The 67,500-nt window shown below is 40.6% G+C and overlaps 5 protein-coding genes across 6 annotated transcripts; 4 read left to right on the top strand and 1 right to left on the bottom strand.

Moving 5' to 3' along the window:
* Positions 1-3,816: 3,816 nt before the first annotated feature.
* LOC136711966 (tubulin alpha chain) lies at positions 3,817-9,601 on the top strand. Its single transcript, XM_066688581.1, has 4 exons — positions 3,817-3,971; positions 6,778-7,000; positions 7,248-7,396; positions 8,385-9,601. Exons 1-4 carry the CDS (start codon positions 3,969-3,971, stop codon positions 9,360-9,362), a joined length of 1,353 nt encoding a protein of 450 aa, XP_066544678.1. The 5' UTR covers positions 3,817-3,968; the 3' UTR covers positions 9,363-9,601.
* Positions 9,602-16,249: 6,648 nt separating this feature from the next.
* LOC136711996 (tubulin alpha chain) lies at positions 16,250-19,771 on the top strand. The gene is made up of 4 exons (XM_066688638.1): positions 16,250-16,392; positions 17,777-17,999; positions 18,223-18,371; positions 18,526-19,771. The coding sequence occupies exons 1-4, from the start codon at positions 16,390-16,392 to the stop codon at positions 19,501-19,503; spliced, it is 1,353 nt and encodes a 450-aa protein (XP_066544735.1). The 5' UTR covers positions 16,250-16,389; the 3' UTR covers positions 19,504-19,771.
* Positions 19,772-23,406: 3,635 nt separating this feature from the next.
* On the top strand, positions 23,407-47,633 carry dnajb2 (DnaJ heat shock protein family (Hsp40) member B2). Its single transcript, XM_066687858.1, has 11 exons — positions 23,407-23,744; positions 25,557-25,664; positions 26,142-26,251; positions 31,458-31,511; positions 31,761-31,874; positions 36,608-36,697; positions 37,143-37,284; positions 39,986-40,056; positions 42,028-42,267; positions 46,948-47,000; positions 47,404-47,633. The coding sequence occupies exons 2-10, from the start codon at positions 25,600-25,602 to the stop codon at positions 46,974-46,976; spliced, it is 915 nt and encodes a 304-aa protein (XP_066543955.1). The 5' UTR covers positions 23,407-23,744; positions 25,557-25,599; the 3' UTR covers positions 46,977-47,000; positions 47,404-47,633.
* A 4,748-nt stretch (positions 47,634-52,381) lies between these two features.
* LOC136711456 (zona pellucida sperm-binding protein 4-like) lies at positions 52,382-60,083 on the bottom strand. Of its 2 annotated transcripts, none has more exons than XM_066687738.1 (16): positions 59,436-60,083; positions 58,471-58,542; positions 57,583-57,750; positions 57,276-57,394; positions 56,966-57,167; positions 56,632-56,753; positions 56,226-56,325; positions 55,995-56,111; positions 54,819-54,982; positions 54,401-54,498; positions 54,096-54,223; positions 53,788-53,968; positions 53,411-53,552; positions 52,900-52,975; positions 52,635-52,736; positions 52,382-52,525 (listed from the first exon to the last, which is right to left on the bottom strand). In XM_066687738.1, the coding sequence occupies exons 1-15, from the start codon at positions 60,064-60,066 to the stop codon at positions 52,639-52,641; spliced, it is 2,418 nt and encodes an 805-aa protein (XP_066543835.1). In that variant the 5' UTR covers positions 60,067-60,083; the 3' UTR covers positions 52,382-52,525; positions 52,635-52,638. The 2 variants fall into 2 exon arrangements, with proteins under 2 accessions (XP_066543835.1, XP_066543836.1); XM_066687739.1 differs by having other exon boundaries at positions 52,382-52,520.
* A 2,584-nt stretch (positions 60,084-62,667) lies between these two features.
* Positions 62,668-67,340, top strand: LOC136711316 (uncharacterized). Its single transcript, XM_066687485.1, has 9 exons — positions 62,668-63,316; positions 64,211-64,282; positions 65,003-65,170; positions 65,359-65,477; positions 65,586-65,787; positions 66,000-66,121; positions 66,428-66,527; positions 66,641-66,757; positions 67,336-67,340. The coding sequence occupies exons 1-9, from the start codon at positions 62,668-62,670 to the stop codon at positions 67,338-67,340; spliced, it is 1,554 nt and encodes a 517-aa protein (XP_066543582.1).
* The last annotated feature ends 160 nt before the right edge of the window (positions 67,341-67,500 follow it).

The raw sequence follows: 67,500 nt of genomic DNA, 5'->3' as shown, positions 1-67,500 counted from the left end.
GGGTGCACACAAGGGCAAATTACAGTTTGACTGTAGTCTAGTTGGCCTCTCTTACAGAACTGAAATAAAATTACAAATAGTAATTTTCAGCATATTTTGTGAAGAAAAGCCATGATCTCTTGTATTGCTTGAGACCATTTCTGGACATTGAAAAGCAACAAATGACAGACACCTTTAGATAAAGAATAGAATAAACGTGCAGTGTTCTGCTGCAACTGCTCTGTAGTTGTGCTTTGACAGCCCAATTGATTTTTTTGCATTTACAAATGTTTACATTTGCATGTATTTCCAAAATTTGAAGATGTAGGTAAAGATATTTTTTTGGAAATGTGAGTTAAATAGTAACATGTATGCTTTTATTCCAGACATGAACATATAATCCCCCCCACTTCCAGTCCACCCATCTAAATCCTTTGTGTAGATAAATTTTTTGTGCTTGAGGGCTGTTAAGTCAAAGAGCTACACCCTTTGCTTGTGTGTCATCACCAAAGTGAAGTTGCATAATTTGCATAATACATTAAAAGCAGAGCTCAACAGTTGAACATACTTCATAATGGAAGGTCTGCTCCAGTGCACCCCTTCATTACATTAAATGAAATGCTTCACATATGGCTGGCATGGTGCGAGAAATAAACAAGCTACCACTCCTGCAAATCCACCGGTAGATCTAATAGGATCTAGTTAATTTGTGTATATAATTTTAACTTTAGGCCTGCCTTGTCCTTGGACAAACTGAATAATGTTTATAAGGGGCTGATTAATGGAATGGCACGCCCTTATTATTATCTTATTAAATCAATATTCACTGCTAATATTATTATTATTATTATTATTATTATTATTATTTATTTCTTAGCAGATGCCCTTGTTCAGGGCAACTTACAAAACAGAAGAGCAATACAAAGTGCAAGGCATAATACATTTTACAAATTCCAAATTACACAAGTGTATATGAGATATACAGTAAATATATGCAGTAAACATAAGCTAAAAGTATGTTATAGACTTTGAACATAAACCATTTGGCATTTTCAAAAGGATTAACTGATTTCAATAGAGTATTCTGTAGTTGGTAGAATGGCGTAAGGTGAATTATGAATCTTTAAATTCCAGTGCTAATTTAGGGAAAATGCTGAATATATGAATGACATTACATTACATTATTTGTCATTTAGCAGACGGTCTCCAGGGCAACTTACATTTGTACCCATTTATACAGCTGGGCATTTTACTGGAGCAATCTAAGTGAAGTAAATCTCAAGGGTATAACAGCATTGCTTCACCCAGTATTTGAACCCACCACCTTCCTAGCCACTACTCCACAGTGCTGCCAAAGGAGATTTACTGTATTTTGTCAGATGAACTGCAGGTGTTAAATTCTACGCTATAGAATCCTGTTCCGTAAATAAATACTACACCTTCAGGTAATAAAAGGTTAATAAGAACAGGCTAACCAGAGTTGGTATCCAAACACATTTCTGGGTGCTAGGGCATGTCCTGTAGGGACAGCATGAGATTGCACCTGGATTGAGGACCATTAGGCCAGTGATCCTTTGTTTAATTATTTGCATTAAGAAACATATATATGATCTGCTCCTAATGCTGCTGCATTCAACTATTTGTTTTGTTTGTTTGTGTTTTTATTGCAGGGAACATAAGCCTTTTTTGAAAAGTTTGAAAACTACAGTGTTTTATAGGAAAATATAATTAGATTGTGTTGGTAGTGATATACTATATCACTGGCTAAACAACAGTAATGTATTTGGGTGTTTTGGATGTGTGAGTGCATTGGAACAGTTTTAATTGTCATATGGTTTTGTAAAATAAATTAACATTTTAAGCTGTAGCAAACTCTATTCATTAGAAGATTTCGTTAACAAGAGTTCTATTGGTCAAAATTGCAAAATACCCCCCCAACCCCCACCCCAAAAGGTTAAATGTATTTCTAAGGCCTGTGTCCATGAGAAATTCAGCTGAGGTTTTCAGGTATCTACATCCTTACAGAATGAAGAAACAAAGCTTAATTTGTAGTCTTAGGCCTGGCCCAAATCAATCCTCCGACCCAGCCCCCAAAATCAATACTTCAACAAGCCTGTCGAGTACACTTGAAAAACATGGTATTTTGCATCCTCTATATAAAAAAATAAATATTAAAAAATGAAGTATCGTAGGTGAACTTCTGTAATTTGAGAACCACTGATTGGAGAAACACAGAGAACCATTCCCTATGCAGATCTTGAAACAAAACAATAGGATTATCTGCCTGTTGTCTCCATTTGTACTTCCTTCCCCACCCTCCCCCACTCTCCTTCAGCCCCCTCTAGTCCCTGTGTCCCCTCCCCTTGCCCATCTGTAGATGGAGTGAGCATGAATTGTGATCTCCCCTCCTGCTGGGGTCTATTGAAAAACAAGGGAGTGGATGGTTGCTTAGTGATTCAGTGACCAGCCCTTTTGTCTCCCCTCAGGCAGCACTGTGCTTAGGCCCCAACCAGCCTGTACACTTTCAGCCATTAACCATCCATTTGAAAGGTTCAGCTAGGCCTCAGTTGTCACATACCTACTGAAATTTTTGGAGCCATATGTTTGCAGAATAATTGCTTCAGGCTAAATCTCTGAGTTCTCATGCATTTCCAAAGTATTCAATCATTTTTATTCTTGCATTGCCATGTTCTCTAGTATCATCTTGGTTTAATGACTTAATACAAAGCTTAAATATTTTTTTCTTCAGTTTTCTGACATCTTTATAACAATCAAAACTGTGGACTTCGGTCAACACATTTTGTTGGTGTTCTATTTGAGAAGCCATTAGCTTTAGTCTAAAATCACAAGCTCTGGTGGGCTGTGCTGTGCAGTGACTACACATACACCAACCTGATTATTTGAATTAAGGTTTGGGGTTTGAAGCAAGTCAGTAATGAATAGGGCTAAGGTTTTGTCACTGAAATAATTGTGTTTACCTACCTGCCTTTTAAAATGTTTTCCCCCGACTTTGTTTCTTAATTAGACTGTGTGAAAGCTAATGATTGTGATGCAATTGTATTTATTGATGTGGCTGCACCAAGCATCAAGTATCAAAGTAAATCCACAACACCGCAAATGTTTTTTCCTAATTATTATTGTATTCAATTAATCAATCAGTCATTGTGCAACACATAGCACAAAATGCTTCAACATCTTTTGCTCATATTAGCTACGGGGCAAATTGAAGTTTACTAAAATAGCTTTCACATAGGTAAACCAAAATATATCTGTGACAAATTTGTAGCCCTAGTTATGAATTTCTACACTTCTAGATTGCAACAGTTGGGATTATATATGTAATTGAAGATATTAGTTAATTTGTTGCTTTGCTGCTCATTCATTTCCCAGTGTATTAATGGCCAAAGGCTAATCTATCTTTTTCACTTCCTGTATCCAAACTTAATTACTTGCCATGACAACACCTACAAACTCTCTCTCACAGACACACAAGGGCTGCTCACAGTAGAGAGGATAAACAGGCTGCATGTGGATTTTGAATTCTGCAAATTGGTATTTTCATACATATAATTTATGATCTATTATTCTGCTGTGCGTGGTTATGGTTATCATCTTATCTGCTGCTCTTCTTGCAGGTTAAATAATAAATACAACATTGTTGCTTTTGAGATTTTAGCATTAGAAATTCCATCAAAGCAAGTTCCCAAGCTTTGAAAGTCATTCCCTTTGTGTGTGCGTGTGTGTGCAGTGAAGGGGAGGACACATGTTGTTCAGGCCAACCGTCTATCTCTCTGTGGAGGAGTGTGCTTGTGCTGGAGGGACGGCCCCCTCCGACACTGTCACTCCTGCCAGCAGAGAAACCAACTTCCTGCCCTTCCTTCCCAACCCCCACTCCCGCCCTGCTATAAAACAGCAGCCCCAGCCCAGCCCGTCATCTCAGCCTTCTCATTCCGATCACCTAGACGTCGGCCTGAAGGAAATCAGACAAAATGGTGAGTATCTGACTTCTTTACTTTTCCCTTTGTCTCTTAGATAAACCGTTACAGAGTCGGCAGGCATGATGTCATATTTGTGATGAGGATGCATTTTTTTTTTTTTTTTTTTGTTCTACTTTTTAGTTCTGCTGAAGATCTAAAAAAAAAAGAAAAAAAAAAAAAAGGCCTAGATTCAATATTAAATCTAAAGAAGTAGGGATGCCCTTTGTGTGGATTTGAGGCTGTATAAATGCAGAAGGTGCACAGCATTGATTGTCTTGCTGAAGCAGGGCTGTGAGTGTGGTGTGCCAGGGAGTGTGCAGTGGGGGTAGGGAACTAGCAGACTGCAGTGGGACCCAATGGTGGATTGAGAGGCGGCAAGCCTTCAACAGTGTCGCAGTTCCTACAGTCATGGACTGGGACCCAGATCATACCCAGATGAGTCACCTACAGCCCAGAATCCATCTGTAAGCAGATCTGTCCCCTCACTTACCTAACTGGGTCAGTTTCCCCATAATCAGATTGGGTTTGTTCTTTAAACTGCTTTTAAATGCAGTTATGTATATAATTATGAAACCTTTAGATTGAGAAATCTTCAATACTGAGTGAATTCTCTTAAATGGAAAAGCCTAATCAGATAGACTGAGGTTATGGTTTCCAAATGGATCCTTCCTTCATCAATCACACCATTTCCTTTTAGATGTGAAGGTGAATCAATAATCAGCCATTGTGCAGCGTTCAGTCTTCTCTAATGCCGGCATTAGGGTTGCTGACTGGCCTCCATCATCTCGAGACACTTAGAGACTGAACAGGGTTTAAAAATTGCCCTGAATGTAAAATAATAAAAATTGAGGTTTAAACCTTTGTTGAAATTGATATTTCTGCTTAAATACCATTGGTGGCTTGATCACACAACAATCTAATACAAATATGAGAATATAAATGGCATCATGAATGTTTGAATTACTTCTATTTTAATTGAGCATTTTCAATTATGTAGATTTTTATTTATGTATAACTCAAATTTGCACTGACTGCCAACATGATTTTCTAAGACGAATAATGAATAATAGCTGATAACTTATTTAATCAGTCAGCGCAAATTAAGACCGAATTATTAAGATAAGCTAAACAGGCCCTGCACTGCAAATAAGCAGCAATATAAATGTAGCACAGGTTTAATGTTCAATTTACATGTTCATTAATTTTGGTTTCAGGGAAACCTTAAAATCCTGTTCTGTCTCAAATTATCCTGGGGCCAGGTGGCAACTCTAGACGGCATTATTTCATACAGCATGTTAAAGAACCTAGCAACAATTTCACCCCAATGAAAATAAGCTCTTTCACGTCAGCCACTCTAAAGGCTTTTCTGTCGCAACTAGTCTGCAGACTGATGCAGAATTGTTGGTTTTCAAGGCAGTGTTGAATTTCTAATAGACTGCGTATCATTCCAGTGTTATGTTTCAAATAGTAGATGATTAGTTTGACTGTGTGTGGTGCTGCCAGATATAAGCCCCCTTTCATTTCAATAAATCTACATTTTGCCACATTCTTTTCTTCTCATAAGAAAAGCAGTAGACGTCTGCAGAGTGGTTAGGGTGGGGGTTGGGTCAGATAAACCTGTGTTTTTCCAGGCTGCAGCGGCACAGAAGAGCCTGTTTTGTAGCTCCAGTTCAGGCACTGAGGGAAATCCACGCACTGTTTTTTTAGCATCCCCTTCCCTGGAGTGGCCATTAGGAGTGGCAAAACCTTCACTGTGACTCAGCATAATTCTTCCCCCCATATCTCTCCCAGTCACACCTTTTTTCACTGGGGACAAAACATTTGCGATAACAACATAACGGCTGTGCATCATTCAAATAGTTTTCTCCTGAAATTATAGAAGGAAGATATCAATGTAGTAAAGACTTTTCATTTTAAAGTCAAACATTTCAGGTTTGATCAGAAATGAAGATGTATAACACCAATATGCAATAAAAAGGATTTCTCAATAGAATCTAGAATTAATATGTATTTTATTTTGTTTAATTCTCCTGTATATGAGCTTATAAAAAGATTACATGGCATCACATGAAGTGTATTCTTCATACTTTGTAGTAACAGTAGTTTTGCTTGGCCTTTTAACTGCAGTGCTGCTGCAAAAATGCATATAGAGCAGTTCTACAACTACAAAGGCTTTGTGCTCCATTATAATACAAACAACGAACTCATTCAGCCAAAAAAAGGAAAACTCATGTAGTCCAGATTTCCACCTGTTTCTTATGTTCTAAAATTAAAACTACGACTGAATTGCAGTTGTTTTTCTTAGTTTAGATTGTAGTACACTCCCCTTCTCACTCATCATATTTTGCATTACACTGTTTAATTTTGTGCGCACTTCAATTTGGAAAGAATCTTGAAGCCAGTCAGATGCCTACATTATATGACTCGTAGGGGTCACTGCTGTGTGGTTTTGTCATTCAAATGCACTCCACCCTGTCTCTGGGGAACTCAGCCAATTTTATGCTGCCCAAGCAGGAACTGCCTGGGGGTAAGCCTGCGGTGTCTATGTGGCTGTGGGCGGAGGCTTTTACTGATTTAGCAGATCTAAAATCTGCTTTGAAATCCTCAGTTGATTCAGCATTTATGGTCACCATTCGGTTTCTGTCCATACTGTAAACTTAATGTATTTTCAGTTTCAACTACTTTTACTTACAACCAGCTAAGGATAAAATGATTAGCTTGTCTTTTTTACTCTGTGAATTTAATAATTGCACACATGCCTGCAATGAATGTCGATTATCTGTACAGAAAATATAATTTGTGACTTATTTTTCCTTTACAGCGTGAATGTATCTCTATGCATGTCGGCCAAGCCGGAGTCCAGATGGGCAATGCCTGCTGGGAGTTGTACTGTCTGGAGCATGGGATCCAGCCTGATGGCCAGATGCCCAGTGACAAGACCATCGGAGGAGGGGACGACTCCTTCAACACCTTCTTCAGTGAGACGGGGGCAGGCAAGCACGTCCCCCGTGCTGTCTTTGTGGACCTGGAGCCCACCGTCATCGGTAAGCAGGGGCTGCCCATATGACTTCATTTTGTTCACTGACCAACAGGCACTGTGCTCACAGATACCTAGACACTATCGGCATCCTGTTTTTAAAGCTAATTCCTTGATCACCATTACCTATTAATAATCTAAAGATTTTGATAACTTTATGAACAATTAACCCACTTACATATCAATGTTGTGGGTTGAGCTGCTGTTTGGGTCAGCACCGGTTAACCCCTTCCTGTCCTCTCCTCTATTCCCAGATGAGGTGCGCACAGGGACCTACCGCCAGCTGTTCCACCCTGAGCAACTCATCACTGGCAAAGAGGACGCTGCCAACAACTATGCCCGCGGGCACTACACCATCGGCAAAGAGATCATCGACCTGGTGCTGGACAGGACACGCAAGCTGGTGAGTCAACTTAGTCTAGACATTCCAGGTTGTTTCAACTGTGTAAAACCGTGTCCCTAAGATCGTGTCCCTAATGGTTGACGATTCAATTCAAGAGCAATTTAGTTTTATCTGGAACAGTTTGATTCAGAGAACCACGATTCAATTCATTCACTTTAACCATATTTCAAATATCTACAAAATTTACAGTGAACAGTGTCATCATATGTATTCAGCTTATCATAGCATGAAAATATACAATATTCAAGGGATTTTCAATGTCAAATCGGATTGTTCTATCAAGCATGCCTTGCCTACAGCTGACTTCCGTGCTTTTTAAAAATGTTTCCACAATTCCACAATTCCACAAACCCGTCTGATTGTAAAAACATACAAGTTATAAAACCTGTGGGATTATAAAAATAACATACGTTGCATCTGCAGATTAACGACCTCAAAACTACACCACCGACAACAAGACATATTTGCTCCAGAGTCCCTCCTCATTGTTTTATCTCTTGCCTTACTTTTATAAATGAAGAAGGGGATTGGCTGAATAATAAAGTGACTGTAGTTCCTTCTGCAGGTGATTGGCTGCATAAAAAAAATATTGACAAGCATTGCCTGCAAAGTGATTGGAGTAAATCAGTCATTGACCAATGCCAGCACTTCAAATCCTCTGTGGCCTAGCTTGCCTTGAAGAGTGGGTTTTGAAATTACACAAGCGGGAGTGGTGTGATGTAGGTACACTTCGCCAGCCTTCTCCACTAATGCACAATGATGGTCGAGTGTCTGTCATATGGAACCATTACAGGAAAATAATGAACTCTATTCATTTGATTAACTCAAAACTCAAATTTATGGCCTATGCAACAACGATTCTGTGCAAAATTGCAATTTGACGATTGATTCAAGAATTCTGATCAATGCATCAAGAAAATTAATGAATCGTTACACCTCCTAGTCACTACCCAATCTCACATGTATGTCCCCCCTCTTCTCTCTCCAGGCTGACCAGTGCACTGGGCTCCAAGGCTTCCTCATCTTCCACAGCTTCGGTGGTGGTACTGGCTCTGGTTTCACCTCTCTGCTGATGGAGCGTCTCTCTGTTGACTATGGCAAGAAGTCCAAGTTGGAGTTTGCGGTCTACCCAGCTCCCCAGGTGTCCACAGCTGTGGTTGAGCCCTACAACTCCATCCTGACCACCCACACCACCCTGGAGCACTCCGACTGCGCCTTCATGGTCGACAATGAGGCCATCTATGACATCTGCCGCAGAAACCTGGACATTGAGCGTCCCACCTACACCAACCTGAACCGGCTCATTGGCCAGATTGTCTCCTCCATCACCGCCTCCCTGCGCTTCGACGGTGCCCTGAATGTGGACCTGACGGAGTTCCAGACCAACTTGGTGCCCTACCCCCGTATCCACTTCCCCCTGGCCACCTATGCCCCAGTGATCTCTGCCGAGAAGGCGTATCATGAGCAGCTGTCTGTGGCCGACATCACCAATGCCTGCTTTGAGCCGGCCAACCAGATGGTGAAGTGTGACCCCCGTCATGGCAAGTACATGGCCTGCTGTCTGCTGTACCGTGGAGACGTGGTGCCCAAGGATGTCAACTCTGCCATTGCCACCATCAAGACCAAGCGCACCATCCAGTTTGTGGACTGGTGTCCCACTGGCTTCAAGGTGGGCATCAACTACCAGCCCCCCACCGTGGTGCCCGGGGGCGACCTGGCCAAGGTGCAGAGGGCCGTGTGCATGCTGAGCAACACCACTGCCATCGCCGAGGCCTGGGCCCGCCTGGACCACAAGTTCGACCTGATGTACGCCAAGCGCGCCTTCGTCCACTGGTACGTGGGAGAGGGCATGGAGGAGGGCGAGTTCTCTGAGGCCAGAGAGGACATGGCGGCCCTGGAGAAGGATTATGAAGAGGTGGGCACTGACAGCGTGGGAGAGGAAGATGAAGAGGGGGAGGAGTATTAGGAAGAAGATAATGATCCTGGCTTCTACTCAACTGCATTCCAATATAAAAACCACAAGAATCAATATACTCTTCATGGACTCTGTGTAGTTGTGAATGTACTAACAATATTCCATGGAAGTGATTCCACTGTATCTTAGCACACATTCCTTTCAAACACCACCAATAATTTGCTTCTGCCATTAAATGCAGTAAAAGTCAGGTCAATATTTTGTAAGAAATAAACAAGTGATGGGAAAAAGTTTGTGGAGCATATCATTTTTGTTAATAATGGTTTTATTACCATACACACAGCATAGATTTAGGAAAAAAAGTTATCTCATAGAAGGATGTAATTCAGACAATAGATGGGAGTGAAAATGACTGGTTGGATATTGTGAATTGTTGTGTTAAAAACTTCTGGTTTCACAAAGAATTACCCCCTAGACAAGTCTCTTTAGCATCCTAGCATACCAATGTAACATTTCCCATATAAGAACATCTGACATACAGACACAGCACATCCCATACTCTACTGACGCTGAATCAAAACACAGTCATAAAACATACTGAAGGTTGTGAGCATGATTCCAGAATAGCGATGTTTCATATGAGGAGGAATGAAAAGTTACTGACCTTTCACCAAAAAGTCAGCAAGAATGTGAAGGATTTAAAGCTTGCACTAGTACTGAGTGTTTCTGAAAATGACAACAGTCCACAGCTGATGTAGCAGCAGTTATTGATCTCTCTGCTGTGTTCAAGCTCTGTCTGCTTGGCTCCTATTTTCCATCACAGAGGAAAATGGCATCCAGTTTGAACAAAACTTTCATGTTTATGTGAACATTTCTAAAGTAGGTGCAAGCTCTCAAGAAAGGGAAATATGTCCTCTCTCCATGTATACAAAAAATGCTTTGCTTTTCATTTCCAACAAATGTAAGAATAACAGAAACCACAGCCCTTCTATACAGTATACATACACACACAGACACACACACACACACATATACACTCACCTAAAGGATTATTAGGAACACCATACTAATACTGTGTTTGACCCCCTTTCGCCTTCAGAACTGCCTTAATTCTACGTGGCATTGATTCAACAAGGTGCTGAAAGCATTCTTTAGAAATGTTGGCCCATATTGATAGGATAGCATCTTGCAGTTGATGGAGATTTGTGGGATGCACATCCAGGGCACGAAGCTGCCGTTCCACCACATCCCAAAGATGCTCTATTGGGTTGAGATCTGGTGACTGTGGGGGCCAGTTTAGTACAGTGAACTCATTGTCATGTTCAAGAAACCAATTTGAAATGATTCGACCTTTGTGACATGGTGCATTATCCTGCTGGAAGTAGCCATCAGAGGATGGGTACATGGTGGTCATAAAGGGATGGACATGGTCAGAAACAATGCTCAGGTAGACCGTGGCATTTAAACGATGCCCAATTGGCACTAAGGGGCCTAAAGTGTGCCAAGAAAACATCCCCCACACCATTACACCACCACCACCAGCCTGCACAGTGGTAATAAGGCATGATGGATCCATGTTCTCATTCTGTTTACGCCAAATTCTGACTCTACCATCTGAATGTCTCAACAGAAATCGAGACTCATCAGACCAGGCAACATTTTTCCAGTCTTCAACTGTCCAATTTTGGTGAGCTTGTGCAAATTGTAGCCTCTTTTTCCTATTTGTAGTGGAGATGAGTGGTACCCGGTGGGGTCTTCTGCTGTTGTAGCCCATCCGCCTCAAGGTTGTACGTGTTGTGGCTTCACAAATGCTTTGCTGCATACCTCGGTTGTAACGAGTGGTTATTTCAGTCAAAGTTGCTCTTCTATCAGCTTGAATCAGTCGGCCCATTCTCCTCTGACCTCTAGCATCAACAAGGCATTTTCGCCCACAGGACTGCCGCATACTGGATGTTTTTCCCTTTTCACACCATTCTTTGTAAACCCTAGAAATGGTTGTGCGTGAAAATCCCAGTAACTGAGCAGATTGTGAAATACTCAGACCGGCCCGTCTGGCACCAACAACCATGCCACGCTCAAAATTGCTTAAATCACCTTTCTTTCCCATTCAGACATTGAGTTTGGAGTTCAGGAGATTGTCTTGACCAGGACCACACCCCTAAATGCATTGAAGCAACTGCCATGTGATTGGTTGGTTAGATAATTGCATTAATGAGAAATTGAACAGGTGTTCCTAATAATCCTTTAGGTGAGTGTATATATATATATATATATATATATATATATATATATATATATATATATATGAGAGAGACAGAGAGAGAGAGCATATAATATTAGTAGTAGCCATGCTTCCTATTTAGTGAAATTAAAATTAGAATATATATGTTATGTAGTGAATATAAATTTAATTGGTTTGTGTATATATATATATATATATATATATATATATATATACACACACACATACATACAGTGATAACTGAACTGCTGAAAAAAGATAATTGATCTTTTCTACTGTTCTACCGTGCTTCTTTGACCTTCAACACTGAATAAAAAGAAATAAGGTTCTTGATGTGGTATATAATCTCAAGACCAAAACAAGTAGGAGATTTTCTGTATCTGTTTCAATCAAAGAGTGCAATACATTGCTGAAGGTCTTGCTAGTTCTCCAATTTCTCTCTTTTATCTGATCAGCTAGAAGTGGGGGTGGGGGTTTACTGGGACAACATGTGCTTCAAATGAATACTCACATTTGAGGTCTCACAGGCAAAACCTGAATGCTGATTTCTGCATCACTGAGAATGTTATCTCATAGCTTATCAGATCATTGTCATGTCATTGTCATTAGCCATATCTTAATGTGATCCATAAATTCAGACAGTCAGCATACATTATAAAATACAGAAAACTACAATTACTGGATAAGAAGAGAAAAATGTGTGATATGTATTAATGACATTACAGAGAGATCTAGGCATTTCCACCCTGTGGTTGATTAAAATATACATTGATATAGATGGATCCATATTTCACATTGGCATTTTATTTCTGACTGTAACTGTAAATTGTTCTTACTGTAAAATTAGCTAGTTTAGGAATTTAAAATATAACTATTTTATTCTCCAAAATGAATGTTAATTGCAAATGGCCAGCAATGTGGAATAATATTTAGGACTGTGTAGTGGAGGGTTGTGGGTTCAATCCCAGGTGGGGGGGCACTGCTGTTGTACCCTCAAGCAAGGTACATTGCCCCAGTATAATGTGTAATTGTATGTACAAATAATGTGATATGCCTGGGATATGGGTGTCTGCTAAGAAATATATTATAATGGTAAGTATGAAAACAAGATATAGCCTTTTTTTAAATGTCACCGAATACAGGTGTGGTTACCCCATGCTTATTCTTCATTATTGAGTTTTACACAGTATATTGTGTGGTCAGTAGAAGCCTCTACCAAGATTCAGGTTATTGGCCAAAGGGGAAACACATAGTTACACTTCAGAATTAATCAAACATTGGAAAAATACAGGTATGTTACTGGAAACCCTCTAGGAATATGTGAAGTATAAAAATATATTTTTGGAAACCCTGTTCCTTAACTTCAGCCAAATGTGATTTTGATTTCAACAGAATGTTAAAACAAAAAAGAAAAGTACTGTCAGCAGCACTGCCTTTGGACACTTCTGCAATTTCAAGAAGCTAAAAGGAAGACACAATGTACACACAATTTTATTGAAGGAAAGGTTAAGTGACCAAATAAGGGCTCAAATATAGTTTAGTTTAACTTTTTATCTGCAGGCTCTGAACACACACTGAAACACCATAAGGTAAGTCCTTGATACCTTGGCTGAGTTCCTAAAACTTTTAGACATGTATTTCTCCAGACTGCATGTGTTTCTTTCAAAATGTACTGCTTTGTTACTTGAAAAATTACAAAGCAAAATGTGATTGATAGATGTGTTTCATCATTTAACATTACTAAGCCTGTATTGTTCTGTTAATTAGGAATATTCACCTAATTTATTGTTATTATTGTAATTTTGCATTTTAAGGAAACTGTTCAGAGGAATCAACAAGTGTTTTGTGAATGATGCAGCAAAAAACAGGAAGGTCTTGCCCTCAGACTCAGTCACAAATGTGTCTTTGTATACCAAGCCTTTGTATGAAAGCTATGAGCTTTCATTGATCTGTTCATTGTTGATTGTGAGGCCTCTGCATGTTTGGGGGTCTAAACTTTCTCAACACCAACACCTTCAGCTAATTAGCTAATGAATCAGCTAATTGAGAGCGAATGGGAGACTGGATTCATCCTGCTACTGTGGCACTTTTGGACCCATCCAAAGTGAGGAATTGTGATCTGCTCTTTGTCTGGCATAAGTCCAGTGTGGGCTTCAACTTCCCACATTAACAGGCTTCCATTTGCACAGCATTACCAACCAGGACAGCTGGACTGACCCCTGTGCTAATCAATCAAATATAAGTTAAGGCAAAAGTAAAGTGGCATTTCCTTCTGCTTGTAATATATTGTCCCGGATGTCATGTCTATGTACTGCTTTTTATTGGGGAGGGGCATGATGACTGCCAGCATTATAGGAATTTCATGTTGACACTCCTTACATCTAACAAGATCATAATGCAATAACAGTTGGTTGTGAAACACAGTGGTTCAAGGAGGAAAATGTATCGGTGTCTGATCTCAGTACCATGGAACAAATCTGAGATGAAGTGAATCAGGAGGGGTTTCCAGAGGTAAATGTCCCTAACCACGTCCTGCACAGCATTCCTCTGCCTGTCTATCAAACACATGATATCACTCAGTAAGGTGTGCGCCCTTTTCAGTAATTTGAAAACAGCTGTCTTTTGGTATGTCTGCTGTTCCAATACTTTTGAAAATGTAGTGTATAGTGTGACATATATTCACAATGACCATCCTTGAAATTAAAGCTGCACAGCCAGCTGTCTGCACAGGCTAGTCATACTCTGTTCAGCATCATTACAAACAGCAACTCCCTAGCTTCTTTGGTCTGCTGAAACATGCCAAAGCTGGAGCAGTACATAGTGCTAAATCTTTTCATCAGAGATTTGTAGAGAAAAACTTCCAGAGCTGTAAATCTCTGTATTACAGAAAATTATCTAGAATAACTGGAGTTCAAAGGAGCACAGGAACTATTTTTGTTTTTGTTTAGAGGAACACAGCTCTACTACTCAGTTCTTAAGATCTTGTTTCATTTAATGTTTCATTTTTAACCATTCTGAGCCATTAGAAAGTTGGACTTGTAACAAGACAAGACTTAGTGCTTTCTGTCAGAACTGACACAAATTAGGTGCAGTGTTTCAGTGACCCAGTATGTAGAATTTAAGCAGCTGGGTCCATGCCTAAGAAAGAATGTGTATTGTGGGAAAGTCTGGTACAATGGGATTCCTTCACAAAACCATGTAACTAGCTAATAAGACAGCAATAGTGATGCAACAATTAATTAAACAATCTTAGGATCAACAGAACAATTCTGTCTTTTAAATTTCGTACAAACGAGTCACCTAAAGCAGGACTTTAGTGAACCAAAGAATGCCTGTTAAAACAGTTTATTAAAGCAGAGATTTCCAAATAGTTCAAATAAGGTTTCAGGAATATTTAACTAAAACCCAAAGCAGAAGACATAAAGCACTGCAAGCACAGGTCTGTAAATGATTAAAAATGTCCTATGCCATTTTAGAAGCATATGGATGCAATCCTTTATGGCAAGTCATTTTGCCAGCAGAAACAAGAGACAAAGGAGACAAAGCAAACTTCTTAACCATCTGTATATTTCGCTCTGCTACATTCCACAACCTTAATCTGACTTCTCTTTTACAAACATGTCACTTTTGACTTCAGATATTCCCAAACAAGGGAGGAGATCTGAGCTGGAAGACAATGTTGTTGTTTTAGTTAGGGAAGTTTTCATGTTTAAAAACCGAGTTACAATTATGCACCAGAACTATAAACATACAATAGGGAGTCTTCTCCCAGGACATATATCTAGTAAAACAAATTAAGCAGAAAAAAGATCCCATGCCATCCTCAACAAGAGAATTACAAAGATGTAAGTATCATAGAATTAAAAGCACCAAACATCTAATCCTAGTGCTATTTTGAGGAAATGGGAACCATTTTAATGTATCCAAATAGCAGCATCCACAAACAATTAACTCAGGGTTATAATTACTGAGTTTGTGTTAACTGAGTAATAATATATACAATGATGGGAAAGTAACAATACTTAATACACTTATGTACATTTTTTTTTTTTTGGGGGGGGTGCATTTTACTTTTTAGGATACCTCTACTCTTGCCTGCCTATTTGAAGAGGATTTGTGTGTACATGTACGGAGGGAGATGTTTACGGCTGCTACATTTTACTACTGCTACTTTTTTCATTTTTACCAGACATGATCGACTTTATTTTTCACCTTTTCCCCAGAAACAATACTTTCCTTGATTTTGTTTGGTTCGAAGTGCCAGTGCTAATACTTAAGTCACTGTTGAATAACCCATCACTGATTACAATTCAGCCTCCATATATGCAGATAAAATCAGATACAACTGCTGATAGGGCGCAATGGAAATGAACAAGTTGTGTGTGTGTCTGTGTAAGTTTTTGTTTGATTATTTGTTTGACTTTTTTGTAGAAATATTTGCCTGAAATATGAAGAATTATTACAGTGTTTAAATAAATTATCCCTATACAAAAATGTCTATCTATAGGAATTTAAAATAAATACGTGATTTGTGATTGTGATAAGAGCAGATTTGTCGCTTCCTGGTGTTTTCCTAGGCCTTGTCCGGTTTTTTTGAATTTTTAAAGAAAGGAAGTGACGCATTCCCTTTGTATGAGAGCAGCGTGACTCGCGCGGCCCATCGGTGTGCATTCACAGGAGCGCCGTCCGTTTCCGCGCTAACTGTCACTCCCGCCAGCCAGCTCCGCTTCCACCCCCGCCCCCACCCGCCGGTATATACTGCAGCCGCAGCCCAGCCCCGCATTACAGACTTCTCTTTCCGCAACATAGACGTCGGCCTGAAGAAGCAGAATCAAAATGGTGAGTACCGGCACAACTCAAGAAGAGCTTTAGAAGAGAAATGGAAACAAGTTACCGTTGGGCTTAAACTTAAAACACGCAGATAATAATATCGATTAAAGGCTGCGCATTCAAATAAGTAATAATGCGGCCTAGATGGAGGCCTTGTGAGTCTAACTACGTATCGGCAGTGGCATGCACATGGTCTTCCTTCAATTCGGGGAGGAATTGAACCTATACAATATCATCCATTGTTAGCAGACTTGAATAGCACAATCTTAAATATGTATTGTATTTCTCTTTAGGAATACTTAAATCTAAATTTATACGCTTTTTAGAATACTTTTGTATTAACTATTTTGAACGGGTGTAAGTTTTTAACACAATTAACACTCGATGGATTTTTTTTTTTTTTTTTTTGGACTTGATAAATAATTTTGCGGGGGGTTCCCCTCAATTTTAAAATGTGTGTGTGTGTGTGTGTGTGTATATATATACAGTTAAAGCTGTCTCGCTTCTGCTTTATTCTATAAAATCTCACTACACTGAAATGAAATGTAGGCGAATGTATCATATTGAAGAAACATTTCACATTTTGTGGTGGTAATAATGGTGCATTTTTGAGGAAACGCAGAATTTCGCGTCACCAGTTCGTCGGTACCATTCGGCCATTTTACATGAGCCGCTGAGGAAGTGGAACCGCTTTAAAATTTTGAATCGTCCCCCTATTGGAGGATTTCAAAATGAGGTCTGAATGAAACCACAACTGGAGATGATTAACAGAGCAGGGCGGGAAATGGATTTGAAAGTTCTTTAGTCTAAGCTCGATTTTTTAGGCACTGCAATTAATTGAAATGCGTAATAGACAAATAGATAATGTTTTCTGCATAATAAAACGGCCAAATATATGGCCCCTAAATGCGGGGTTTGTCTCTAGTTAATTCTCAGTGGTAAGCGCAGCTGTCGTAATGTTTCCAGTACTACCATTTCCCTTCAGGCTTTACGCACGAAGTGGTTTCTTAATCAGACCTTTCATTAGCCAAATAGTTACTCGTACAGTACATGTGAAACCAGAACAATTGAGATTAATTTGCAGCAGTTCTTAATATGACCTACTATTACCATTCAATCTGGGTAAATCTAGGTTTTTAAACTCATTTCTCTCGCAACATTTTTCGGTAAATATGATGCAGATGTATAGAGTCCATCATGTGCATACCTTTCACACGACTTCAGTTCTTGCTTGTATGCAGTTCATAAAAACTTATTTTTTCATTCAGTCAATATTAGGGCCTTCATTGTACCTACAGTAGTTATTCTGAGTTAAGTACATAGATAGTCTTTCCTAAAGTATATTTTAAACCTGAAGTTTAACCCCTCTTTCCTGCCCTGTTTTTCCCCACAGCGTGAGTGCATCTCCATCCACGTTGGCCAAGCCGGTGCCCAGATGGGCAATGCCTGCTGGGAGTTGTACTGTCTGGAGCATGGGATCCAGCCTGATGGCCAGATGCCTAGTGACAAGACCATTGGAGGAGGGGACGACTCCTTCAACACCTTCTTCAGTGAGACGGGGGCAGGCAAGCACGTCCCCCGTGCTGTCTTTGTGGACCTGGAGCCCACTGTCATCGGTAAGCAGGGGCTGCCCATATGACTTCATTTTGTTCACTGACCAACAGGCACTGTGCTCACAGATACCTAGACACTATCAGCATCCTGCTTTCAAAAGTCACTTTCACCAGCATTAAGGATCTGGATAACTTTATGAACAATGAACCCACTACCATATCAATGTTGTGGGATGAGCTGCTGTTTGGGTCAGCACCGGTTAACCCCTTCCTGCTCTCTTCCCAGATGAGGTGCGCACAGGGACTTACCGCCAGCTGTTCCACCCTGAGCAGCTCATCACTGGCAAAGAGGACGCTGCCAACAACTACGCCCGCGGGCACTACACCATCGGCAAAGAGATCATCGACCTGGTGCTGGACAGGACACGCAAGCTGGTGAGTCGACTTACAAAGTTGAAACAAGACTAAAACCATGTCTCGGATCATTCTAGTGGGAAAGAATTAAGTATGATATTGTAGGATTTCAGATTTAATGTACTTCAGAAATGCATCTACACAATCTCACAGCCTGTATTTCCTCTTTATCTAGGCTGACCAGTGCACTGGGCTCCAAGGCTTCCTCATCTTCCACAGCTTCGGTGGTGGTACCGGCTCTGGTTTCACCTCCCTGCTGATGGAGCGTCTCTCTGTTGACTATGGCAAGAAGTCCAAGTTGGAGTTTGCGGTCTACCCAGCTCCCCAGGTGTCCACAGCTGTGGTTGAGCCCTACAACTCCATCCTGACCACCCACACCACCCTGGAGCACTCCGACTGCGCCTTCATGGTCGACAATGAGGCCATCTATGACATCTGCCGCAGAAACCTGGACATTGAGCGTCCCACCTACACCAACCTGAACCGGCTCATTGGCCAGATTGTCTCCTCCATCACCGCCTCCCTGCGCTTCGACGGTGCCCTGAATGTGGACCTGACGGAGTTCCAGACCAACTTGGTGCCCTACCCCCGTATCCACTTCCCCCTGGCCACCTATGCCCCAGTGATCTCTGCCGAGAAGGCGTATCATGAGCAGCTGTCTGTGGCCGACATCACCAATGCCTGCTTTGAGCCGGCCAACCAGATGGTGAAGTGTGACCCCCGTCATGGCAAGTACATGGCCTGCTGTCTGCTGTACCGTGGAGACGTGGTGCCCAAGGATGTCAACTCTGCCATTGCCACCATCAAGACCAAGCGCACCATCCAGTTTGTGGACTGGTGTCCCACTGGCTTCAAGGTGGGCATCAACTACCAGCCCCCCACCGTGGTGCCCGGGGGCGACCTGGCCAAGGTGCAGAGGGCCGTGTGCATGCTGAGCAACACCACTGCCATCGCCGAGGCCTGGGCCCGCCTGGACCACAAGTTCGACCTGATGTACGCCAAGCGCGCCTTCGTCCACTGGTACGTGGGAGAGGGCATGGAGGAGGGCGAGTTCTCTGAGGCCAGAGAGGACATGGCGGCCCTGGAGAAGGATTATGAAGAGGTGGGCACTGACAGCGTGGGAGAGGAAGATGAAGAGGGGGAGGAGTATTAGGAAGCGTAAGACAAATCCAGGCTTCTGTTTGCTGCATCTAGGCTGCCTTCTTCATTCAACATAGTTGATCCTAAATACTTCTAACATGGTTGCACCTTAATGACACCAATGCTTTTGTAAACCATTTGAGGACCAATAAGATTTGTCTTTCCACTTTATTCTGTAATGTTCTGCAAGACAATGATGCAGTGCTCTGTTCAATGTTTTAATCTTCTAGTTTGCCTTATTTAAGTCTGGGTTTTGAAAAATAAAAAATGAAAAATGAAAACTAGTCTGGTTCGTTCTTGTATGACTGTCCAGATTCATTGTGGTAGTGTTCTAGATCCTTCTTACTGCAGGACTTCATATGAAGCTGCTGATGGAGTTCAGGTAATGTCAAAATACTCTTGCTTCATAAGGGTTTTAAAAATAGTATTTTATTGAGACTTTCATTGGTTTATGATTCTGGTCTTTTGTTAGAATGAAAATCGTAATGAGAACCTTGTTGCACTTTCTAGGAACAAGTTTCCCCCCCCCATTTAAAAAAAAAAAAAAAAAAAGTTGGAAAGGACCTAGAATACTCCCTTCTCTGCACACATGCTAGATTAATTTGAACAGGTGTAATGTGCCTTGCATCATTTACTGCTCAACAGGGCAAGAGTAGATGCAGCCAAGCCTCATCAGGATACACAGGCATCTAGCTCCCATGGTAATGTAATTTTAAAGGACTAGGTGTTGGCTGGGGATGTATAATTGCAGAAAAGCTAAAGAAGCTTAAGGAAAGCTTACACACATGATAGTGGTTTCAGCATGATTTATAACCATTTCTTTGTTTATGAAGTCTTCATCTATGTTGAGCATTATTTTCTACACAGCATGTTTCTAAGTTTCTAATTTGAAATTTGTGAATACACACAGAACATACTGCATTACTTAAACCTATGGCTGAAAATCTAATCCATATATACTTGTGCATGTAACAGTCTAAACTGCAGACAATATTTTAATTGAGATGCTACATGTGGGCTGTGTCTAAAACTCACTAGGGTTCCCTCCAGACAGTAGGCTACTTGAGCAAATGCAATTTTCAGCCTGGAACAAACCTTTCCATTAAGGAAAGGCCAGCATGTGACACACCAGTACCAATATGAGTAGATACTCCATCCAACCATCACAATTATACAGGCATTGAACAGACTTGTTTTGCCTACACACTGCAAGTTGGCTCTTCACAAACAACTGTGATCAGCAATTTAGACATGGCACAGACTGCAGATCTGGTGGAAAATGGCAGATTTCATTACAAATGGACCCTTAGAGTTTGTGTGTGTTTGAAACCCGTTCTCTTGTTTCATTAAACATTGTTTTGTTTATCCAGCAGCCCTGGTAGATTAAAAAAAAAAAAAAAAAATGTTACATTTCAGCTTTGTAAGGAATGTCTGCCACCTACTGGAGACTACAGGAACAACTACCTGTGAATTTATTATTTAAAATGTGTAGAATAAATTAGAACAATAACAAGCTGAAAAAATGTGTTTAATGAATTATATTTTAAAATATTTATTTTATTTGTAAGTAGTGAAAAAAGCCAATAAAGATTACAACTAAAGGATAGTTTAAAGATCAAAACTGGAATAGTATTCAAGGAAAAAATGTTCTCGTACACCTAAATCTGTTTATGGTCCCTGCTGTTAATGACACAATGCATTTCTGGAAACCATGTCAAGAAGCAGATTGCCATACAGCACATCTTATTTCCCCATAAGAACAATGTTATAAGTGTGGATTGCGTTCCTGATCAAGGATTCGGCATCAAATGTATCACAGATCTGACCAACAATATGTCATAAAGGCCCAAATACAAATAACTATGAACTTCAATACTAATTTTAAACAGTCCTATGAAATGGGCTTAAATGTATCTTTTTTGTTTGTTTGTTTGTGTTTGGAGGGTCGACATTTTTGATATCCGTAACAACAGAGCAGATGAGCTAAACATGTTTCTTATTATGCACACTGAGCACACTATATTGAAACGCTAAAACAATACACACATTTTAAGACCAAACTATTGCTGAATCTTTAGTTATGCTTCATTCTTTAAAATTACAAGACACCCTAATCTTAAATCTGAAACACACAACAATAAAGCAAACAACATCATTCCACGGAGCAAACCGAGCACATTCAAGGATACTATAACATTGTAATTGTACGTATACACTTAATTAAACTAGTTCAACTAGTGTACAAGCAAGATGATCATGATCTCAGTCCCAATTCTTGGTGGGAGTGTTAAAGCCTGAAAAGTCACTGGTGCCATCACTGGTTTACATTAATTACAGATCGGGCGGAGCATGAATTTAATGCAACCAACTTTCTTAGGCTGCACTTTATTCCTCCTAGTGCAAGGTGGTCATGTAGTCTGCTTAATTAATTGATTGAGCTTGATTATGTCCACTTATTTATTATTAATCTCCTGACTCCTTTTAATCATCTCAATTAGTCACTTACACTGGCATGTTGATTAAGCGGCCCACACACTGAATGTACAAAACACCTTCCTAATATTGAGGGGTACCCCCTTTTGCCCTCAGAACAGCATCAATCCTCAGGCCAGGGACTCCACAAGGTATAGAAAGAATTCCACAGGGATGCCGGCCCATGTTGACTCCAATGCCTCAAGTGTCAAGTTGGCTGGTAGTGGATCTCTACTCTGAATAGCTCATCCAATCTCATCCCTCAGATGCTAAATTGGATTGAGATCTGGTGATTAGACAGGCCACTGCAGTGAGCTGAATTCATGTTCGTGGAATCATTCCTGGACAATCCTAGCCTTGTGGCCTGGGCCATTATCCTGCTGAAAACATCCATTAGCAGATGGATACACTGCTGTCATGAAGGGATGAACCTGATTGGCAGTTCAGATATCCTTTGGTATTCAAATGTTGCTCCACTTTTATCAAGGGGTCCAATGTGTTCCATGAAAACACACCCCACACCATCACACAACCACCAACCTGCAATGGTGACACATGGCAGGATGAATGCATGAACTAATGATACACAAGGGAAATTGTTATACATGAAAAACCCAGCAGCGTTGCAGTTCTTGACACTTAAACCGGTGCACCTGGAACTTACTACCAAACCCCATTCTTTTGTCTTGCCCATTTACCCTCTGAATGGCACACATACACAATCCATGTCTCAATTGTGTCAAGGCTTAAAAATCCTTCCTTAGTCTGTCTCCTCCCTTTCATCTACACTGATTGAAGTGGTTATAATAGGTTACATCAATAAAGGATCATAGCGTTCACCTAGATTTACCTTGGCTGTGCATTTCATGGAAAGAGCTGGTGTTCCTAGTGTTTTGTACACTCAGTGTATATAGGGAAAACACATTTGATCATAAAGTTGTGAAATGCAGAAAACCAAAAAAGTGCATGTTTAGCAAAGGTAAATTCATTTGCTTTAAGTGGTAATATTATCAGATGCTGATGAACAGAGTTTACACAGAGCCATGAGGTTTCAGTTGTCAGGTGTCTTTTTTGTCCCCCCCCCCCCCCCCCCCTCAATATTGAATTGCATAAATAATCTGGTGCATTGACAGTGGTGGCCAGGAGTAACTGTTTTTTTCTTCTGCTGGATACTTATTTACTTTTGGACTTGGTCATATAGGGAGCACATCGTCATTTGTTTTATATATAATAAACACAGTATTTCTCTTATTGGAAAATCTCCGTTGATCCTGTTCACTTGTGCCACTATCCGCGTTTTCAGCAGGTTTGAGGATGTCGGGTGTCGTCCTATAGCGTGACGAATACAGCTTCGCCCACCAATCCGCGGTAACAATATTTGAATATTCAGTAGTGGGAGGGGTTATGTGGGCGAAATCAAAACACGCATGGTATGTTCTGGACTCTCCGTGTTCTTCTGGACGTTTCTGCTCAGCTGATCGTGACGCGGGGAGGCGCACAGTGTAGAGACCCAGAGGCACATTGTGCTCAATAAAGACATTATTTTCGGTGGTGTGGAAGGAAACGATAGGATATAAGTTGCTAACGATATCAACAAAGCAGAAAGTGAGCTGAATGGTCGCTTGGGAAACGGGGCTGTATTTCCTCTGGACGACCGACTGCAACGTCCGTTATTAAGAAGCGCATTTATATATAAACAAACGACACTTTAACCCCGTTAGAACAGATAGCGGCGCAGCGGCGCAGCATCTCAGCACTGAAACAGAAAGAGCTGTAAAAAGGGTAAGACGTCTCCCTTTTTTAATTCCTCATGTAATACCCTGGTAAACCACGCACTGCAGTATTTTAATGATTGAATTATGATTGATTATAATCATAATTCAATGCCTTAATATACGTTGATATATTTGCAAGTTTCAAATCGGAATAATGTGTTTAAAATTAAACTGTTGAAATGTTGCAGCTGTCATGAAGCGTATGCATTCATATAGGGTTTTATTTTGGATGATTTTCTATGGTCAGTTTCCAGAGAGGTCTTATACAGGCCGGGAGCCAGGGGTCTTGACTGGGGGCTTTTTTATTGCCAGGGTGGATATGGGGTGATTGCCCAGACCAGGCAGGCCAAACATAATGACAGACTGGACACAGCAATTGTGAAACATTGAATAGACCAGAGACAAACTAAACTGTAGACCAGGGCTCATATGAAGCTTCTCTATTCTGTTTTCTGCTGTCATTTCCAGCTCAGTGCAATCCCTAAATGTGATGAACTTATAGTGAAAGTGAAAGTTTGGGTTCACAGACTTCACTTGTCATTACAATGCTTGGGGGTGGTTGTTTGTATAATAAGTTTGCCATCTTCTCAGTGTTGAATCTCAGTAAGCAGAATCTGTGTTGAAAAACATGAGATTGCTCTATCCATTTCTGTTTATCACTACAGTTTTTATGCCATAGGATATGCAGTCACTCACATATGTACATATACATATATCAGACCATAGAAATTGCATTTTCCTCTTCTTCAATTCCATCCATCTGTCAACTTCATACTTCTATTCTTGTCCACAGGCTTGTACTATGGCTTGCGATATTTTATATAGGCAGAAAGACACTTTTATCTTTGTTCTTTATGCAGACGTAAACTGTATTTCCTGCTGCTTAGTACATTTTGTAAAAACCCACATTAACTTTGGCAGTTTCTCCTCCTTTCCTGATATTCATGGATATGCCATCATCTCCAGGTGCCTTCCCTATCTTCATATTTGCTTGATAGCATTTCTTTATCATTTGTGTTAATGATTTCAATGTGGCTATTTTGAGTCAAAAAGAAGTGTTAATATTGAAAGACCTTTCTTGTTGCTGGATAAAGATTTGAATCTCCAATTTAAGATATTCCCCTGGACAGCAAGTTGCTCGGGCATGTTTGTTAATTGATTTCAGCACACATGTAGCATACACACAGCATACACTGAACTAGTCTGGCAGCTACATCAAGGAAAAAAGAACCAAATGCAGACTAAAATATATCCTTTGACTTCTGCCTGGTTTCAGATGATTATCAATTGCACACTAAACCTCAACATGCAACCCCAGAACCATCCTCTTGCTTCATGAACAATTACATTCAGACCTAATTTTTAATTTTATGTAGAAATAGAGACACCGTACTGACTTTGACCCATAGGCTGAAGTATTGAGATTCCACAGTTGAATATTCTCTGGCTGTTGCTTTATCAGGTTCTTTAGAATAACAAGGTAGGTGTGACCTTGCATCAGAGATCCCTAAATAACTTATTTCAAAACAGTTAATGTTTCCTATGGGAAACAAATGTGTAGGATAGTGAATTAGACCAATACACTTACTGTGGTGGACAGCTAATCATATGGACAACACACTGAAGACACATACGTGCGATTTGCATCTGTAGTGTGTTCTTATCTTTTAATGTAAATGTTCCAAATCATAAAATACCTGAAGTTTAGACAAAGGAAATTGGACAGGAAATTGTCATGTAGGTTGAACAAATTGAGTTGTGTATGCAGTTAGCTCATGTGATCTATTCTTCACGCTGAAATACTTTCTCTTTTTATTAGACAGGAGAGGGGACTTCGTGATTCCAAATCTGTGGGGGAAGACATGGTGGATTATTATGACATTCTAGGAGTGTCAAGAAACGCTTCTCAGGATGATATCAAAAAGGCGTAAGTAGCACTGACTGGCTGAAATTAAATTGATTTCACATAAAACTCGGAATGAATAACACCTGTGGAGTCATTGCAAGCATCACCACAGTGTAGGTTATGTATAGTAAAACTGTCAGACTCTGTCCCATAGAATCACAGCATTGTAATAAGCTACATTAAAAAAGTAAAAATAATTTAAAGAATCTTTGAAACATGATCCATTACAAGATTCCACTGAGGTGCATATGAGTTTTAATCAATGTTTTGTTGAGTAATTTACTCCTGAGAATTGTTAGAAGAAGCAAAACAAAATAGTACTGTTTGAGTCTCATGTTCTCAATCAGTGGCTTCAGTGCTTGGCCAGTTGACTGCTAGTCAACTACTGCTGCAGCTATCTTGCATTCAAGGAATAGTTTGCTATGTTTAAACCAGTACAGTGTGCTTATGTTACACTTAACATTGGCTATTGCACTGTTTGTTTTGTTTTATTTTTAGTTACAGAAAGTTGGCACTGCGGTGGCACCCTGACAAGAACCCAGACAACAAGGATCAGGCAGAGCAGAAATTCAAGGAGATAGCCGAGGCCTATGAAGTGCTGTCTGACAGTAAGTACCTCTGAGACACAGAAAATTCAATAAATATATACAGTAATGTGCAAAAGTTTTAGGCAGGTGTGAAAAAATGCTGTAAAGTAAGAATGCTTTCAAAAATAGACATGTTAATAGATTATAGTTATCAATTAACTAAATGCAAAGTGAGTGAACATAAGAGAAATCTACATCAAATCCATATTTGGTGTGACCACCCTTTGCCTTCAAAACAGCATCAATTCTAGGTACACTTGCACAAAGTCAGGGATTTTGTAGGCATACAGTCAGGCGTATGATTAAACAATTATACCAAACAGGTGCTAATGATCATCAATTAATTATGTAGCTTGAAACACAATCATTAACTGAAACAGAAACAGCTGTGTAGGAGGAATAAAACTGGGTGAGGAACACCCAAACTCAGCTAATAAGGTGAGGTTGCTGTCAAAAGTCATACACCATAGCAAGACACAAGGTAGTTATACTGCATCAGCAAGAGCTATCCCAAGGCAGACGGGTGTTTCCACATCTGCTTTCCAAGCTCTTTTGAAGAAGCACAAAGAAACGGGCAACATTGAGGACCGTAGACTCGGTGGTCAGCCAAGGAAACTTACTGCAGCAGATGAAAGACCCATCATGCTTACTTCCCTTCACAATCGGAAGATGTCCAGCAGTGCCATCAGCTCAGAATTGGCAGAAAACAGTGGGACCCTGGTACACCCATCTACTGTCCAGAGAAGTCTGGTCAGAAGTGGCTTTCATGGAAGACTTGCAGCCAAAAATCCATACCTCTGACTTGGCAACAAGGCCAAGTGACTCAACTATGCATGAAAACACGAAAAATGTCAGCAGGTGCTCTGAACTGATGAGTCAAAATTTGAAATATTTGGCTGTAGCAGAAGGCAGTTTGTTCACTGAAGGGCTGGAGAGCAGTACACAAATGAGTGTCTCCAGGCAACAGTGAAGCATGGTTGGAGGTTCCTTGCAAGTTTGGGGCTGTATTTCTGCAAATGGTGTTGGGGATTTGGTCAGAATTAATGGTCTCCTCAATGCTGAGAAGTACAGGCAGATACTTATCCATCATGCAATACCATCAGGGAGGCATCTGATTGGCACCAAATTTATTTTGCCGCATGACAACGACCTCAAACATACAGCGGAAGTCATTAAGAACTATCTTCAGCGTAAAGAAGAACAAGGAGTCCTGAAAGTGATGGTATGGCCCCCACAGACCCCCTACCTGCCGAGTTCCTTCAAAACCTGTGTGCAAGTGTACCTAGAAGAATTGATGCTGTTTTGAAGGCAAAGGGTGGTCACACCAAATATTGATTTGATGTAGATTTTTCTTCTGTTCACTCACTTTGCATTTAGTCAATTGATAAATATAATCTATTAACATGTATATTTTAATAAGAATTCTTACTTTTTTCACAGCTGCCTAAAACTTTTGCACAATACTGTATGTGTGCCAAAGTCATGGAGAGCCCTGTGTTTTAGTCCACACTTGCACACTTGTGTGTTGGATTGATGTCCATGCTGCTTCTGAAGAAAGTTGGCTTCATCAGATGGCTTTTTTGATATTAGTCTGTTCTACCTGTATACCTCCTGGCAGATTTTTTTTTTTTTTGTACTTAAATATTGATCTTTTAGAAATTTTATGAATCAAGACTAACCTGTCATAGCAGGGGCCCTGTGCCTTGCAAAACTTTTCTTTAAACTGTATTTCAGTCCTCCAGCCCCCCAAGATTGCTCCTCATTAAACCACCTTCTGAGCAATCATTGACTCTTCCTTCATTGCACTACTTTAATCAACACAGTTATTCTTGTTATAGCTAAGTACACCCTTCTTTGCTCTTTAGGCTTGCATTCCATTTCATACTTGGTTAGGATCAAACATGAAAACTTGAAACTTTATTGAATGTCAATGAATGTTCATCATAGTTATGTTTCCTATTGGTAATTAGTCAGAGCTTAATGTGTTATTTTTGTATAAATGTTTTAGGTTAACTGGTGTGACTACATAGGCACCTCTAGGATAATTAGAAAAGAGTTGAGCTAAAAGCCAGGCACTAGTTGTAGCACATAAGACAAGTTATATCCTTAACATTTAGCACTTGTTTAATAAATATTTCATTTCCATTTTTTTTCTTGATTGCTCTACAAAATACCATCACTGATCTACAGACCATAAACATTACTAATTGTCTTGTCTGAAGTGCTCACAAAAAAGTAGATAATAGATTTTCCAGTTCCCAATTAAGTTATATAATAACTTTCTTTTCACAGTGGCTCTTTGTTACTTAATTACTTAATTACTTAAACTAATTAACTTAACATTGACTGCATCTCCACAGACTGAAAATGATTTATAGGTAGTGGCACCTGGAATCAGAAGAGTATTTTAAGCCATCAACTACGCTATAAAAGACAATTAAACTATAATGTTAAATATGTCTAATTGATCAAATATCTAGATTGCATTAATTAATTGACAGATCCAGATGAAATGGAACCTATAAGAAACTGTGGCCCTAAAATAACAACGTTTGAGCCCCTTCAGCAGGCCCTATATATAAATACTTAATCAGTCAATAAAATCTAATAAAATCCCAGAACATGAATATATATAAAAAAATACTGTTACCGAAATATTTTGTAAATGCATTAATTTGTAGTGCCAGGTATAAACCTCTCATGTAAACCTAATAAAAAATATAAAAAGTAGGGGGTACAAAAAACTCGATCCTTAGTAAGTGCACTACAGTGAGAATTACTGTACTCTTTGAACTACAGGAAGCCAAATAGGTTCCTGCTGACTTCAGTGCTGCAACAGAATATAATATAATATAACAGAAAAGAATTGTGAAATACAAACCTAGCCTTCAGTGTAAAGCACTGAATGTAATGTCTTGACAGCATCCTTTTAGAACTCTTAGTGCTTCTTTATCCCTTGCTGGGAAAATATCTGTGGATTTTGTACACAAATCTGCTTCGTTGTAGATATAAGGCATAGACCTAAGTGATGAAGCATCATACACTGACCAGCTTTAACACGCATGTTTGGGGTAGTGCAGCATGTGTCACATACTCTGTATTTAGAGCCAGGGGTCTGTGCCTTAAGGGGGTTTAGGCCCAGTCATGATTCAGTTAGGTCAAATTCAGGTTGGTTCAGTTCCTTTCAAAGTCTTTTGTGTAAAGAGTTAATTTTTGAAAATGTGTGTGAGTGCATTTCTTTGAATATGAAAAAAACAGCATTTTAGCTTCTTTACATTACTCCAAAAAGTATAACAGTGGAAACTTTACAGCTCTTTAACAGTGGTTTGCTGGAAGTAAATCCTGTAACCTCTCACACCAACACTCCTGCCCTCCACATTCCTCTAGTCATGGCTGTGTCTCCATAATTGTGCTCCACAAGCAGTATAGAGCTGTAGAAATGCGTATGAAGCCATGTCAAACCCAGGGCAAAGAACAGTCTTTGTAGATTTTTGGGGTTTTACCAAAGAATGGGTGTGTCATGTTTTGGAAAGACAATATTTAGTAGGTATACGATTATGTAATCTTTGGAAATAACAGAAAAATATAAATCGTATAGAAAGGTTTAATCCATTTTCATAAGGGGACAATCGGAACAACAAATAGACTCATAGTAATAGGTAGTAAATAGGAATTTTACAGACTCTTGATTGCTCTCTGCAACAGCACAGTATTCAAATGTCACTACAGATGACTGATCCACAAATGGTGGATCTGTCACTAGTTACAGCCTTTTGTAGATGATGTCTCTTGTCTAAACATGCTAGGTTGAGGAAAAAATCCTCTCTGACACTTCTCACATTGCTCTTATTTCCTGATATTCTTTTGTATGCTTTGTTTTAAAAGAAAAAATACTTACAATTCCCCTTCCAAAGGCTGTCTGATCAGTCTGACTGACTGACTGACTGACAAACTGAGCAGCCTAGGAATGTCTCCTTATTAACCCATCCAATGCTCTCATTGGACTGGCATTAGTTGCTATTTTGGGGAGTTCAAACTGAGTACAGCCTTCAAGAAGTGTATACAGAAATAACCATGTGCATGTGTGGTCTGGGCCCTGGCACATTAAGTGTGTAAAAGTGCTTTAAAAGATGGCATAAGTGAAAAGGTGAAGGCTGCCTATATGATACTAGTACTGTAAATCAGGCTTGAGTTACCTGATAGTACACAAACTTGTTTGCAGGCAAAACATCATTTACACACCCATATCTGGAAATGTGTTAAATATAGGTTTTGATCTTTTCAGTGTTTAGTTTTCTCATCACTACCAACTAGGTCTCTTACCAACTCATCCAAATATTTGAACAATCTTCTTTACAACACTGTTCAAGCTCTGTGAAGTTTCTTGGGGAGCACTGATGGACAGCAATCTTCAAGTCCTGTAACATATTTCCCATTGAATTTAGGTTGGGGTTCTGACTGGGCCACTCAAGGACATTTACCTTTTGGTACATTAGCCACTCCAGTTTATCTTGAGTAATGGCTTCCTTCTTGCCGCCCTACCGTTTAGGTCAGGGTTGTAGAGTGCTTGGGATATTGTTGTCATATGCACATCTTGACCAGTCTTGGCCATAAAAGCCTGATCCTCTTTTATAGTTGCCTCTGGCCTCTTGGTAGTCTCTTTGATCAGTCTTTCGTGCTCGGTCATCCAGTTTGGAGGAACAGCCTGATTTTATTTAGGGTCTTGCTTGTACAATACAGCTTCCACTTCTTAATAATCATCTTGACTGTCCTCCAAGGGATATTCAAGGCCTTTGGTAATTGTTATACCCATCCCCTGATCTGTGCCTTTCAACAGTTTTTAACCTGGAGTTCTTTTGAAAGCTCCTTGGTGCTCACAATTGAGTCTTTGCTTTGAATTGCACTACCCAGCAGAGGGAACCTACAGGAACTGCTCATTTTATTCTGAAAGCATGTGAATTACTACAATTTAATACGGGTGGAGGCCACTTAACTTGGTGTGTGATTTTGAAGCTGATTGCTTACACACCTGAGCTAATGAAAGATTTCTGTGGCCGTTTATATTTTTAATAATGTTAATTTTCACTTGATAATTGAATTGACGATTTTGTATTCATATGTGTATATTTCTGTATACAGTACATAAACTAAATGTTCAATGTTCCTTCAGAAATATTTGTTTCAGAAATGCAGGGGTATTTTTTTACACATTTTTTTTCCTTTTAAGGAAGCAAGCGTGATGCCTATGACTCCTATGGAAAGGATGGGTTGGCTGGGGCAGGTAAGAAAAACACAGACATCCTGATTCCATTAGAAATCCCTCTTTTTTTTTTTTCCTTTCTACATTGTGTGTTTCAGTGGTCTAGCGCAGTAAACACTAGCTGTCTATAAAAGGGTCTCTATCACTATGACATTGGATTGGTTAGGAATGACCGTAGTGGGAGCTTTTACCAATCTGGTGATCTCAAATTCACTGAGGCTCATAGTTTGTCACAGATTTTGTTTGAAAGATTCTGTGTGTTTCTCCCAGGCTCTGACGGGCCCAGCCCAGCAGACTTCCCAGGATTCACCTTCACATTCCGCAGTCCGGAGGAGGTCTTCAGGGAGTTTTTTGGTGGCCAAGATCCGTTTTCTAATTTCTTTGGTGAGTTTGACTTCTTTCTTTGACACTTTCACAAGAGAAAACACAATATTGTAAAATCGTGTGTGCGTGTGTGCGTACAATATATATGAATCTCTGTATCATCAGCTTTTGTAGACCCACTGCTGGATAAAAACTTTCCCAAGATGTTTCCACTTGGAGCATCCTGGAAAATATTGTTTGAATGTTCTAAATGCTTTCCCTTTTTAAACATGCCATATTATTTAATTAAACTTCATGTATATACAAAATATGTTCTAATTTTATCTTGGATGTTTGGCTTATTATAGTCAACTCAGCCTGGTAGTGCTAGTGAATTTATAACCCCACCAGAATGCTTGAACTGCATTGAGTCTTATTAACATTAATTTAAACGTTAATTATGTGTTTCTTTAAATATAACTCTACATTAAATCACTTGCTGAGGGAAGGAGCTCCACTTTTTGTTGCATGCTTCTGAAACTGCTTTGGAGCCTGTTTTTAGCAGTGATCTTGGAATAACAGTCTTTTCAATTATGTGTCAGTTAATAATGCGTATATGGTATTAAATGTATACAAAACATGTACCCTCTAAGCAGACAGGGATATCTGTGCTATTTGCAGTTTGGGGCTCTGTGGTCTGTGCTAGAGAGACCCAGGAAAATGCCTTTCAGTCTGTAAAATACTAACATAAAGACTTTAAACATTGGGTGTCTTGTACCTTGTGCATTGTGTAGTCCAGGACTCGATTTGTAAAAAAGTTAATAATTACACGCCAGTCCCCAAAACCAGGCAGTTTTCGGGGGAAGCTACTTTTAAAAAGGAGGTAGCTGGCTAAATTATAAGCTACCTTAGAAAAAATGTACTCGCTAAAGCTACTTTTCATTTTTTACATCTGCATTAAAATGAAGAACAAAATCAAACAGAAAACAACATCAGGAATTAAACTGTGGTTTCATTACAGGAAATTAGCAAGGGCTACGACTTCATAATATTCCATACCTGAAAACATTGTCTGCCAAAACTTATGACAACCATATATAGATCCTTGTCTCACAACTTCAACTGTACACCACATAACCTCTATGTTGATGCAACGTAATACCATTTTAAAGTTGGATTCTGAGAAGGCGCTCACAGGCTGCACTGGCAGGCAAACCTGCCTTGAACTGGATGAACGCATTCTTCTCACAGTAGAATTGTTTTAGGTTTACCTTTATTAAAAAAAATATATTTTAATTTAGATCTTTGCATATACATGCGCATTAAAAGATCTTGTGTGTCTTTGTCAAAATCCAGAAATAAATATCCTTTCTCTGTTACACACTCGCACTTCATGATGATTCTTACTACAGCCAAGGTTCACTCTGGCTCCTCATGTGTTTCCTAGGTTTTCAATGGTGCTTTCTGACATTAGGCTGCCCTTAATGTAGCATATTGTTTTAATTTGATTTAATTTAATTTGAAATTCTCCAGAATTGTATTAATTCCAAGTTGGTATGGGTTAACATGGAAAACTATTGTGAAAAGTTAATGCTGTAGAGTTATGTAACTAATGCCACCCTGTGGTTGTTATTCCACATTTTGATCTGTATGCCATTTACGGTTTACCTTTGTTATGGGATTCAACATGGTTCTGTGCACGAACGGTTTGTGTTGTCATTATTCCTATACATGAAAAGGTAATGAGGGGAAACATTAATGTAGGCTACTGCAGTGTCACTTTCAAAATAACAGGCAAATGATGATGCACTATCCAGACAGCCCCATGATTATGCATTTTGTGTACCTCTAGGTTATGCACAAAACCGGTACAATCTAGTAATTTGCTTATATGGTTTGTGAAACATGTTTTCTGCATTCTAAGAGCATACAGTCTGATAAATAGATCAGCCTAACTCAATCGTTTACTGTAGAGTTAAAACGGTTGAATTTTGAACTTAGAGTTTGCAATGTTCACATTTAAAGCTAAAATAATTTGGGGTTTATCAAAATAACAGCCTTAATTTTGAACAGATAATAGTTTAGCATCCGAGCCGTACTAGAGACAGCCCAGCAATGCAAATTAGCAATGAAACTAGTGGTAGCTTCAGGTCTTTTTTACTTGAAAAAGACCTGAAAACTACAAAGCTTATGAAAAATGCAGCGTGGCTACATATAGCAAGCAACTCCCCAACACTAATCTTGATTTTCCCAGGAGAAGGACCAATACATTTGATAGGCAAGGCCTCCCAACTGCATTGAAGCACATTTGTGCACATCTGTTAATACAAATCAGCTGTCTGAATACCCTTTCACAGGCTGCTGTTGACACCACAAATGCATTGGTTAATTTTAGAAGAGTTTTCAGTTTGTCTGGATCTCTTGATGTATTTAAACAAAAACAAAAAACAAGGAAATTATTTGACAATTTGCTATCTGCTTAAGCAACTGCCATTAAAATAATTTCATAGTTTGCTATTAGCAGGTGAGTAAAACTTTTTTAAATTCCCCCAAGGGTTTTTGTTGATTGCTTCAGTGGAGCAGCCTAACTCAAACAGGTTTGAGAATTTGAGAACACAACTGCTCAATTGAAAAATTAAGAAATTACCATAATATAATAAAAAGACCTACAAATAATGGAGAATGTCTGATCACTTTATTTATTTCAAACTTCAATGAAGCATTTTATTCTGTCCTCTAATGGAGTTAAAACTGCTGATCCACAAGGGTGGCAATATGGTTACAAATGTTTGACAAAAAGATGATAACGAGATGAAATCTCACTGAATTGGAAAACCATTTGATCTCTGACTCTCCAATCTACTGATAAAACATTGCTAGATTGAAAGGCAGAATTTCTTGGTTGCATGGTTTGTGTGAAGACAGACCTCTGCACTCGTTGTGGTTAACACTTTCATTAATTATTGAGCCATCATCGATGGTAATCTTAAGGTCAGTAAAACTGCTGTGAAGGAGATCACACAGTGCTCAAATTCATGACAATCTAGTTGCTTGTTCATTATATTTTGGATGAAAGATGACATTATCCATGTCTTCATGCTCTTGTGATGCAACACCTAGATAAAAATGTGAATTGACTAATTTGTCACGATATATTTAATGTAACTCACCTTGTGCATTTAATTTGTAACACACAGGGTGCACTAAAAAAAACAGTTTTTGGAACCAGCTTTACATTTTGTACCTTTGGCACCTTTGTTTTAAAAAAATAAATATTTTTAAATACATTGTTATATTGTTTTATGTGCCAAATGTTCTCACCGATTGTGGTCTAAACATTCACATTTAAATAAATGTGTACAGATTTTATTAAGAATTATATACAGTCATCCCTGTGAACACGTGTCTCAATTGGTTTACTTAGTAATTGAGAAGAATGCAGCATGTTACTGAATCATTGTACGAGACCTACCTTGTGCTCTATAATTTAGTTGGTGCACACTTTGCAAATTGCTTTATTAGGACTGCTGATTTTATTTATTTGTTTGTTTTTAATACAATTATATGTAAATGGTTTACAGTACATAAAGATTTACATGAAATAATGGGTTTATTGGGTTTATTTATTGTAAATGTAGTTGAGAGTGGAAACACCATTGATTGTTGGTTTGTCATAAAGAAATATAGGGCTGGTTTTGGGCTAGAATTTTATAGATTTTGGGCTACTAGTGCAGTTTTGTTTCTGGCAACACTGTCTAGAGCTTCATTCTGGAGTCAGCACTTGTATTGAAATCTCTCTGCTACTCTTTACTCCTGAATTTTCACAATGGCTTCAAATTATTTTTAAATTTACCATTTGAGAAAGTGCCTCCTCCTTAAATTGTCATTTGTGTGTCAGATTTCATATTTTTAGATTTTTTTTTTCATAAGTATAAGTTCTTGGTCAAAATTGATTGTCTGGAACCACCCTCCCCATGTTAACATTACCTTTATTGGAGAAAGTAAACTCGGCATCTCGATTAACATTCTCTGCGGACAAGGAGTGGCCATCGTCCATTGTAAATGTTTGGAGTATGGACTATTATATTTGTGTGCTCTGTCCCCACCCCTCTGTATACTTGTTAAAGCAGTAGAATCTCATTCCTTTTCTATCTTAACTTTATTTTTTCAGCATTTCAAAAAGCACACTGAGCTATCTACTTTGAAATGTAATTTATGCAATAAACTGACATTCAAATAATAACTGCCCCCAATTACCAAATAATTATCTAAAGTTTGTCATATCTAGAAAATCAGTTAACTCTGCAATTCACCTGTACAAATAGATTTTTTTCATTTTCTTGGTCCTTTAATACATCAAATAAGAATTAGGATTTGATTTTTTTTAGTAACCAATGGGAATGACATTCCCCCTCACTTGTAACTGTGTAACACAAGGAATGATTTTTAAAATTCTGATAACAAGGAGAATGCCACCCCTGCCCATTCCCCCTAAATCCTAGCTCTGGTGTCTTCCTATCAGTTATTCATTCACATTGCTGTATTCCATGAGATATGTTCTGTCTTTAAAACCTGTTCAGCATTGTCTAGTTTAATTGAAAATAAACATGAAAAACAACATGTTTAAATGACCAAGATGATGTGCAGCCCTTCCTTTTCTGATGGACTGTTCTGTGCCTCTAAAGCTGTCCCATTGGAACAGAGTCAAATATTTGGATTCTGGAAAAGCGATTGTGTCACATAGGACCCATACTGTGAGTCTGGTCCTCGGCAAACCAGGGATTGGGTTAATGTTTGTCTTATTTTCTCTCCAGATGAATTCAGCCCCTTCCCTGGGATGCATGGCAGCAGTGGTGGGCCACGGATTGGACCCAGCAGATTCTTCTCCTTTCCCTCTACAGGAGGTAGGGCTCCTTGAGGCAAAAACCTCTCCTCTCTAATGTTTTCCAAGTGTTTCTTTCTTTTCTTATGTTTGTGTAGGCAAGACAATCAGATCCCAAGTGCCTGTCCTTTAATACAGACATGCACTTTTATTTTGCAGCATGATCGTCAGTTTAAAATCAGTGTCACATTAGTAAAGAGAGCCTTGTTCTTGCCCCTGCTTGTACTTCCAATTAAATTAGCCTCCCTAGCAGAAATGCTGCTTCCTGAAACTATTCTGCTATGTCAGCTGAGAAGATTACACTTGTGTCTGATAGCTTAGACAGTAAGAGACTGGTGCACTTCACAGGATCTAAAAAAGAAACTAGGAAACTGAGACATACTTAATGATATTTAATTGTAGTTGGTGTAGCTGAAGTTCCTCACAGAATTAATCTCTGCTTCTTCAACTGATTATTGTCTTTGCAGTGGACTTCACCTCATTCTCATCTTCCATGGGTGGGATGCAGAGTATGAGTACTATGGGTAGCATGGCTGGCGGGATCGGCAATTTCCGCTCTGTGTCCACATCCACCCGCATAGTCAATGGGAAACGGACCACTACTAAGAAGTAAGCGTCTCTTATTTATCTTACTCCATTTTACAGTTCCATGAAAGCCATATGGAGTTTTTATTTTATTTATATATATATACACCGATCAGCCATAACATTATGACCACTGACAGGTGAAGTGAATAACACTGATAATCTTGTTATCATGGCACCTGTCAGTGGGTGGGATATATTAGGCAGCAAGTGAACATTTTGTCCTCAAAGTTGATGTGTTAGAAGCAGGAAAAATGGGCAAGCGTAAGGATCTGAGCGACTTTGACAAGGGCCAAATTGTGATGGCTAGACGACTGGGTCAGAGCATCTCCAAAACTGAAGCTTTTGTAGGGTGTTCCTGGTCTGCAGTGGTCAGTACCTATCAAAAGTGGTCCAAGGAAGGAAAAGCAGTGAACCGGCGACAGGGTCATGGGCGGCCAAGGCTCATTGATGCACGTGGGGAGCGAAGGCTGGCCCGTGCGGACTCATCCAACAGACAAAGCTACTGTAGCTCAAATTGCTGAAAAAGTTAATGCTGGTTCTGATAGAAAGGTGTCAGAACATACAGTGCATCACAGTTTGTTGCATATGGGGCTGCATAGCCGCAGACCAGTCAGGGCGCCAATGCTGACCCCTGTCCACTGCCGAAAGCGCCTACAATGGGCATGTGAGCATCAGAACTGGACCACGGAGCAATGGAAGAAGGTGGCCTGGTCTGATGAATCACAAGTTCAAGGTGTTGACTTGGCCTCCAAATTCCCCAGATCTCAATCCAATTGAGCATCTGTGGGATGTGCTGGACAAACAAGTCCGATCCATGGAGGCCCCACCTTGCAACTTTAAGGACTTAAAGGATCTGCTGCTAATGTCTTGGTACCAGATACCACAGCACACCTTCAGAGGTCTAGTGGAGTCCATACCTCGATGAGTCAGGACTGTTTTGGCGGCAAAAGGGGGACCTACACAATATTAGGCAGGTGGTCATAATGTTAGGGCTGACCGGTGTATGTGTGTATGTATGTATATGTATACACAGACACACACACACTTTGAGAGGACGTAGATAAAGAAGATTACAAACTGAAAAACACCTGGAGATGATGGAATCACAGTGGAGATCCTAATAGAAGCTTGAGAAGAAATGGAGAAGATTCTGGCAAAATGTTTCAATGTCTCAGAAATAAATAAATCCCAAATAAATTGAACAATGCAACCATCATTCACTGAATTTTTTTATGTATTCACTGCAAGGCCAAATCCCCCTAATGACTTCAGTTCAAGGTAGTTATGATTAAGTATGTATTCTAGGGTGGTGTTGCCTAGAGTGCTATCTGCTTTCCTGAGATCTGAGCATTTTTTTAGAAGATTCTTTTTTTTTTCTGAATTACTACCAGGCCCCAGGTCTAAAAATACAGCTCCAGCAGGGTCAGGTTCTGGTGTCACTGTATTTCAGTGGGTGACAGCAGGACCAGGTAATTTGCATTGAACAGGCATCTAACTTCCATGATGTTTAAAGTGAGCCCAGGTGCAGGAGATTGTTCCAACACCACCACTAACTCATTGATGTAAATATTGAAGCTCTGGACTCAATCCATGCTCCTGTGGGAAGAATTCTGTTCTTTTGTTGTCACATTTTGTTCCACAATTATTTTCCACATACTGATTTTATAACCCCCTACACACCACTTTGGAGAATGTTCTAATATAAACCCTCGTCATACTAAATGCTTTTTTAAATTATCGATTAAAGTACAGTGTGTGCAGAATTATTAGGCAGTTATTATTTTCCAAGATCCTTTCAACAGTTGGACAGATACAATTTCATCAGTGAAGCCAAATGTTTAACAAATAATAAGTATAAAATAACAGCCCACACCATTACCCCATCCCCACCTTGTTGGCACCTGACTCGAACTGCTGCCCTGTGTCCATTACTTATCCAGCCACAGGCAACATCCATCTGGTGCATCAAGAGTCTCTCTCATCTCATCTGTCCATAAAACCTTTGAAAAATCAGTCTTGGTCCATTCTTGATGCTTCAGCTTATGTTTTTTATTCAGTAGGGGTCATGTTTCTGCCTTTCTGACCTTAGCAATGCCCTTAGCACTTGACACCTTGTACTTCGGCTGATTCCAGTAAGGTTGTAGCTCTGAAAAATGGTTGCACTGGAGGCTAAAGGGTTCCTGGAGGCTTCATGTTTCATTCTTCAGCAAGTATTTTGCAGTTAATTTGCACCTTTTCTTCTCAACACATTTTTTGCGATTGTGTGGTGATCATGCCTCAATAGTTTGGACAGTTTTGCATCCTTCTGACAATTGTTTTCTTTTGAGCATCGGTTAGATCCTTTTTTCTGCCCATTGTACCTATGGTGAAAAAGCTACCTAATAATTATGCACACCTGAATATGAGGTATTTATCACTTTAAGCCCCACCCTATTTCATGAAGCAATTATATCACCTGAAAATGATTTTACCCACTAATTATTTAGGTTTGATATGGTTTGGAGTTAGAAAACTGTGCTTGGAAATAATAAATAATCAGAATACCGACTTGCCTAATAATAATAATGCACACACTTTTTTGGGGGGGGAGAATGTGTTTATTATTTATTTAGGGTCTAAATATGAGCAGTAAAGAATGACTCTGAACTCTTAATTCTTAATTCATCTTTATGAATATGTAAGACATTCATGTTTGCAATTTCTTGTTTTCGTTTGTTACTAGGATCAGAGAAAATGGCCAGGAAAGAACTGAGATTGAGGAGGATGGAGTGCTGAAGACTATATTAATAAATGGTAAAAATAATCTCCCTTGCCACCCTTTTATAGTGTATTGCTGCTTTAGAAGTATTTCACAGGAATATTAATATCAGACTCTGCTCAGGAAAAGGGTACACGTGCACTTTTTAATAGTTTTCTAGGCAACTCTGGTAGTATTTTTTAAATACAATAATATACTCAGCAAAATACTCAGCCCTTTTTCAGGACACTGTATTTTAAAGGTAATTTTGTAAAAATCCAAATAACTTTACAGATATTTATTGTAAAGGGTTTAAACAATGTTTTCCATGCTTGTTCAATGAACCATAAACAATTAATGAACATGTACCTGTGGAATGGTCGTTAAGACACTAATAGCTTACAGACGGTAGGCAATTAAGGTCACAGTTATGAAAACTTAGGACACTAAAGAGACCTTTCTACTGACTCTGAAAAACACCAAAAGAAAGATGCCCAGGGTCCCTGCTCATCTGCGTGAACGTGCCTTAGGCATGCTGCAAGGAGGCATGAGGACTGCAGATGTGGCCAGGGCAATAAATTGCAATGTCCGTACAGCACTAAGGGAGACAGCACTACAGGGAGACAGGAAGGACAGCTGATAGTCCTCGCAGTGGCAGACCACATGTAACAACACCTGCATAGGATCGGTACATCCGAATATCACACCTGCGGGACAGGTACAGGATGGCAACAACAACTGCCCGAGTTACACCAGGAACGCACAATCCCTCCATCAGTGCTCACACTGTCCGCAATAGGCTGAGAGAGGCTGGACTGAAGGCTTGTAGGCCTGTTGTAAGGCAGGTCCTTACCAGACATCACCGGAAACAACATCACCTATGGGCACAAACCCACCTTTGCTGGACGTGATTTCCTGCAAGACAGGAATGTCAGTGTTCTGCCATGGCCAGCGCAGAGCCCGGATCTCAATCCCATTGAGCACGTCTGGGACCTGTTGGATCGGAAGGTGAGGGCTAGTGTAACCGGGGCTCATTCGTACCATAATGAGCCCTTTACAAAGTGACGTAACCCCTCAGTAGGAGGGGTAGGAGGCCCGGCCTTTTAGCGTAGAGGGCTTAAAGCTGTACTGCGCTGGAGCCGCTGCGGTGCGGAGCACTCGAAGGGGCGCCGGTGGTGCGCGGTTCGAATCCCGGGCGGGGAGCTCCGACCCGCATCGGCTACACTAGGGCCATTCCCCCCAGAAATGTCCGGGAACTCGCAAGTGCCTTGGTGGAAGAGTGGGGTAACATCTCACAGCAAGACCTGGCAAATCTGGTGCAGTCCATGAGGAGGAGATGCACTGCAGTACTTAATGTACTGGTGGCCACACCAGATACTGACTTACTTTTGATTTTGACCCCCCCTTTGTTCAGGGACACATTATTCAATTTCTGTTAGTCTGTGAAACACGTCTTAGTTGTTGAATCTTTTTATGTTCATACAAATATTTACACGTTAAGTTTGCTGAAAAAAAAGGTCATAGTGGTTTGGGTTTACAATTATCTAGTCACAGTTTGTAATTGTAATTTCTTTACTAAATTTTTAGGTATATTGAACTTTTCAAATAAATGAATGAACTAAATATTGGGAAAAACCAAAGAGTATGTAAATACTACACATTTATTTTTTAGTAAACAAGCTAGTTTTGTTTGTCAAATGACTCCCAGTAGCTGAATTTCATCAATTATAAATTGCTTGTGATGTTATGGTCATCGTTGTTTGCTTATGGGAAGATGAAAGAAGCAGACAAACACAAATCTTCCACATCATTTCTAGAATAAAAATGCCACATGAAGTCAGCTGGTATGTTTTGATTTTGCAATTCAGTTTGATGGCCCTTTTGAAACACAGTGAAAATCTGCCTGTTATAATTTCCTCATGGGTCTCGTGTGGAACCTTGTAATAAGCACAGTCAGATTTGTTAGCCCACAAGATGTGTGTGTGTGTGTGTGTTTGCTGAGCCAGTCTGTGTCTGTGTTCCTGCAGGTGTGGAGGATGAGATGGCCCTGGCTTTGGAGCTCAGCCGGAGGGAGCAGAACAGTCATCCCCAGCAGTCCCTCCTGGATCATGGCAGCTTTGCCCGTGGCTCTCCTGCTCAGAGGTCCTTCAGCTCAGAGTCCTTCTTCAGTCACCCAGACGGTGGCAACATAGAGGACGAGGACGATGAAGACCTGCAGATGGCACTGGCCTACAGCTTGTCGGAGATGGATGGCCCACACAGAGCAGGTGTGCACAAACATGGGGAGGAGGGCAGGGAGCAGGAAGGGGTGGGTGGGGAAAGGAGCCAGATGATCAGGCCAGAGCCTGCCAGAGCCAACCAGGGTAGAGGGACTGCTGCTGAGGAGCAGAGAGCAGCCTCGGAAAGTACTCCCTCCAGCGGGAGGCAGAATGCAGGGGGTGAGGGTGGAGGGAAGGTGGGAAAGTGTGGCACCCCAGGCAGACCACAGGATAAGAAGGAAGCCAGTGGGCAAGGAGACCCCTCACAAGCACTCTCAGAAGAGGAAAATGGAGCTGCCGCAGGGCCAAAAAAGAAAAAATCCAAGTGTCTAATGTGTTAATGCTTAGACCTGACATACCTAAACATCTGATCTAATGCAAGAATGTATAACCCTAAAAATGCATGCAACTTTAAGGGGAACTAATGCTCTTCCTACAATTATGGTTTTATGCATATTTACGTGTCACTATAGAGTATAAGTAAGATGTATAGCACCCTTCGAGATGGTCTTATAAGCAACTTTTAACATTTTCACATTTTAAACTCACCAAAGTAAAACGCTTCACAAAAACTTAAGATTTGTCTTCCCCCGCTGCAACTAGAGTCATTATAATCAACTGAACCGACTGTTAGTGTTTCACTGTCTTACTCCTTAATCGTAATTTTGGTTTCAGTAGACAACATGCAGTGCTGTGTTCATGTCTGCGGGACAAATGGTGAAGACAGTTATTCTTTTCTCCTTGCCAACAATGAAGGAGTTTGTGTGCGAGTAGACAGTCCCTTATTCAAAGTGAGGAAAAAATCTGTGATCTGCTGTGATAATTTCGATTGCAGTGCACTTCAACATTTGCATCACTTGAATCATCACGTGGCTCTGAAACGAGGTCTCATAATGAAACCGTTACACAGAAACTGCGGAAGCTGCAAAGAAGCATGGAAGTTGCATGTCTGGAATAACGAGAAAGAAAAACTAATAAATGGAACCAAGAACAAACAAAAGTATGTGAGCTCATTGATAGACTCAAAATGTTGAACTGGCAATGGGCTGTACACATTACAAGAAGAACAGCCCAAAGATGGATAAACAAAGCTATTGAATGGATCCCAAGAGATGAATGAGTACCTTGAAGAATTATAACATGAATTTGGCATGTATTTATTTTCATCCCCCACTTTTTTTCAGCCAATAGACCAAATATCTCTACATGTAGGGGAAAGATCTGGATGCACAAACAGGTGCACTGTTAGATGATGTAAAGGTAAAAAGAAAAACAGTGATCCTTGGGATGATGCCCACTGTTCAGCAAAATATGGCTGCTACTGTTTTGCAGATGCTAGTGGAAAAAACAATCGCATAAACTGGGTGGTTCGTACCTCTAATAAAACTTAGCAGAAATGCCAGAGTGTATAAAGTACAGCTTAATGAGTCACATGCAGGACGGACATCTACTTCAACAACTGCAAACATTCACATCTACAGTCTCTCAATTAAGAATCGGTAGTTTTGCACATTTACAGTGCTGCTTTTAGGTGATTGTACTTTTTGAAGAAAAATTGAGAATCACAGATTTGTCGCTCGGGGGTGAAAACTGATCTTTTGTAGTTTTTCTGCTGTTTCTACTATCTAGAAAGTTGAACCTGAAACACTGAATGTGCATACATGATATGTGGTAAGTTTTAAATGTTAAAATGTAGTTTATATGATATAATCAAACTGGAATCATACATCTTGCTTATACACTATAGCAACATGTAAAGCTGCATAAAAACATAATTGTAGGAACCGTGTTATTTCCCCTTTATGAGTGTCTTAAGTTTTTTTTTTTTTTTTTTTACAACTGATGATTAATTTCCTCTTCAAACTTGTGGAGTGCTGGTTAGCTTCTAAAGCAGGACACACTGCTGTGGCCTTCGCTTAATATGGCTTTTTATTATATACAGGACTTATCTGAAGATTGTGACGTAAATACCAGATCACAAAAGGCTAATATACTTTTATATTATTTTGAATTGTGTAGCTATGCTTTAAATGGGCACCAAAATGCATTTATTTACTGTACAGGGAGTGCAATGGTCATGAATGAATTTTACATACTTATAACTTAGTTTCCTGTATGAAAATGCCAAAAGAACACTACTGTGATGTAATGTGAATTTACCAAAAAAATAATCTGTATATTTCTTAATAAGGCGATGTTTCACTGTTTATATGTTTTATTTGTGCCAAGAAATAGACTTGCCCTGAAAGGTCACTTTCTATACAGTGGAAGTAAAGTAATACATCAGGAGTCATATTTCTAGATCCAGCTTTTACCCAACAGCCATCTAGTGCCTTATGTCTCCTCATGGCCCATTCATTTCTATGACCAGTCCCTGTAATACCTCTTAATCGTTGCTCAACAGGCACACAACTTAGGCTACTTGTTTTCCCTTCATACTGAAATTCTCCACAGAAAGGCAAAATAAATAATCTGAAATTATTATTATTAATCTTATTTGTATTTCTTGGCAGACGCCCTTATCCAGGGCGACTTACAACATAAGTGAAATGCTCTCAGCTCTCAATTGGTGTGATTGCAGAAGGCTACACAATCCCTCTGGATAGCTCCCAGCATTAAAAGCAACCTGAGATAAGACCATGCCTGAATTTCCTGTAGCTGATTGTACGAGTTGCCATTAATGTAAAACATGTTACCTGCATCTTTAGCCTGCCTGACCAAGTCTAAATAAACAAATAAGAACAAAGTATCTTGGTAGTCTACTAGATATCATGTAGTGCACTTCTCTGTATGCTGGTTAAAATAATCTTTCTGATAGTTCTGTATAACTTGTTATATCTGCCTTACTTTTGCAAACCCATATCCTTTGCCATTTTACAATATTTAATACCTAGTTTAAGCAAAATTCAAAAACTACAATTATGAAGAAAACAAAAAGGGGAAAGCGTGATTGTGTAGATCTTGGTTGTGTCATTTACATAATAATAAAGATTTAAAAGTATAAATTTTTGCTCATAGTCATTCAGTGCCTTAAATTCTTAAGGAGAATCGGATTCAGTTTTTAAATAAGTGTATGTTTACTAAACCTCTAATTTGATCTGAGATTAATTCTAGTAAGAAAGGAGGTGGACTCGCACTACAGGTGATGTTTCTAACAAGTCTCTATTTAGGAGCAGGATGCCCAGCAGTGTTGCATTATGGACTGGTGCTCATAGTTACTGCAATGCTCTGTGTAACATGTCTTTGGAGGTCTTCTGGTTTCCCTTATTGTTGCTTTACTTAGTTCACTATTTGTCAAGTAGGCTCTTGTCCAGTATAGAGCAATTTGACTCTGCCTATGTAACTGGTAGGTACAGCTGTGTTGGGGCTTGGGGGGTTGCACCCTGTGGAGAAACATTTTGGGCTCTTTTTGACACCAAATATTGTCTATGCACATTGTATGCACCAGCTTAGAAGTGAGTGATTCTTCTCTGCTATTGCACATACAGAATACTTACTGTAGGAATGGAGCAACAGTGTGTTTGCTTAAACGGAAAGCTGTAGAGCTGTACATTTTCACTTTGGAAAGGATAATAAGAGAAAAAATACCTAGCAAAATGATAAACGTCTAGATGGAAATGAAGCATTTAACACTGTATTTCAGAAGAAAACTAAGAAGTGTCGGCCAGTGCCACTGGTGTCTTAATAATGCAAACCCAAATACCCCACAGTCCAGCACTGCCACCCCACTGACAACTGAATAACTCTATATTCTGCACTGTTAATTGTGAGCACTGAACACTGCCTTCTCGCTGGCACTGTAACCCTACTAAGGAGGAGTAACTCACTCGAAAAGGCAAGAGATTTAAGAACATCTGTAACCATCTGTGAAACGTATGCAAATGCATTTTTCTGATGTTAACCGATGTAATCACTGCTGTATGTGCTTGTTACAATAAAGAACACATTAAAACTACAATGGAGTTTGAACAGTGTTGTGACTAACACAAAATGTTGCTTTACTGATGGCAGTGGCTGAATGGGAAACTTGTTTATGAAGAAGTAATGTGTTTTGAAAGAATGTCTCGGGCTGGAAGCATGGAAACAATATTTGCAGATTGGTTTGATCGGAGGCACATCAAATAATTACAGTACTTGAATGCAATAAAAGGTGGGGGGACCTAAGTGACTCTAAACATAATTCTCAAAAAAATAATGTAATAGAATCTGATCCTTGTTATTGCTATTGCTTGCTGTAACACAAAAGTAGTAAGAATTATCTTACAGTAAACCAAAACCATATGATTGCCTTATTATCTTAGATTTCAGTCAGGTGCTGTGGAGTAGTGATGTCATTTGATGAACCACTTTTTCCACAGTTGAGGGCATACGGATAAATATGTAAATTAACTCGAGAAGCAGACAGGTTGTAGTGTAGTTCAGTCCTGGTTGGTTCCCATCTGCTTTTCCACTGCTTTCCTCCCCATATGTAAAAGTCACATAATTAAACTATAAGTTTATATATTTATATTCTAATCTATTATGTGAAAACATATTTTACATAATGGTCTGCTAATATGTTTTATTCATGACTTACCCATTGGCTTGGACTCACATTCACTTCACAATGGTTTACCATAGTAAACTTGTGATGGGCCACATTGTATTGGCACTCTATTTACATTTGTCTCAATTTCCTCCTTCTTTCAGACCCTGACTTCCACGCCTACACTGGTTGACAAGCCACACTGCTTTCTACAGAGGTAAACCTAAGGATTCAGCTTAAATAGCTTCTTCCTGATCTTAAGTGAAGCCATTGACTACTCTGTAATTTATAATAAAAGCCATCCAACAAAGACAATACAATTTAGGTGGCAGAACACACACTACTCCAATAATCAGCCGACACTTTCAGACACAATGTTGTTTCTCTAGCACAGATCTTAAGAGCTGTTCAAACTCTTTTTCCTTGGACCTGTTTCACATGGTGTGGGTGTGTGTGTGTATCTAAGTACAGTGATTGAATGGGAAAGCTTTATAAAGGTTAAATGAGAACAACTCCCCTTAATAGGGAGAAGCAATGGTGCAGAATCACGCTAGTTAACTTTCCAGAAATTGTACCCAATTACAGTGTATTCATTCTGTGTGTCTGTTTCATTTCCACAGGTGTGACTTGAGAGAACTGTTGGCACTTTGGCAAGAAACTGGCAGAGATGGAATTTTTCAAAGTTTTATTTGAAAAAAGAAAAAAAGAAACTTCATGTATGTACTGTGTATGTGTGTGTATATAGAGCAATATAAAACTGGATTTGTATAAAGGATTAAGTATTACATATGCATTAGGTCATCCTTCTTGGACTGTAAAACTGGAGACAAATAAAGCATTTTATAAAGAAGCTATTTGCACCATGGTTACTTGAAAATACTTTGTTTCCAGGTGATTATCTAAACTAACATAATCCTTTTAAGCTACAATCCTGGTATTGGATGGATTTAGGTATAAGAAGCACTTGGCATTGTCTTGGACCTGAAATGACCTATTTATTAACATTGCATATGAACTTCAACACAGACATACACTCACCTAAAGGATTATTAGGAACACCATACTAATACTGTGTTTGACCCCCTTTCGCCTTCAGAACTGCCTTAATTCTACATGGCATTGATTCAACAAGGTGCTGAAAGCATTCTTTAGAAATGTTGGCCCATATTGATAGGATAGCATCTTGCAGTTGATGGAGATTTGTGGGATGCACATCCAGGGCACGAAGCTCCCGTTCCACCACATCCCAAAGATGCTCTATTGGGTTGAGATCTGGTGACTGTGGGGGCCAGTTTAGTACAGTGAACTCATTGTCATGTTCAAGAAACCAATTTGAAATGATTCGACCTTTGTGACATGGTGCATTATCCTGCTGGAAGTAGCCATCAGAGGATGGGTACATGGTGGTCATAAAGGGGTGGACATGGTCAGAAACAATGCTCAGGTAGGCCGTGGCACTTAAACGATGCCCAATTGGCACTAAGGGGCCTAAAGTGTGCCAAGAAAACATCCCCCACACCATTACACCACCACCACCAGCCTGCACAGTGGTAACAAGGCATGATGGATCCATGTTCTCATTCTGTTTACGCCAAATTCTGACTCTACCATCTGAATGTCTCAACAGAAATTGAGACTCATCAGACCAGGCAACATTTTTCCAGTCTTCAACTGTCCAATTTTGGTGAGCTTGTGCAAATTGTAGCCTCTTTTTCCTATTTGTAGTGGAGATGAGTGGTACCCGGTGGGGTCTACTGCTGTTGTAGCCCATCCGCCTCAAGGTTGTACGTGTTGTGGCTTCACAAATGCTTTGCTGCATACCTCGGTTGTAACGAGTGGTTATTTCAGTCAAAGTTGCTCTTCTATCAGCTTGAATCAGTCGGCCCATTCTCCTCTGACCTCTAGCATCAACAAGGCATTTTCGCCCACAGGACTGCCGCATACTGAATGTTTTTCCCTTTTCACACCATTCTTTGTAAACCCTAGAAATGGTTGTGCGTGAAAATCCCAGTAACTGAGCAGATTGTGAAATACTCAGACCGGCCCGTCTGGCACCAACAACCATGCCACGCTCAAAATTGCTTAAATCACCTTTCTTTCCCATTCAGACATTGAGTTTGGAGTTCAGGAGATTGTCTTGACCAGGACCACACCCCTAAATGCATTGAAGCAACTGCCATGTGATTGGTTGGTTAGATAATTGCATTAATGAGAAATTGAACAGGTGTTCCTAATAATCCTTTAGGATTTAGGATATATATATATATTATACACACACACACACACTTTTTGTTGTTGTGATATTGTAATTTAAAAAATAAATTGTTAAAAACTCTTACAATTGTTTCATGAATTAATGTTTGCCTTTGATGACATCACATTGACATAACAGTAGTAGTGTGTATACAAGGCCTGTTTGGTACAGAAATTCTTATAAATCAAGCACTTTTGCCAAACAAGGCGAGTCCATTACAATACTAATACAAAAGTATTTATTACTAACAAAAACAATTGGCAAGCACACACACATGAATGAATAAAATAGTGGGCAGCAGTAAGTAATAACAGAATAATGGACCATTATTCCACATAGTATAGATACATATAAAAAAAAAATACTGCACTTACAGTGGCCCTGTGCAATTGCAAGTTGAAATTGCGTTCTGCTTTTTGCAGTTCGGTTTCTCTTTTTGCAATTGCGTGTCTTTTTGCATTTGTGTTTTGTACTTCATGGTCACCGTATTATGCACTCAATAAACAGAACTTCACAATAAATTAATGAACTCAATAAACAGAACTTCAGTGTCCTGTCTGTAATGTGCTGTGCTTTTTTTTGGCCACAGAGGGGAGCCTAAACATTAATTTGTTTAACAGGTGCATAGTCCTAAAATGTGACTCTTCTAGACTTGTTTGAGGCAAAATCATTGATAACATCAACATATGACAAATCCAGAGAAACCACATGATTTACACTGATGGCAAGTCCACTGAGAGGGTCTTGAGCCATGGCAGACCTCAGGTTTTAATCACTTCAATGTTGAAAAGCTTCTCTCTGCAGCAGCCACTGTGACTGGGAGAGAGAGAGATCCTGAGGGCTACCCACATATTGGCAGCCATAATAAACCTTAGCATAACTTTTCTAAACTTAACCCTGGTATTGTCTACTGTAGCGGCAATACAGCTAGCTAGAGCTACTACTACACACTACCTACTTTTAACATGAACTAAAGGTATTAAATTAGTAACAGTAGCACTGATTTCAAAATAAAAAAAACAATGGCTAAATTAGTAGCTATACTAGCTAGAGCTAGATCAGCTTGATTTGATATTTAGAAGAGATTAGAGAACTAGCAAGCCTAAACTATCATGATGACATACCTCGGTTTTTAGATTTATTTTCCTCCTCTTTTTTCTCTCATGTGCACCTGACAGTTTTGATCTTATCATGAATATTGTCTGTGATTACAACTGTCTTGCCTACTGTCAAATTATGCACAAAACAGAAGGAGACAGTTGCGCTCTTGCAGATGTGAAAGCCAGAGAAGCTGTTTCCAGTGGGTGAAGAGGAAATGTGAATCATCCTCTGATGATGCAGACAAGGACCCTAAAAGAGTTTGATGTTAAAGCATCTGCTTACTAAAGAGTAAATGTAAGTTTCTAACAGATTAAACATCTAATCTATTAATATCAATAATAGTACATTTCATAGATATAAAACCAATTAAAGTGACTTGTTTAAAGGTTTTGCGTCTTGTATCTTCAGTTTGCAAATCAGTCAGTACTTTACGGTTAACAAGACTGGATCCTAAAGTATCGGCGTTAGATCTGCATAAAATTAAATTCACTATTCAATTGGCCTCTTTTTCCAAGTGTTTAATCAAAATGCTACTGCATATTCTTCAAAAAGATTATGAAGAGTCACTTAAAACCGGTTTTACCAATGAACAGATAAAGGGGAGGTGAATATGCTCTACTAACAGACCAAAATAAAAACTAGGGTGCACAGTGATTGCCAAGGTGTTTTTTTGAAAAGTTATATAAGATGTGTTGCGTTTACTTGAACTTTAAAAATACAGAATAAAAGCACAAAGCAGGGTTTAAAAAAATAAAAAAAATAAACCGTAGTTCAGCCTCTGGCTTTGAAAGTTTTCAGATTGCTTCTTAAATGTACTAATAACAATGGAACTATTAATCTTTATTGGGTGTACTTTATTAATGGGATCAATTAGCTTTGTTAAATGATTAAATTGAAGGATATATTTTATCGAACCACCAGTTAAAAACTATAGTTCAGTCAAATTATTTGCCAAAAAAAAAAAAAGTCTGAAATTGAAATCTGAAACTGTTCACTTTAAATATGAAACTAAAATGTTTTCAGTTTCATTTCAAATCACGATCAAGTCCATTTGTGCAGTCCTAGCCTGCTAGCAATGAAGCTCATCATACAGAGACCCTCCAATAAGAACTACCTGATCCATATGAATTCAATCCAGCAATGAGATGCAGTTCTGAGAAAAGTAAACTAATTACAGGAAGGAGGATCAGAAATTTCTAAATTCAATGTTAAAGCCGATACCTGGCAGTCTATTGGGCCCCCAATTAGATTGTGGATGTTTAAGCTGCAGATGGTTTTAGAATTCATACAGGCAACTTCTCTCCATGACATATACCCATGTATTTTTGCCCAGGGGTGGCATCTTCACACATCTTCACAGGCATCTAGCAGTCACCATCCCACTCTTATGAAACAAAATTACAACACTACCTTGTTTTAGAGTTTAATGTTCTGTACTATAGCAAATCCTACTATACCATACACTGTAGGATTGTGGGAGTTTCCCCCCCCCCCCCCCCCCCATTACCCAAGTTATACAAGGTTGACCTTTGACGTAGGATGTCTAGATAAAGATTAATTTGCACCGAGATTGTGTAGCCCATGTATGAATTGCAGGGTGGTGGGGGGGGGGGTACCACATTAGAGGTCATGTGGTTGCTCAGCAACCAAAGAAGTACTTTTATAGGATGTTCTTTAGAGGGGTCTTCCCAACTGGATGTCCATCATTGAACAGTTTTATTTCTCCAATTAAAGTCTGGCCCTAAGGGTTCCTTTTCCACTGCTCAAGGTCATGGTATGGTAAACATCTTGGCTACACGTGTATATCAAGTCCATTTTAGATCCAATGCAGGCAAAATGCTTAAGTTGTGGCCACACTTGCTTTCCAGAACAGGGGTTGCATAGCCAGGTCTATTGGATGCATGAGTGCCATTCCATAAGCATTGGGCAAACCAATGTTTGCAAAGGAATTCCAGTGCTTTTGAAGGGAGAAGGAGGACAGACCCCATTTGTTGAACCAGGTAAAATTGAAAAACAACCTTTAAAGATCTCGCATCAAGTAGCATGAGGATTGAAAGCCCTCCAAGATCTCCTTTATATTCAGATAGTAGTAGTTTCCATGTACTCGTTACACCAGAATAGTTCTATCCTGGAAGGCAAGGAGTTTGCATAGTCCAGGTCTATGCAATGCAGCCAATACATTAGACATTTACACCATGCCATTATACATTAAGGACAGCAATTGAAACCCACAGACATTGTCAGTTTAACCATTTATTCAATCAATATGCCCTTCAAATCACATCCAGATGCATTGCTGGTCATCAGGCAACTGAAGAGCATTCATGACCAGGAGAGCAATTGGTTCTTCCCCCCTCAGGGCTGCAGTGGAACCTTAGAGTTCTGCACTAGCCACATAGCAAGATGAAGGGTGAGTGTCAGGTTTATTGCAAGTAGCATAGGATCCTCCCTGGTTTGGCAGAAATGTTCCAGTGCACACCAGTGGTAAAGGCTTACCTAATCACTGTGCTGGGAGGCCTGCAGAGCTCTTGGCCTTTCCTGGGCAAGGCTCCCCGGTACAGCGCTTGTCAGCATTGGGGTCTTCAACCACTGGGATTTCTGGAATACACAAGGGAGAACATCTTTGTTTACCAGGAATTGTAAACCACAGCTGGCAAAAATCCTAATTAATGCTTGCATGTCCCCCCCATAGCAAGCTGGGAACATCAAGTCAACCACAAAGGCTGGATTTTAAAGTCATTTGGAGGAGTCCTGCACTTACTGCGTCCATCAAAGCATCCTTCCACACACGTCTTGGCTGACGGGGAGCAGACTTCTGTGGAGCACATGAAGTAGATCTGCAGAGGGGCACAAGCGGCATTAGTCATTCAGTTTGGACACTCCATCTAGCAAGTTATGACCAAGAGCCCCTAAATTCATCCTGCAAATCCTTCAAGATAGACTCTTATTAAACCTATTCTCAACTACCTACAACTGGAGTAGGCAAAATCATTGGTCTGGAGGACCCCATCAATTACCAGAGGTTGGGAATACAAATCAATGTCCTGGAGAGCAAAGGGCTATTCAGGCTTGTGGAATGACAAAGCACAACCACCATCAGGGAGAACTCCAGTCCTGATCGAAAGGGGACCCATTAAACATGATAGTTTTAGGTTCTCCTGCACCACGGTTGGACAAGGGTGACCAGCAGCCAGCCTACCAGTTATTCTCCCAACATAACCATGTATAATGCAGGAGGACTGTGTAGGCAGATGCACACATAGGCCCCTCACCTCCTCATTGAGGTAGCGGTGCGTCACATGGTCCATGAACTGGAAGGTGCGGATCTCAAAGCGACGGTGGTGTTTGGGCAGCGGCTGCTTGTGGTGGATGTGCAGGGTGGAGGTGTGACCATAGTCCAGAGGGTTGGGGCAGCTGGGGAAGGAGAAATGCAGTCATTCATGGGTGACCCAAGAGTAATGCTTTTCAGATTAATAGAATGTCCGAGTTAACACTATCCATAGAAAAGATGACAGTCATGTATGCTTTAGGCTGGTTACAGGATTTAAGCACATCCTCTGTGAAATGTTTTTGTACCACAAGGCAAGCTACATCCCAGGAATTCCTGCAGTGGAACACTCCTAGGGTCAGTGCCAGTTCTAGCACTCACCCATCATAGACCAACACCCAGACAGCCTGTGCAGAGCGGGGGTAGGCAACACAGTAGTGCACCAGCAGCACCAGGCTGGGGTCAGGGGCATTCAGCAGCTGCACCTCCAAGAAGACTGGCCTGCCCAGCAAAAGCCGCAGGGGCCGGTGGTACGGAGGGTAAAACCGACTGTACGCATCATCTGGGGAAGACAGCAGGTTGAGAGGGGACTTTTGCCAAGTAGGAACCATGCACAACCAAGCACCACTTGGGAGGTATACCACCTAACAAGGGCCGTTTCTCCTAGGCAGCAAGGATCCCATAGTCACCTGTGGCAATCCTGAGCTGCACCCCAAACACTCCATGGGACAGAATTGCATTGGGCAGGTAGGGGTTTTTCACCAGGTATCCAGTGCTGGCCAAGTTCCCCTCTGCATAACGACACTCCACCAGCAGCCTGCACACAGAAAAGGAAAGCTTGCTTGAAGGCCCTCTTGCAGAGAAGGCTACTGTCGAGCTCAACATGGGAATCTGCTTCAGTTAGTACAGGGACCATAGGATTTGGATTCATGGTATGTAGAGCATACCCACTTGTCCACAAAGAAAAGGCAGATGGCATACCCAATTTTCTTACCTGAAGGGACTGTCCCTAGTGATGACTCCATAGTTCAGGCTATTGCGCCTGACCAGGGCCATTACTTCAGCCAGGTAGATCGTGGTCTCCCCCACCACCTAAGAACACAAGGTCATTTCTACAACATGGGTCAACCCACATCCTCAACTGGATCCTGCATGACATTAGGCATTTTACAGGATAGCTCCTTGCTGCAGAGGACTTGGAGAATGCCTGGATAGAGTACAGTAATCTCTGCTCCAGCCCCAGCCATTGGTGCTCCTATGGTAGCTGGCATTTTAGAATAGAGGGCTCAATTTGATCCAGTTACAGCTGCCTACAAAAGGCCAGTTATTACATGGAAAAAAACAGCCAAGATAGAAGCTCAGATTAAAATGGAGTATTCCAAGTCACAGAAGACCCCAGTAGCATTACTCACAAATGCATGGGTTCCACAGCCAGTCACAGGGAACTTGAAGACTGCAAAGTCAGCTGTGCAGATGACTGGGGTGCAGGACTTGTTGCCAGCAATCACCAAGGAAGCAGGGTTCACAGTGATGGTGCGATGGACCACAAAGACAAAGTGCTTGTCAGCAGTGCATTCTGGGAGAGGAAGTACAGGAACACCATGCATTTACAGATCCCAACTACTGAATTGCAGGCATTCCAACATGGTCAAATGGACTGGATTAAAGTAGCTTGCCAGCTGCACTGAATTGAAGTCCCACTTTAACCTGGCCTCTACCTTCCAAAAGGCCAGCCTTGAGCAATTTAACAGATGTGCCAAGGCCATTTATTGGCCAGGGTTCACTTTAGAAATTCAGTGAAGAAAGATGTCCATTCTTGGACAATGAAACTTGTAACTTGCAGGTGGATTGCACAGAAATCCATGCATTCCATCTTGCAGTCCATGCTTTTATTCTTGTGCAAGTTAGTGGTGCCAAAGAGTTGAACCACATACAGGGAGGTGTACATCCTGGGTTCTTGGAGATGCTATGCAGGATTACAAACTAGATCCCGATTTCTTGGACTAAACTGGAATTGGGTTTACACAACACTCCCTAAAACTTGGTACAAGAGGTTCATCTAGTTGATCTAGGATATATAGACTACACACAACATTGCACCTTTCCATTTGCATCATTTTGTATGATCAGGATATACCAAATTTGCACTTTTGCATTTAGCCCATACACCAAGTTGGTTGCTGGATCAACATTGTTGCACTTATTTATACCATTTATGTTGCATGTATATGCTGTAACTTCTGGACAGAAGTTTGGTCTATTTTAGAGATTGCAAAGTGCAACTGCATAAAATGTACAATTTCTAGTCAAATGCCATTTTTTAGCAGTTCAGGTGCTTGGTGCTCCAAAACTACGATGTCATTCAAATGGCTTGACATGGCCAATACAAATTAGATCACTTCGGATGGCTCTAGTTTAGTCTGTGTGACGATCTCTACAACTAGAGACGCTCCACTTAGTCATTAACTCCACGCTGCCGTCAAAGGACATTCCACTTCAATGCCCCTTGCAAAACTGAAGCTGGAATACTGACAGCCAAGGTACACAAGACCATTCCATCCTGGACATGCAAAGATGGGCAGACATACCTTCCAGGGGATAGTAGCAGTGGGCAGTGTCTGAATCTACACAACAACCCTTGGCAAGGCATGCTTTGGAGCTCTTGGGACCACAAGATACCTGCTGGCTCTTGGGGATCAGACATCCTGCAGGGTACAGAGAGCATCCAATTAAGCATTAACCATTTCTGAAGAGCAGGAAGGACCAAGATCCTTGCATTATGGATCACTTTGGATTCAAGGGTCAAGACCAGGACTCACCTTGCTTTGGTACAAGTGGTGTATAGGGGCAGGATACCTGGATCTCTGCTCGCTCTCCTCCACTAGTCACATAAGCCACCTGGATAATGTACCTCTTCTCCTGTGAAGAGTAGGGAACTACATTAAAGCAGCAGAGGATGGGGAGTTAACCTTTTCAAATCCATGGAGGATGGCAGACCAGCCTTTTTTGATCCTCCATTTAGAACAGTAAAACCAGAACTACTCTTGGTTTTCACAGGGTAACCATTTGAGAAGGTCTTGGCTTCTAGGGATACACTCCCAGCTCTCACACCTAGCACCCACTGCAGCCACACCCTAAACCCAATTTAAACTCTCGGGACTAGTCAAGCATTAAAAGACCCAAGGCAGGTCATATGCCAAGTTGCACTTGGAATGCAGGGCTTACCACCATCTTTACATCACAGGCTGTGTAGGGGATGGTCAGGAGGTTCTTGCCATCCTTCTTCACCAAGGCATAGCCACAGAGCTTGGGGGCCTGCAGCACAGGGACCAAGGTTTTGGAGGAATCTACAGAGAAGGAGTTTAGATTTCAGATTACAGCAATCACTGAACTAACAGGCATTTGGAATACAGTACGTGACCAAGTCGACAGCCTTTGCCATCTGTCAGGGTCATTCACCCTTCAACTCAAGCTATAGTTGGACTTGTGGTGAACCAAATGCATATAGAAAATAAGGGGGTCAGTCCTCCCATTTCTAAAGTACAAACCCAGTGCTCACCCAGGATTTGCACAGCCGACAGGGGACCAGCAGGTAGCTGCACCGTCATGCACACATCACTGCAGGAGATGGACAGGCCTTTGGGAGGTTCAGGCATTGGAGCGGTGGTCACTGGGCAAGACACAGTGGTCACAAATGGCCTCTTCAGGATCAGGTCATAGTACTTGAGGGTCAGCGCTTCATGGAGTCGATTGTCCTTCCTCTGTACAAAGGAATAGGGATTAGAAGCCAACAGGGTCAGTACTGGGTCAAATGGTATTTTGATCTTAAATACAGACTGGTCACAGAATGCAGTGCAGCCATCACTTACCAAATTCCTTACATAGCAGCCATCGAAGGATGCCATCAGCACCAGGCTGCTGTTGCTTTGCCTCACGGTGTGCTTACAGGACCTGGGGAGCTTCAGAACTGGGAGTGGCCTCATTCTGTCTGCAATGGGGTACACCATAGAACTACATTAGGATAGGAAGAGGCTTCAAGGTCTCAAGTACACCCTTAGCTCACACCAAGTAACACCCAGCACTGGTCAGCAGCATCTACCCTCCCCTTTCAAGCATTTAAAGTAGCAGTTCTGATTAATGTAAATTCAATCTCAGCCACTGAATGTCAAACATCACCTTTCTGCAGGAAGATCCGAGCATGACGCTGCAAGGAGAACTGGATCAACAGTCTGCTCTTCTCACAAGTAACACTTGGCTGTGGAACTTGGGTCATGGCCTCTTCCTCAGGCTCAGAGTCTGAACCTTCAGCATCATCTGGGAGGCCACCACCGTGGACCTCATCACCTGAGATGACAGATCAGCACTTTGTCCATTTATCCCACACCGTGTGGGTCAACTTAACCATGATGAAGCTTAGTCTTTGCACAAGGCAGGCATAGATGCTCCACTACCAACAAGGTTCCAGTTAAATTACAGAAGCAGCACTTTACTTTGTGCATATTATAGCTACCAGCAATATCTACCAACTGCCAATTCTGGTAGCAAGGAAAACCAGATGAGGAAAGCATGAGCCTCCAGTCTCAAACCCTAATGTACACAAGCATCTGAAAAGGTTAGTTCTATAAATACATAGCAAGGAGACTGTATAGAGAAGGCAATGGAACAAAGTCCAATCATATTTTTCCCCTTTTTTATATACACCAATTGCTAAGCCACTTGATTAACTGTATCCCAGTTTCCCCACTAACCAGTTCACTTTGCATAGTACTGTACTACCACTATTCCATCAGCACTGTAGAACAGAAGCGAAGGTCATTGGTTTAACGAATACATGACCACATATCTGCTATGCAAAAAAGTGCTACATGGTCTGCCCCATGCAATTTTCTGCCCACCTATCACTTTTAGACCCACGGCAACATTCCCAAAATAGATCCAATTGTAGGACAAGGACTCCCATAGATCATGAACTGGGGTGACAGTCACAGCAAAGTCAGGTTAGAGGTACAGACAGGTGGCAAATGCCCAAGCAGTCCAGGAGAACAAGAAATCTGCCAATCCTACCATGCTCATCAGCTTCATTTAAATGCAGGTCAGTCTCCTCAGCCTCAAAGGTGGCATCATTCATCTCATTATCTGGGGGAAGAGAACATTATCTTTAAAAAAAAAAAAAAAAAAAGACCAAAATCAGATATGCCATACATCATTCCAGGGACCATTACCCTCCCCCCCCCCCCCCCCCTTTAGAGTTCAAAGATCTACTAAATACGTACACCATTAACTGACAGTCTACATACAGTGGACACATTGATACCCTTAATTCGGTTTGATTCGGGATAATTTGCACCGAATAAAGCCATAACTTTCATGTACAACATCCTGCAAATGTATTCCTGAAGTGTTAGAGCTCCATTTTTAAGTGCACCACTTTGTAAATACCCCAATTCCAAAGGGATGTGCACTTAACATGAACACATTTGCAATATAAAGGGTTTTACATTTAAACAGCATGTACTACATATGGATTTTTTTTTTTTTTTTTTTTTAAAGCAGACTATAGGAACACAACCAAAGTCGATCGCTGGGGGCTGCAAGTAACATGGACTCAAGGCTGGTCTCATTGTTCACCTGATCAGCCCGAATCCAACAATACATCATTTGTTGTGTTGGACTAGGGCAAAGTGGGGAAAACAAGCCAAGAAAACGGTCTTTCGGGGGACTTCAATAGCAAACAGCAGAATCTCCATTCAGAAACAATGTTCAATTGAACATCCATGCAGGTTATGGGATGGAAAGTTCAGCCACACATTACAAAGATGGCTGGCTTGTGGTATGAAACATTAAAACAGTCCTATAGCCAATTCATATATGGGACAAGCATTTCAGCTTCTGAACATTTTGAATGTGGTTTGAACACACTGCATCACTACCCTTCAAGAATCTCTGGCCTCCCCCATTGAAGCCCCATTTCACATTACATACACTTTGCATTTTGAAGCACCTGGAAATGCCTTTACTGGAGAGCTTACCATTGGGAGAAACTGCAACACGAGGAGCAACAGCTTCAGTATCCCTGTTCAGCAGAAGTCTCTCCACATCTCTTGGTAAGGTGGACTGATCAAGCCAGTCTGAGCCTACGTACTCCGATTCAGCCACTTCCAAGTCACCATCTTGATCCACATCCTTCAGACCCACTTGGAGGTCAGAGTCTTCACCCCAGTAACCATCAGCATGACTAACAACATTAGCCACTTTTATAGGATTAGAGCGGGCATGATCATAAGCACCATGCTCATTGAAGTAGAAGGCATTACGGTCAACATTTTTGTTCACCAGGTTACCCCAGTTAGAAACTTCTACAGGATCTTGTGGAGACTTCCATGCTTCCTCATGGTCATGCGCCAAGTCATGCCAAGCCATGCTCATTTCATCACCATCAACACCAGGCTGGGGAGGAAAAGCACCCATTTTTTCAGCATCCTCTTTTGACCCATGAAGATGCAGAGACATGTAGTCATCCAAGAGTAACCCATCTTCATCAGGGATTCTCTTCACCCTCCCATGCAAGTCAGCCTCTATTTCAAATGGATCTTTACTCTCCATCTGAACATATGCCAGGCCACAGACAACCCATGTTGCCAGCAAAAACATTCCTTCCATTCCTTTACTCCACACCATTTTTGAACAGAAAGTGAATAATGGCTTACTGGCTCTAACACATTTATATACTGGTGTGCTTATTCCGATTGTCGAACGGGCTTGCAATCTCCGTCGTTCCAATCACCCAGCCAATCAGCTGCCTCAGGTATTAATTGGCAGCATTCTCACAAACTCATGAAGGAATTTTCTTCCATTACAATGTCAGTCTATGTGATTGCCTGCGTGCCACTAACACGGACTGTTTAACGTATTCCTTCAAGTCGTACCATGGAGCTAATTCACAGTAATAACCCGCAACACCTATTTTAAAGGCAACACAACTCATACTATCTCACAGAACAACAGTAAGCTAATACAATAGAAGAAGAGTGAGAATAAAATGGCAAAGATTTTGGGATTTTATTTTATCCATATATTCATTCATTTATTCATATTAACTCAGTCTATGTTTCTGTACAATAAGCTTAAGAATTCTAAATTCCAACGTAGTTTACTTGTCAACAGTTCATTGCGCATCAGAAACATCCAATCAATAATAATTATACTAATAATTATAATAATTATACTTTTACATAGTATAAGACAAACCTTTTGACATCAATATCATAGTCAAGTTTTTCTACTGAAATAAATGTCAACTGCTTGAGTTGTTGCTGGAGTGAACATGTTCCCATGCAAGGAGCTGAAGTGACAGGTGTTTGTCTCATGAAATGTATAGGGAGAGACATGCAGTTAAAGTTTAATGTCACGTCACGGCTCAGAAGTCACTTTTTTGTTTGTTTTGTTTGTTTGTTTTTTAATGAACGGTTGGAGTTGGTGAAATGTTGATTAGTATATTAATGTAACAGATTATAATTGTTTATTTTTTTATTTGTTTGAATAGTTTCATATATATATATATATATATATATATATATATATATATATAATTTGTTCACCTTAGTTAATTGCAATGCATGGCTTCTTTTGTGTTTAATGTTATTTCACTTTACTCCCTAGTCTAATTGGATAACTGGAACAGCTTTTTGCTTTGATATAATACTTCTGCTTTTGTTTGTTGCAGGATGGCCATCCTGGAGTGATTGTGTGTGTGAGATGCAGTGCAGGAGTGAGGGATATGATAATGATAATCTACAATGAAGCAGCTAAGACTAAGGAGATATTTAAATAGAAAAATAATATATTTGACTGGTGGTGTTATGGACAAATGGGGTGTTTTAAATAAATGCGCAAAAGAAAGCCTTTAGTTTACTTTCATTTATTTTCCTGCACTCACCTTCATGTGTGTGACTGAGTATAAGCTCTTCTCTGTATTTATTTCATTGATTGTATCTACATGAAGATGATAATTGTTTCTAGAAACATCTGCCTCTTTTTTTAAATATATAGTTTTATTTGATAATAATATGTGCCCACTTAACTGGTAAAAAGATCCAGTGGAAGGTATTACAGAAGTGAATTTAGGGGACCCTGACAGTGCCCTCATCATGTTACATTAGAATATTATATTCTATATTATGAAGACAGGGTTTACTGCAGCTATATTCAGGCCAAACATATGTGTGATTGTCGTAAACCAGTTTTTTTTTTTTTTTTTTTAAACAGTTCTGTCATAGACCTCCGCGCCTATATAATTTTGTATGGTGTATTGTGTATTGTCAATTTTTCAGGTCAACCTGGATAACAAAACTTGAAATGATAGCCAGCACAGCCTCTCCTGCTATACCAATTGACACCCAGGATAAGCAGGAAGTCAGCCAAACAGCCATCTTATTGTTGAGAGCCCCGTCCCTCAACGACCCCCAAGGCAAGAGTTGGCCTCCAGTTCAGAAGCCATCCCCATCCTGTCACGTGTGCCTCAGGGCTCGGGAACAGAGGACCCAGGTGCAGAGCTGAATCGAGGGGTAGTCGTGAAGGCGTGGGTCGGGTACCAGCAGGTCAGGAAAAGAGAGTCAAGGCAGAGTCGTGATCGAGGTCACAGGCGGGGCTCGGAAGGAAGGAAACGGGGCTTGGAAGGAAACGGGGCTCGGAAGGAAACGGGGCTCGGAAGCCATATCATATATAAGTACAATTAGTATAATTATTATTGATTGGATGTTTCTGTTGCGCAATGAACTGTTGACATGTAAACTACGTTGGAATTTAGAATTCTTAAGCTTATTGTACAGAAACATAGACTGAGTTAATATGAATAAATGAATGAATATATGGATAAAATAAAATCCCAAAATCTTTGCCATTTTATTCTCACTCTTCTTCTATTGTATTAGCTTACTGTTGTTCTGTGAGATAGTATGAGTTGTGTTGCCTTTAAAATAGGTGTTGCGGGTTATTACTGTGAATTAGCTCCATGGTACGACTTGAAGGAATACGTTAAACAGTCCGTGTTAGTGGCACGCAGGCAATCACATAGACTGACATTGTAATGGAAGAAAATTCCTTCATGAGTTTGTGAGAATGCTGCCAATTAATACCTGAGGCAGCTGATTGGCTGGGTGATTGGAACGACGGAGATTGCAAGCCCGTTCGACAATCGGAATAAGCACACCAGTATATAAATGTGTTAGAGCCAGTAAGCCATTATTCACTTTCTGTTCAAAAATGGTGTGGAGTAAAGGAATGGAAGGAATGTTTTTGCTGGCAACATGGGTTGTCTGTGGCCTGGCATATGTTCAGATGGAGAGTAAAGATCCATTTGAAATAGAGGCTGACTTGCATGGGAGGGTGAAGAGAATCCCTGATGAAGATGGGTTACTCTTGGATGACTACATGTCTCTGCATCTTCATGGGTCAAAAGAGGATGCTGAAAAAATGGGTGCTTTTCCTCCCCAGCCTGGTGTTGATGGTGATGAAATGAGCATGGCTTGGCATGACTTGGCGCATGACCATGAGGAAGCATGGAAGTCTCCACAAGATCCTGTAGAAGTTTCTAACTGGGGTAACCTGGTGAACAAAAATGTTGACCGTAATGCCTTCTACTTCAATGAGCATGGTGCTTATGATCATGCCCGCTCTAATCCTATAAAAGTGGCTAATGTTGTTAGTCATGCTGATGGTTACTGGGGTGAAGACTCTGACCTCCAAGTGGGTCTGAAGGATGTGGATCAAGATGGTGACTTGGAAGTGGCTGAATCGGAGTACGTAGGCTCAGACTGGCTTGATCAGTCCACCTTACCAAGAGATGTGGAGAGACTTCTGCTGAACAGGGATACTGAAGCTGTTGCTCCTCGTGTTGCAGTTTCTCCCAATGGTAAGCTCTCCAGTAAAGGCATTTCCAGGTGCTTCAAAATGCAAAGTGTATGTAATGTGAAATGGGGCTTCAATGGGGGAGGCCAGAGATTCTTGAAGGGTAGTGATGCAGTGTGTTCAAACCACATTCAAAATGTTCAGAAGCTGAAATGCTTGTCCCATATATGAATTGGCTATAGGACTGTTTTAATGTTTCATACCACAAGCCAGCCATCTTTGTAATGTGTGGCTGAACTTTCCATCCCATAACCTGCATGGATGTTCAATTGAACATTGTTTCTGAATGGAGATTCTGCTGTTTGCTATTGAAGTCCCCCGAAAGACCGTTTTCTTGGCTTGTTTTCCCCACTTTGCCCTAGTCCAACACAACAAATGATGTATTGTTGGATTCGGGCTGATCAGGTGAACAATGAGACCAGCCTTGAGTCCATGTTACTTGCAGCCCCCAGCGATCGACTTTGGTTGTGTTCCTATAGTCTGCTTTAAAAAAAAAAAAAAAAAAAAAATCCATATGTAGTACATGCTGTTTAAATGTAAAACCCTTTATATTGCAAATGTGTTCATGTTAAGTGCACATCCCTTTGGAATTGGGGTATTTACAAAGTGGTGCACTTAAAAATGGAGCTCTAACACTTCAGGAATACATTTGCAGGATGTTGTACATGAAAGTTATGGCTTTATTCGGTGCAAATTATCCCGAATCAAACCGAATTAAGGGTATCAATGTGTCCACTGTATGTAGACTGTCAGTTAATGGTGTACGTATTTAGTAGATCTTTGAACTCTAAAGGGGGGGGGGGGGGGGGAGGGTAATGGTCCCTGGAATGATGTATGGCATATCTGATTTTGGTCTTTTTTTTTTTTTTTTTTTAAAGATAATGTTCTCTTCCCCCAGATAATGAGATGAATGATGCCACCTTTGAGGCTGAGGAGACTGACCTGCATTTAAATGAAGCTGATGAGCATGGTAGGATTGGCAGATTTCTTGTTCTCCTGGACTGCTTGGGCATTTGCCACCTGTCTGTACCTCTAACCTGACTTTGCTGTGACTGTCACCCCAGTTCATGATCTATGGGAGTCCTTGTCCTACAATTGGATCTATTTTGGGAATGTTGCCGTGGGTCTAAAAGTGATAGGTGGGCAGAAAATTGCATGGGGCAGACCATGTAGCACTTTTTTGCATAGCAGATATGTGGTCATGTATTCGTTAAACCAATGACCTTCGCTTCTGTTCTACAGTGCTGATGGAATAGTGGTAGTACAGTACTATGCAAAGTGAACTGGTTAGTGGGGAAACTGGGATACAGTTAATCAAGTGGCTTAGCAATTGGTGTATATAAAAAAGGGGAAAAATATGATTGGACTTAGTTCCATTGCCTTCTCTATACAGTCTCCTTGCTATGTATTTATAGAACTAACCTTTTCAGATGCTTGTGTACATTAGGGTTTGAGACTGGAGGCTCATGCTTTCCTCATCTGGTTTTCCTTGCTACCAGAATTGGCAGTTGGTAGATATTGCTGGTAGCTATAATATGCACAAAGTAAAGTGCTGCTTCTGTAATTTAACTGGAACCTTGTTGGTAGTGGAGCATCTATGCCTGCCTTGTGCAAAGACTAAGCTTCATCATGGTTAAGTTGACCCACACGGTGTGGGATAAATGGACAAAGTGCTGATCTGTCATCTCAGGTGATGAGGTCCACGGTGGTGGCCTCCCAGATGATGCTGAAGGTTCAGACTCTGAGCCTGAGGAAGAGGCCATGACCCAAGTTCCACAGCCAAGTGTTACTTGTGAGAAGAGCAGACTGTTGATCCAGTTCTCCTTGCAGCGTCATGCTCGGATCTTCCTGCAGAAAGGTGATGTTTGACATTCAGTGGCTGAGATTGAATTTACATTAATCAGAACTGCTACTTTAAATGCTTGAAAGGGGAGGGTAGATGCTGCTGACCAGTGCTGGGTGTTACTTGGTGTGAGCTAAGGGTGTACTTGAGACCTTGAAGCCTCTTCCTATCCTAATGTAGTTCTATGGTGTACCCCATTGCAGACAGAATGAGGCCACTCCCAGTTCTGGAGCTCCCCAGGTCCTGTAAGCACACCGTGAGGCAAAGCAACAGCAGCCTGGTGCTGATGGCATCCTTCGATGGCTGCTATGTAAGGAATTTGGTAAGTGATGGCTGCACTGCATTCTGTGACCAGTCTGTATTTAAGATCAAAATACCATTTGACCCAGTACTGACCCTGTTGGCTTCTAATCCCTATTCCTTTGTACAGAGGAAGGACAATCGACTCCATGAAGCGCTGACCCTCAAGTACTATGACCTGATCCTGAAGAGGCCATTTGTGACCACTGTGTCTTGCCCAGTGACCACCGCTCCAATGCCTGAACCTCCCAAAGGCCTGTCCATCTCCTGCAGTGATGTGTGCATGACGGTGCAGCTACCTGCTGGTCCCCTGTCGGCTGTGCAAATCCTGGGTGAGCACTGGGTTTGTACTTTAGAAATGGGAGGACTGACCCCCTTATTTTCTATATGCATTTGGTTCACCACAAGTCCAACTATAGCTTGAGTTGAAGGGTGAATGACCCTGACAGATGGCAAAGGCTGTCGACTTGGTCACGTACTGTATTCCAAATGCCTGTTAGTTCAGTGATTGCTGTAATCTGAAATCTAAACTCCTTCTCTGTAGATTCCTCCAAAACCTTGGTCCCTGTGCTGCAGGCCCCCAAGCTCTGTGGCTATGCCTTGGTGAAGAAGGATGGCAAGAACCTCCTGACCATCCCCTACACAGCCTGTGATGTAAAGATGGTGGTAAGCCCTGCATTCCAAGTGCAACTTGGCATATGACCTGCCTTGGGTCTTTTAATGCTTGACTAGTCCCGAGAGTTTAAATTGGGTTTAGGGTGTGGCTGCAGTGGGTGCTAGGTGTGAGAGCTGGGAGTGTATCCCTAGAAGCCAAGACCTTCTCAAATGGTTACCCTGTGAAAACCAAGAGTAGTTCTGGTTTTACTGTTCTAAATGGAGGATCAAAAAAGGCTGGTCTGCCATCCTCCATGGATTTGAAAAGGTTAACTCCCCATCCTCTGCTGCTTTAATGTAGTTCCCTACTCTTCACAGGAGAAGAGGTACATTATCCAGGTGGCTTATGTGACTAGTGGAGGAGAGCGAGCAGAGATCCAGGTATCCTGCCCCTATACACCACTTGTACCAAAGCAAGGTGAGTCCTGGTCTTGACCCTTGAATCCAAAGTGATCCATAATGCAAGGATCTTGGTCTTCCTGCTCTTCAGAAATGGTTAATGCTTAATTGGATGCTCTCTGTACCCTGCAGGATGTCTGATCCCCAAGAGCCAGCAGGTATCTTGTGGTCCCAAGAGCTCCAAAGCATGCCTTGCCAAGGGTTGTTGTGTAGATTCAGACACTGCCCACTGCTACTATCCCCTGGAAGGTATGTCTGCCCATCTTTGCATGTCCAGGATGGAATGGTCTTGTGTACCTTGGCTGTCAGTATTCCAGCTTCAGTTTTGCAAGGGGCATTGAAGTGGAATGTCCTTTGACGGCAGCGTGGAGTTAATGACTAAGTGAGCGTCTCTAGTTGTAGAGATCGTCACACAGACTAAACTAGAGCCATCCGAAGTGATCTAATTTGTATTGGCCATGTCAAGCCATTTGAATGACATCGTAGTTTTGGAGCACCAAGCACCTGAACTGCTAAAAAATGGCATTTGACTAGAAATTGTACATTTTATGCAGTTGCACTTTGCAATCTCTAAAATAGACAAACTTCTGTCCAGAAGTTACAGCATATACATGCAACATAAATGGTATAAATAAGTGCAACAATGTTGATCCAGCAACCAACTTGGTGTATGGGCTAAATGCAAAAGTGCAAATTTGGTATATCCTGATCATACAAAATGATGCAAATGGAAAGGTGCAATGTTGTGTGTAGTCTATATATCCTAGATCAACTAGATGAACCTCTTGTACCAAGTTTTAGGGAGTGTTGTGTAAACCCAATTCCAGTTTAGTCCAAGAAATCGGGATCTAGTTTGTAATCCTGCATAGCATCTCCAAGAACCCAGGATGTACACCTCCCTGTATGTGGTTCAACTCTTTGGCACCACTAACTTGCACAAGAATAAAAGCATGGACTGCAAGATGGAATGCATGGATTTCTGTGCAATCCAC

This window comes from Amia ocellicauda, chromosome 16, assembly GCF_036373705.1.
Source record: "Amia ocellicauda isolate fAmiCal2 chromosome 16, fAmiCal2.hap1, whole genome shotgun sequence".
Classification (NCBI taxonomy): Eukaryota; Metazoa; Chordata; class Actinopteri; order Amiiformes; family Amiidae; genus Amia; species Amia ocellicauda.
This window is presented reverse-complemented; position numbering and strand designations above follow the sequence as displayed.

Excerpts from the sequence above, each read along its gene's own strand:
- LOC136711966 (XM_066688581.1), top strand. Across the intron at positions 7,001-7,247 it reads CCTGGAGCCCACCGTCATCG|ATGAGGTGCGCACAGGGACC; the intron begins GTAAGCAGGGGC and ends CTCTATTCCCAG. Across the intron at positions 7,397-8,384 it reads TGGACAGGACACGCAAGCTG|GCTGACCAGTGCACTGGGCT; the intron begins GTGAGTCAACTT and ends TTCTCTCTCCAG.
- LOC136711996 (XM_066688638.1), top strand. Across the intron at positions 18,000-18,222 it reads CCTGGAGCCCACTGTCATCG|ATGAGGTGCGCACAGGGACT; the intron begins GTAAGCAGGGGC and ends CTCTCTTCCCAG. Across the intron at positions 18,372-18,525 it reads TGGACAGGACACGCAAGCTG|GCTGACCAGTGCACTGGGCT; the intron begins GTGAGTCGACTT and ends CTCTTTATCTAG.
- dnajb2 (XM_066687858.1), top strand. The coding sequence starts at position 25,600 with ATGGTGGATTATTATGACATTCTAGGAGTGTCAAGAAACGCTTCTCAG. Across the intron at positions 25,665-26,141 it reads CAGGATGATATCAAAAAGGC|TTACAGAAAGTTGGCACTGC; the intron begins GTAAGTAGCACT and ends TTTTATTTTTAG. Across the intron at positions 26,252-31,457 it reads CTATGAAGTGCTGTCTGACA|GAAGCAAGCGTGATGCCTAT; the intron begins GTAAGTACCTCT and ends TTTCCTTTTAAG.
- LOC136711456 (XM_066687738.1), bottom strand. The coding sequence starts at position 60,066 with ATGGAAGGAATGTTTTTGCTGGCAACATGGGTTGTCTGTGGCCTGGCA. Across the intron at positions 58,543-59,435 it reads TGTTGCAGTTTCTCCCAATG|ATAATGAGATGAATGATGCC; the intron begins GTAAGCTCTCCA and ends CTCTTCCCCCAG. Across the intron at positions 53,553-53,787 it reads TGGGTGTTGGTCTATGATGG|CTGCCCCAACCCTCTGGACT; the intron begins GTGAGTGCTAGA and ends CTCCTTCCCCAG.
- LOC136711316 (XM_066687485.1), top strand. The coding sequence starts at position 62,668 with ATGGTGTGGAGTAAAGGAATGGAAGGAATGTTTTTGCTGGCAACATGG. Across the intron at positions 65,171-65,358 it reads TCGGATCTTCCTGCAGAAAG|ACAGAATGAGGCCACTCCCA; the intron begins GTGATGTTTGAC and ends ACCCCATTGCAG. Across the intron at positions 65,478-65,585 it reads GCTGCTATGTAAGGAATTTG|AGGAAGGACAATCGACTCCA; the intron begins GTAAGTGATGGC and ends TCCTTTGTACAG.